Source organism: Hetaerina americana, unplaced genomic scaffold (assembly GCF_022747635.1).
Source record: "Hetaerina americana unplaced genomic scaffold, ioHetAmer1.1.p SCAF_7, whole genome shotgun sequence".
NCBI lineage: Eukaryota > Metazoa > Arthropoda > Insecta > Odonata > Calopterygidae > Hetaerina > Hetaerina americana.
Window position 1 is genome coordinate 19255396 of NW_027287316.1, and position 72089 is coordinate 19327484.

The following is a 72089-nucleotide window of genomic DNA, read 5'->3' on the forward strand; positions in this document are numbered from 1 at the left end:
ACGGATCCATACAAAAGAGATTAAGGTAGAATAAAGCCGAAATTTTCCTTACGTAATTTAAAACGACCCCACACTAAGGAATACATGTTATTTTTCGTCCATCTAATTTTCCACAAAGAATCCGGATTTCTGCCCAAGTACAAAAGTAAAATTTATAACTTAATTTTATTCAATGACTTATAAAATATCATATGCCACATCAGGTCTATTTACACTTATCCTCAAGCATTTTCTTATTGCCCTTGACTAACTTCAACACGATTGAATTTTGAAAAAAAACAAGTGCCACTGATGATTTCAATGATTACTTGTATTAATTAATGAAAGGCACTCTCAGGTTCACTAAATGAAGTGGAGTATGGAGCACAAAGTAGCTCACAATTTAATTTTAACTAAGTAAGTACCATGAATAAGCCTAACTTATAAGCAAATAAAAATCTTTGGATGTATCGGTCAGATAACTGAGACCATTGACCCTGAAAAAAATTGATATTCATCCATCATATATCATTAAAACACTATTGGCAGATAATCTTCAATCCCAAGTTTACGCGGGCATAAATATCATCCAAACAAATATTCTTTCATGGCGCGAAGTGCAATTTACCAGCTTTACAAAAAAATGATCAAATAATTATGATAAGTACATGGGCTAAGCGGCATGAATTTTAAGGGGGAGGTTAACGCATGAGATAAGTTGTCTCAGAGAAAAATGTTGTCCGTGTCCCAATTACGGACAACATTTTCCTCTACGACCTTTTGGGGACATCAAGGTGAATACGCCCGCATACCTGTACATACACTGAACACGTAAAACGCGAATTCCTTGCGAGTCGAGGAAAATTGGATGTTTTGTTTCATTAGGATGCTCTTGGGACAGGAAATGGACTGTTGGCAAACATCGGCGCTTCTTCTAACGGCCACTCTCAACACGTTCTCGGCCGGTTGGTTAGGGTATACGAGGTTGAATATGTAACGGTTTTTTTTTCTTTTAAGGGTTAGATTTTAATCCAATAACTTTCATTAGCATCCCGTTCACTGACGGAAAACTGGCAATATGTGCAATGGATGACAACACATGATCAAAAGGCAGGGGAAAAAATAGCAAGAATTCGGGAAGAGTAGTTGGGTACATAAATTATTTTTCGAAATAACTTCACTTGAAAAGTTAAAGTGTTAAAGCTTTGTATTAGCATTTTAGAATCATTAATCCGACCTTTAAGTCATTTATTAAAATAATTGGAGTGTGTTCGATTCAAGTGAGAGGCGAAAGCACAGATTGGCTGAAACTTAATACTTGTATTTGCCGCGTGCCGCCGGTCATGTTCTCACAATGTCACAAGGACATCATGAAAACATGATCCAGCGTTCCGTGTTGGTCGTACCGTTTTCCGGCCGCGGACAAATGTTTTCAATTGGGCCTAGTCATATATTTTCCATTTTTTAGCGGAAAGGCTTCAGATTTATCATCCAGCAGTCAAATTTATCCGACAAAGATGAAACAATTACTTGAGGAAACGACCGTTTCTATTTTTCCATTTTGCATCGTGCCCATTCATACAAAAATGACAACAACTGCTAGCGGTAGAGTTATTACCAGATGATATTTACCGCCGATGTAATAAACGTAACATTATTGGAATGAAAATGTAAGAAAGCACGGAGAAATAATTAAATTACATTGTGAGAGGGTAGTACAAAAATGAGTTGGTAGAACGATGTTAAGTAAGAATGTTAAGATAAGGGTAGTGAGCACTATGATTTGGAGCACAACGATTTGTACTTTCCAGGAACATGGGTCGTTGATGCCAGATGATAGTAAAGTGGATCAGATGATTTTATGGTGTGGGTGTAGAAAAAGATGTAAATGGTGAAATGGATGGTAAGGAAAAAGTGAAGAACCAAACATGGTGGGATAAGAGAGTATTGTTGGGAGAAATCCTTAGGAGAAATGAATGGTGGAAGCAGATAATTTTGATTAATGGCAGATGTTAAATATTATGATAATGCATGAAATATTGAAGACTGGGATAGAGGGGAGAATGTTAGGTAAATGAGGAAGGAAAAGAACAGACCTGTTCGATAGAATGAAGGGAGGGAGAGAGTGTACAGAAACAAAGAAGGGTTATTTTAGCCTTTGGTGTTATGATTCATAAGGTTTGGAAATATAGTGGTGGTAGTCTGTGTTCATTCTACCCTTATCTTTAATGGTAGACTACCATCAATATCAACAGAGGTGTCTGACCACATTTCACTATATGAGGGGCATATTAATTTGCAATTGATTCCATGTCAGAATAGGTGGAGAAGGTTGAATAGTGATTTCAGAAGGAATATGTCATGGGAGCCATGGGTGCAGGCTCAGGTGTAATAGGAGCAACAGGTTCGGGAGTGGGATTCCTTCGAATTGTTATTTTTAAAAAATGTCAACACACCACACCAGATTTAATGCCTAGAAACATTTTATAGTTGTTGACACACTAGAAAATGAATCGAAAGAATACACTTTGTATTTCCACAATTTATTTACTTAGCTTAGGTTTCAGATAGGCAAGGTAGCTACCTCCCCTATCATCATTTTTATAAATTGTCTTCCACCTAAAACATGACCAGATGATGACACTATGCGTTGAAACCTAGGTCATCTAAATAAATAATTTATGCCAAGATACACAGTGCATTCTTTTGTCTTGGATCACTTCTACAAAGTTAATCTGGAAACTGCATCATACACCAGGAAATGCTATTTCAGCTCTCCAAAGATAAGGACCAATTCCATTATGAATTCAAATGTGTATATTTTAACAATTCATATGTAGTTGAGGTCACTATAAAGTGGAATATAAACAGTAATACTTTGCGAATATATTCTATTGCTTCAGGCTTCACTTCGTGGAAGTATTTAATATCCATACTAAAAAGAAAGACTCATACTTTTCTTCAAATCTGTGGAAAAGTATGAGTCTTTCTTTTTAGTATGGATAGTAATACTTTGTTTCTTGGCTGTCAGGATAGACATTTCTAGAACCCCACAATGAGCAAACTAGCCGTAACAAGTGGTGATAAACCTAGCTTCCTAGCACTTCACAGGGTATAGCGTACTACATCTTGAAATTATGCCATAGTACTGATGCAGGAAAAATATTAGGGCTTCATAACTTGGAAAGTAACTGTTGAAAAATCTTCATAAAAAAATGTTTCATAGAAGCTAGGGTGACATAAAAATTAAGAAAAAACTAATCCACATCCTGTCTGCTGAATTAAGGCATCAAGAATGCTGGAATCAAAGTTGATCACCTTTCTTCCCATCCCTCCCTCCTCCCCAGGGCATCTCCTAGTCAATTTTCTAATTTATAATACACGTTGACATCTCTCGCACACCTATCTAATGTAAAATGTTTGGTGGAATATAGACTTTTTTTCAGCCCCAGATTGTTCAAAAAGAAAAATTTTGAAATACATAACTTCAGCCAAAAGAAAGTATACGTGCATTCTAATATCATTTCAGGACACGGATTTGGATAGTATTTTGAGATTTATATTTGCCCACATGAGAGACAAGAAAGATAAAAGATTAACAGCCTATCCAATGCATGGATTACTGCACTTGCAGCACTGCTTGTACGGATCAGGAAATTAACCACATTTGATTAGAACAATTTCAGAAGCAAACTAGGGACCCATTTGATGATTCAAAACAAGTAATATGACTCTGCAACTAATTACTCAAAATCACCATAGTAAAAGTTTCCTTGTTTGAGTCAATTCCAGGATATTGGATTGATATTATTTTTTCTTAAGAATGATTTTAATATGCATTAGTTGTTAATGGTGTAAGGAAAATAATAAAAATATTTAAAAAATATTGAAACAAATTTTAATTGTAACCTTTCCTTCAATCAAAACATACACAAAAATAAAAAATATATAAATTAAAAGAGCTTGGCAAGTATTTTCAAATCTTTCAACTCATGCTGGATGAGAGGAAATCACAAGCTGTGTGTTTAATCACAAAGCGCCACAATTATTGAACACATCATCTTCCATTTGTACAAATTTACTGGAATACATTTTTGACCGAAATCCTTAACGGAGTTCAAAAATTTTGCAGAATTTAAAATAAAAAATCATCAGAGCTTGAATATTATTTTCAAGGCAAGAAGTCATGAAATTTTAGGCCCACAGAAACTTGAAAGTGTAAACATAATGAAAAATTTCTTGTATAAAAACCAATCAAATTGGTGAAATGCTTACCAATCACTTCTGTTACATACAGAGGTGAGCCAGCACCTTTATAGTGGAAATATGGATACATAAGGAACATAGAAACCTAAGAAGAATTTACAATTTTCTATGTCTCTAAAGATAAACACAGCTCAGTAAATGCCTCTTCCTAAATTATTCACTGTAATCCTGATAAGATTTACCTCAAATTCAATCATACAAAATTCAGTTTTAATAGAACATACACATTGATATGATCAATCACTGTCACAGAGTTAACTCATGGACAGAATTTCCATGATTAATGCTTATCTGAACATTGCACAAATGATAGCAAATCAATTGTCAGTGGTAACAAGATAACTTCACACTACCCTACCATACAATAAATGGGGTTAAAAGACATGTATTCAGAAACTGTAATGTTATCAGGCGCACATTTACGTATAGTTAACTCCTTCATTATAGCTCAATTGACACCGTTGAAAAAACACCATTTCATCACTTATCCATTATCTGCTGCTATATCATCTAGTAACTGCTCACATAATTAGAATAATAGTTTGCAAAAATACTATTTAACTAGTTATACCAAAATATACATTCTTATTTAAGTAGAGATATACACATATACAAAAATCCACAGGTAGAATAATATCTCAGGCATCAACAATGAATAAGAATTAAAACTTGGAATGTGCATTTACCAAAGGAACTCTAGTGCAATAATACAATAATATATATGTAATAGAAATCAAATGATCAAATCTTCCATAGCAGTAAAAAAGAAATGCTATCTTTTTAACTGGATACTTGAAAAATGACATTCTATAAACAACAGGAAATTCATAGATGAAAATAAATTATGATACAAATCCTGACTGACATAAATTACTAGTTGCTCTTTATAAGCAAAATCTGTAGACAAAAGTCAATACATAGCATTATGAAATACTGTAGGTACCTATAGTTCCATTCAAATAAACTTCCAAGGAAGAATACAGGATGATACACCAATATAAATGGTTGTCATCAGACACTGAAATATGATTATAGCCAATAATATCAGCCATAATACCAAAATAAATAGTAAGTTTTAATCATGCTGGATGATATGCCACACAAAAAGCCAAGTGCCAATGTGATAATATCACATTCACTTTATATATATATATATATATATATATATATATATATATATATATATATATATATATATATATATATATATAATTATATATATAATTATATATATATATGCATGAAGAGAATTAGACCAAGTCACAATTGAGTTCCAAAAATGTACATGCAAACTGCAAACAAGTACATACAGTATACTTCTTTAACAGTATTACAGAAGAAAACATAATTGCTGCCTATGATCATCAGTTCCAAATAGCTAAACAGAATTTCAATTGAATAAATAGAATTATTGGAAAAAAATAAACACAGCAAATGCCATACAGTATAACCTCTAAATGCTAAATCCCTTTCTCGATAGTCAAAAACGCTAACCAGCATTTGAACTAAACTAGATACCTGATGGATAAGACTTTTTGAAATTTGAATGTTACTACGCTGCAAAGTTTAAGAAATCCTTATTCTTATGATGAAACATCTTCAAGAGAGTACTCTTCATTTTATTAACCCACGGATATATAAGTAGAAATATGTCAGTAAGTTTCAATATTCATTAAAATATGTATGTAAAGCCAGATTCATTTCCTACACAATGCGGAACTGATAAATTACTATCTCATAAAATCACTGAATAATGCATTTCAAGACCCGAAGTGATTTTCATGGCCACACAATTACCTCAGCAGCTATTACTATACCCAAACAGTACTAATACTTTTATCACATATTGTAAATTATGCTGCATCACATGCAATGATCACTTAAATTATGAAACATATTATGTACAGGTAATAATCTATAGAACTACATTGGAAAGCTAAACAAGGAAAAAACTAGTTGCCTGGTAGAATAGAGGAAATCCAATCCTTTGTTGTTTAGAATCACATCATACTTTATAAAGTACATTGACAGTTGTAACACCCTGAATTACATTATAGTCTTTCCCAAAAGCTTTTTGACTCTATATTTACCATCTTAATAAATCTAACAGAAGAACCTTTAATTACAATATTGCAATACTGGATTAAATGTACTTCAAAATTTTAAGAGAGGAAGGACAAAAAAATATGAAAAGCATGTCATAAATAAAATACAGTGATGGGCACATGTGGGATGGATCGATGCATAATGTTACAATTTCAATGCCTAACATTTTCATACCTAAACACTATACAGAAAAGTAGCCACCATTATACTCATAAAAAAATTGTAATAGTGACATTAGCACTCTAAAATGGTCTACAGAGAATATGTTTTCCTCTCGATAGTGTCAATGCTTTACTTCTGTAGCATGCAGGAGCACTTTGGAATTTCAAAGTGCTCCAACATCTGAAGTCATCAAACCAACAATTAATCAAGTAATATCCAATGGCAATGCAGCATCTGGAAGTGAGCCAACAAACTTCTGGCAGAGCAAGCACATTACCCACTGAAATTTGTCCACATCTAACCAAATTCAAATATGCAGCTTCATTTGATGGAAGGACAAAATAACAAAATAAATTGGAGCTCCAGTAAAATATTTAAAATTGAGACATTACCAGAGATGAACAAGAACATGCCATAAATTTGGTTGCATGGGTTCATTTTACAGAATGAACATTGGACCAGGTTATTTTGAGACCAAGTGAATGACAACACAAGTATTAAGACAAAATAGTCAATGAGAAGTAAAATTTACCAAGTGGCGAAAATAATATAGAGAATAAAACATACATTTCAAAGTAAAAGCGTCAAATGGAATGGACCTTTCTATTCAAGTGAGTTTATGAACCCATATTGTCCATGGATCCCAATATGTCACGTAAACAAAATCAATTTTGATCAACAACAAAGTTCAACTAAAAAAAAATTGCGCGATTTCAACTAAATGCATAAAAAGCACAAATTCTGCCTGAATAATACATTATAAGTATCCATTATTAAAATAGAAAGAAAGACTCGTACTTTTCCACAGATTTTATTATACCGTACAACGCGTTTCACCGACTTGCGGCATCATCAGGTACCTGATGATGCCGCAAGTCGGTGAAACGCGTTGTACCGTATAATAAAATCTGTGGAAAAGTACGAGTCTTTCTTTCTATTTTAATAATGGATATCAATTACTTCCACGAAGTGAAGCCTGAAACAATAGAATATATACATTATAAGTATTGAAAACAACACAATATGACTGGAGTGAATCAATTCATGAACATGTTTATAGCAATTATAGCAAGCTTACAAGTTTAAAAAATGGTATGACATGTGCTGCAAACTGAAGTTGAAAGACTATTGTGATTACCTTCAGTAAAAATAAGGGACAAAACAATGCATACTATTTCGATTCTGAATGTGAATGAAAATTCCCTTCCTAGTGGAATACGGGAGGAAGTGAAAATTTTCATCAGGTGAAGATTATGGTAAGTATTAGATGCCCAATACACTTTTACCAACACATAGGCATATTTACAAGAGCACAAAATAAATTTATAATCAATCAAAATCATAAATAATATACAATTAAGTACACACACACTAGTGTGAAATTTGTGGGTCATCAACTTTGACAATATTCCTGATTTAATATCATTGTATTCAAGTTGATAACTAAGAATGAAACATCAAAAAAATTTAATGTGATGTTAAGTACATATGGGTAGCAATAAGCTCGAAAAAAATATTCACAAGTTTAATAAATTACTACACATTAAATGGGCCATTTGGAAAAAATTAATAATGAAATTTGTTCCTAAAATCTTACAAGGCAGAGTGTCCTTTCTCCTACAATCAACTTTTCATGACACTAATCTCCTCATCATGGGTTTATGCACTAACTAAACTCGTAGAGATTTAAACATATATATATATATATATATATATATATATATATATATATATATATATATATATATATATATATACACACACACACACATATATATATATATATATATATATATATATATATATATATATATATATATATATATATATATATATATATATATATACATATATAAACATATATATACATATATATATACATATATATATACATATATATACACACATATATATTTTGTATATATATAATTTCAAGACCTGTCGAACAAAAAATAACAACTCTTTGGATTACATTAAAATTCAAGACAAGTTCCTAGAGAAAAAAGAAACTTGAACTCCAAAATACTCTAGGCACTTGTGCAAAGATCGATGTTGCAATACTAGTCACTTCATTAGGATTCATTTTTGTATCATGATTCAATTAGTGCTATTTTTTTTAAATATTTATGAGGGCTTCTACCAGAACAAAATATGAATTAGAACATTTTACGAACAAACATTAGCATGCACCATACACAAACACAAATTCGTGATGCTAGACTGTTGCTCTTCCTGAAATTTTTCATTGTAAATTATTTCAGAATAATCCTTATAATAAATAGTCACAGTAAAGTTTACATTAAACTGGAGGGTATTTTTTGGAGGGAGAGTGACCAATGCCTATATCAAACTGGGAATTTTTTTTTACCAAATAATGGACGTACCAAAATTAAACACAGTAAATATTTACCAATACTATGACAAGTGATCACCCTCAAATGTCTGTATTCTAGTCATTGAACAATGAGACCCGTAATAACTGGATGTGCATGTAGTACCCAGAGAGAGTTTCCATTTAAGCTTCAAAATATTATGCCCTTATTATCTATTTAAGGAAATCGGTTAACTGCAACAATATGTAAAAAGCCTACCTTTGTGTCAAGCATTAACTTTTCATTTACCTTCAAATGATGAAACGTAGGTATTGAATGTGTGCTGACATACTGATCTATCAGACTGTTAAATTTTTTTAAAAAAAGGGATTAAAAATACGAGGGTGCTCAGCTTTTGCCCAATAAGGAAATTTACAAGTAACAATATAATCATTAGAATAACTTAAAAATACCAGCTACCACATGTGAACTTCCATAACAGGAAATATTTTACTGTATAATTCCCTTAATGTTACAGCATTTATCTCAGTAAATAGACAGAAAAATGCAGGGCAATTTAAATAGTAAAGACTCACATTGAGAAATGTTATAGGTAATGCTCTACCCTTCAGGAAGTCCAAATGGAAAATAGAGTTGTGTGGCAGTAATAATAAAATACTGAAGTCAAACAAACAATCACCCTATGTAATTTTACTATAAAATCTGATTGCACAGAAAACTCAACGCCAGTCACTATTATTGAGGTTAGAATGAAATGAGGGGCTTATATATTTTTTTAAATATTGGTGTTGTAAGCTCCAAGTAGAAGCTGTATGCATAGAAGAGAAAACTTATTTGGCCTGATGACATGCATGCAATCCAAAATATATCTAACTCTTCATGCAGTAACACCCTACCCTAAACACAGTCGCAGTCAAGGCGAATAAATTCTACACTTTAAAAATTGTCACATTTTAATTCACATTTTGCGGATGACCCTGCACGAAGTTACCATCATAGGATCTACTGCACTTCTTTGAAATTTTTAAAACCACAATATTCAACCTGAGGATTGGCCATGATAAATATAACAGAAAAAATAGTGAAAAAGATAAGTTGGAAAAATTTCAAAGCATCAGCTGACATTAGACTTAAAGAGAAAGCCTTAGGTTTTGATTGCTGCGGTCCCACAATAGTTTCTAAGGTAATAACTGAAAAATTACATACAAACGATGGAGAAGTGTTTTGGGGTCACTATAATGTAATGTAGGCGGGTATCATTTACTTCCACCACTGCTTCTCTGCTTTTGAGTGAATGAACTTTTTGCAATTCTAATAGAGCCGCAATTGTCAAGTAAATCTATAGAAAAACAAATGAAGCAAAGGATGTCTCAAAAAGGAAAAAATTAGGCATTCAAGCATATGGAAAAATAGCAAAGGAAGCTTGTGTTAAGTTTTTAATCAAATTTTCATATTCATTTATCATCTCAATAAGCATTCTTTGAACCCTGTCATAGAAATTTCTATTTATGAGCAATGTCAAGGAGACTGTAGAGAGGCCACGATGAATACATCCAATGGCCTAGAAGTCAAGAATTTTAAGTCACTTTAGAGTAAACATTTGGTAATTATGCATTTTAAAAAGTCTCTGAAGGACGGATCAAAATGTACTCAACAAGATATGAAACGATTTTGCCCATAATCCCACTTTTTTAAAATGTTTCAAGGACCACTGTAGAGATGAAGATAGTCTACATGCTGCATATTCTCGCTTGGATTTTGATGCATAAAATTCAAAATCTATTCATTAACAAAGAAAATTGAATCTAAACCTTTTGATGGCTAGACATACAGTATATAGGAAATAAAATTTGTCATAAGTAACTGGGTAACTTATAGTTAAAGTGGAAACAATGAATAGAAATATTTGTGACGGGTGGCATACATGCTGCATGCAATGAACAACTTACATATTCCTTCATAATTATACAGCACATAATTGGGCATTGGAGCGATATTTTAAGTGGAAAAAATCCTCATGTCAACAGGTAGAAGAGACTTAAAAGAGGACAAACTCATTCGGAACAAAAAGATGAAAAAATTTCCTCCGATGTTTCATGTGAGAACTGTACATAGATAGTAGAACTGGCTAATCGCATAAAGTCACCAATATTTAATTCTAATCCTAAAATGGAATGTTACTTATGCAGAAATGTTGCATTTGAATCCCTAAGTCAGCTTAGACACAACTGATGAATTTCATCAAGTGGAGCAATATTGAATGAAAAAATCAAAACAGACAGCACTACAATTCTGTGATTATTTTTAGCAATTGTGCGCAACCAATGTGGAATTCAAAATCTACAGCCTAGTAGCACCATTGAGTCAATCAATTAAGTACCAAGAATGCCTTAAAATCACTTCCCAATGATCATTTCCATTAAAATGACTACTTTTAATGTATAGCATCATCCGAACAGATGCCAGGTAATGAGTACATACAGATGAAGGAAAAGTACTATTATGGAATGGAACGCACAAAGTAAGTTATTACGAAAATGTGCATCAAAAATCAGTTAAAAAGAAATAATTTCCATGTCGCACCTTAAGTGAATTGGAACAGAGAGATAGTAATTGAATAAAATACAGTCCCAGACTTTCATTTTTAAAAGTGCAAAGAAAATCTGAGCATGAAAAAAAAGAGAGGACATGTTTAGCTGCTATAAAACTATGTACATTTAAATCAAAATAATTGCATTTCATTTTTATAAGATTGAATTCTGCTCAAGATTTCCCGAGAAATATGCATTGATATAGTTATAGTAGTACAGCAGTTGCACATGTTGAAAACTAGGAATACACGAGGAGTGCACAAGACCATTAAATGCTTACAAATAAGTGATCAAACACCAAGGCTATTAATATTAGAAATTCATGAAAAAATATACATTTCTAATGTTCATTCAATTAAAAGAATGAAAAATATTTACAAATAAATCTATGGCAGAATAATTATAAAAATAAATATGGCTGCAATAACAACTTAATTGAGCCAATAAATACACACTGATTGCACACATAATTGGCTAATTCATAAAAAAAAACCTTCATGATATTTTCATCAATGCTTCAAAAAATACATTTCTATCAATACGAGGAGCTTTAATTCGCTTTGTCACAAATAATAGTGAGCAGCAGAATAATAAGGAAACACCATGAATAAAATAATTGTTTTTTTAGATATGAACTTTACCTTAGCACAATGAGTGAAGATTCTGAAGATAAATTCAGATGGTTTGCAAAATGTCACTTTAAAAAAATCTCTCCTAAATTGACATAAATAGGTCAAGTACACAAAAATACATTCAAGGAGAAAATTTAAAAACATAATCAGGCATTTTCAATCCAATGATTTCAACACAATAATCAACTTCACTCAACAGAATGAAGTAAATTTAAGCATTTTAAATAGTACTAATTGCAAACCTACTGTGTTCCTTCATGAATGATTTCAATAAATTAATGAATTAGAGATGTATCTTATAAACACTATACACAAGATTACATTACTAGGTATTTGTTTGCTTAATGTGTGATTCCAGGAAAACTCTACCTGCTATAAGGTCACTACCACATTTTAACAACTTCAGAGTACTCAGCTCAGAAGGCAGAAGGGTTTTTAACACTATTTCATCATTTGTACATGTACTCCTACATTTAATTTTTCATCATTAATTCAACAAAATATTCATGACCCCCATTAAAATTACTAACGGCAACTTCATTGCACAATATTCATTCATAAAAAAAAGGGGTCACTCATTGCAAGGACATTTCTGAAGACAAGACTTTAAGGGCAAATACAATCATCAAAACAGATTTTTGTGCTCCGGCCACAAATTGGCATTCACTCAAATGCTCATGATCCAGTTGGGAATTGAATGTTTTCCAGTAAAGATAAAACCAACAACAAAGTAGGTGATAAAACACAACACCTACTCAACTTCATCTTTCAAACCGCATCCATCTTCATCTTATACCAAGGTTTAATATAAACATAATTAGTTGCATTCATTCATTTTCATTTCCAATTACTATGAGGTAAATGCCAATACCAACAATCTGGGTATGTTAACACTTAAATTTTACACGGCAAGACGGGCTATTCAAAGCTTTGGTGTTTCGTACCCCTTGAAAGAATTAACTATTGCAATTATCATCACCTGCATAGAAATGCAGAAAAGGCAGTGGAAAGAAAGGCATAACACCTAAAAACGGCACCTGAGTCACACTAATTAACAGTGATTAATGACAGAATCACAACCAAGAGTAACAAACTTTGCGAACATGCAGACCTTAGCCAACCCAGCAATGTGCACAAAAGGAACTGAGGCGTAAAGAATGTTCACATCTCATAAATATAAGAGACCAAAAACACTTCACTTTCTATTCGGATAAACCAATTTCTCAAAAGAAAATGGGTTTCTCAACATGCAACCCACCATTTACAAAATTATTGGAAATTTCCCCTTAAACACAAAAATATCTCTCTTTCCTCATGCAATACTTCATGAAAACGGCCTAGAAAGATCAGCATAACCTGCTCACATGACCTAAACGAATAACCTCTTTAACATTCACAAATAAAGAGAAAGGCAATTTCGTGAGTGTTTCGCACTCATTCTTAAACATTAGGAGGAAGACAAAATGGGCATGAGGGGCTGGAAAACCCAAGATAACTCTGCCCACCATCCCGGAAAAAATAAATATCACAGTAAAGTGTAAATCACTAACTTTCTCCAATACTCAATATATTGGAAAGGCACGATGCGTATTCAGGAAACAACACAACACCTCCTTGCACCACCCTCATCACCAACAACCTCCCCAGTTTGACCTGAGAAGCGGTTAATAGGCAGCTGGGGACTGCCCAACGAGATTGTGGGGGATGAGAGGGAGCTCTTGAGTTGAGGTTTTGGCAAAGACCCACCACCACTGCTGATGCTATCGCCCCGCACTATTGAACCATCAAGCGATGAAGGGCCATTTCTAATTTGTGCCCGCTGCTTTTTCAAGTCAGCCAGAGTCCCAGGATTGATGGTCACTGACACATGGATGTTTATCTTCCCATTACCAGCCTCCTGGGTGACATAGCTGGCCTCCGTCGATGGAAAACCTGAGCCAAGATAAGACACTTGTAGGTTTACCCTCATAAACAAAGGTGAGAAGGAGCATTTTTACAGAGTTTAAGTGTAAACAAAATTCATCTCCCACCAGAGACATCAAGATAGCCATGATTGGTTGATGAGTGATCATTTGGGTTAAATCACACAGATCGTATTGAAGAGTGTAAGCAAAGACTGACAAAGTTTATGAACATGTAGGCCTAAAATTTATCACATTGCTACATAAATGTAAACCACTGGCTAATAACAAGGGCACTGAAAATTAAATAAAGTTAAGTGGGTTTAATCACATTTAATCCTTCAACAGCCTCCATGGCACATTGTTTTCCATGCAACAATCCTTTAAATCAGACCACAACATCAATATGGCAGATGAATGGATTTTGATTAAAGTTATGGACATCAAATGTCTGCCTTTTTAGACTGATTATTAGAAGGATAAGGTTCATAATCCCAGCGACATCACATGGACCTTGATGTGAAGGAAGGGCTTGAGTGATCCATAGAGCCATGCTCTGGTGGGAGCAATGGTAAATGCTACAGGTAGGGTAACTCATGCCAGTTGGGTCAAAGTGTAAGTTGATAGGTAGTCTGAGCAGGATCTGTACCTCAGGGAGGCATATGACAGCAGAAACAAAGACAAGAAAGAGGAACACCATATTGACAAGAGGGAATTGGAATATTACGATGATGAATAGGGAAGTTTGAAAAAATTGAGGAGAGATGGAGAGAGGAAATATAGACATGTAATTCAAATGGCAAGATAAGATATTAGAGTTTTTTGAAGTGATTGTTTCAAAGTAATAAATAATAAAAGGGCACAATCAATCCAGGGTAGTCATAGTGCTGAACCGAAACTCAGGAGACTTGTAGTAAATATGGAACAGGTGAATGACAGATTAAGAGCCGACCCTGTCAATCTAGTGATATTACAGGTGTACTGCCGACAAGCACCCATAAGTAAGAAGTACATGCTGTATACAGTACTTTAGATTCAATGATTGTCAGGGCACAGAGAAGAAAACACTTGACAGTGATGGGGAATAGGAATCCAATGGCAGGCAAAGGAGAGAGAAGCATGAGTATAGAGAATATGGTTTACGAGAAAGAGATGACTGCAGGGAAAAAAAGGTTGGGTTTTGCATAAGAAATAGCTTACTTATAGAAAACCTGATTTAAAGAGGACTTTAGGACCAGGAATACTTGACTGTGAGATAGAAAAGGTATTATGTGGTCTAGAAGTCCCTGTGTCCATATGATAACTTGTTGCTGCTGCAATGAACTTGATTGGTATAAGTCCATCTTTTCCCTACCTTCCCCATTTCCCAATCCCTTCTTCCCATCTTAGCCAGGGAGGTTCGATTTCTGCTTCAATGTCTCGATTTTCCAATTAAAATAACGAATAGCCTAAAGTAGTACATCAACATTTTTCTTTTACCCCAGTCCCCTTGATCCTGAATCAGTTGATACCTCATCATTGAGCATCAGTGAACAATAATTCACCACAAGGAAATTCATATCTGAATAAAAACATTTGAACAAACAGTTGAAAGTGAAGATTATTACCTAAAGGAGATGTCTCTCTGAAGCTATCGTCAATGCCACTCCAGTTACCATTATCCCATTCACGGATGACTTCATGATCGGAGTCCTGTCCCTCAGCTGGAACCCTCCGACCACTGTCGGACAGAGATGACTTCATGTTCGAATTCTGAGGAAACTGTGGGCCATCCAAACCATTTATTAAGGAAACCACATTGCTTGGGCCAGGAAGTGAGCTCACATCCCCAGCTGCCGCATAGCCCTAGGAACAAAAGTAAAAGAGACATGATTCGTACACATATCTAATTGAAAGACAATAAGCACAAGACTGAAATGAATATATTCAACAGATTGAGGCAAGATGTAGTGGAAGTTCGTAATTATGAGAAAAAACAAATTTGCACTTTTCCACAGATGTATTTTTAATGTACAATGCATTTCAGACCTGTAGATACCTGAAGATAGTTCATCGAACCATCTTCAGGTACAAGACAAGATTCAAATTGTGATACGTCATATTTATACCTTTTTGAGGAAGGGAGGGAAGAAAAGAGTGAGGAGTAAGGTAGGTGGGGACAAAGAGAGGACATATGGAAAAGCCAAAGAAACAAGAGTAACTAAAGAAATGGAGAGGTAAAAATAACGGGGGGGGGGGGAGAAGATAAGCACTTGTGGTTATTATTGAGAGAACGGTGGCAAGTAGCTGGTATCTTGGCGGTAGGAAGGAGGGGCTAGTTTGTCTTTGTTGCAGCAAAGGATTTTTCCTAGGGTATGCGGATTATGAAATGATATATAAAACTTTCTTTTATTACATTTTTAGGCAATCTTATTGGAACGATCACCTACAAACAATAGACGACACCAATTTTTGGACTTTTTTGTATGGGGGTAAGGGAGCATAACTGTGAAATAAATTTAGCCTGTAATTTTTTTCTTTAAGACATTGGCGACAATGTTTACACTACATTCTTAAAGAAATAATTAAAATCTAAAGCTCAGTACACCTTCCCAATCATGCCAACAACTTTTGGAGCACGAGTCACCAATCCTAAAGAGAATATATTTTTAACCTTCATTGCTTGTACAGAGCACCTTTTGCCTTTTCAAATCAACAGGCCTTTACATACAGTTTATTGTCTGTAAATACATCCACAAGTCTACTTCATGCCACCAGTTGACTGCTGGTGCAGTGGCAACAGTGACTTAGTTTCTTCTTCTGGCTCAGTAGCACTCAAATGAGTTTTTCCATTTCAACTGAGATTAGCAGCAAAGTTATTAGATAAATACTGAGATGTTTTAAATTCATGGAGACATGGTAGTCCAGGGGTAGAGAGTTTAACTACTGACCAGAGGGCCTGGGTTCTATTCCCAGGCATACCTCTGGGCACCTACTGCTTCAACCAACTTGTATGATTTTTCGGGAACCAGAACTTTCAGGGACACCATTGGCAGCCCAGGGAAATGAACTGGTCCCCTTACCCTGATGTGTGCATGTCACACCCCATTTAGGACTGAGTATTTGGTCAGATCTAATTTAACCTAAAATACAGGTCTTTGGGTTGATGACTGTGCTTATGGTTATTTATTTTGAATTTAACATACAGCATGAATTTTCTAATGAGGAAAAAAACTATTGGCAGTTTCAAATTACACTAATATAATAACAAAATCAATGCTCGACACACAGAATTTTCTGCGAAGGAAAATTCTGCTCCATCATACTGACCAGTACTATAGCTATTTTTTTTACTTCCAAATGTTATAATGTGTGCACCACTTCATTATTACTGATTTTTGAAATGTATCCGCCAAAATAAAAGGGGATAACACCAAGGCCAAAATGATTCACTACCTGTAATTAGGGGTTAATGCATGCAAATTTTAAGCCTGCCAAATTCCATAGCTCACCTCATGAGCCAATAGCATCAGCTTAGCCTCCTCTTGGGTGTCTTTCTTTGTGGTGAGGTTCTTGTCTCTTATCGATGTGCGCCGTACAGACTGTGTCCTCTTGTTGTTCGACTGAGATCTTCGCAACCTTCGCTGCCCGGCCTCTTGCTTCCTCCTGGTTTCTTGCTCCATGAGAAGCTGCCCTATGCGCTCACGCAGCTCAGGGTCTTCACATATGTCTATTTAATAAATTGTAATGAAAAGAATGCATTATAATATTACAAGATTTATGTACTGTTTGTGAAAACAATTATAGCTATTATTTTGATTGTATTCTATCAAATCTGATTAGAAGAGAACTGAAATTGTCATTGTTTCTTTCACCTTTGTTCACCAAATGTACATAAAATTACATAAGACTCGTATGAAAAAATTAATTGGACTTATCTATTTATCTGTTCTATATATATATATCTATTCTATAACTTATCCATAGATGATCAGACTGATAAGCAGGCATTTTTTACTGGCTTTAAAATATAATGTGAAGATGAGAAAAAGTTGTAAATTATAATTGGGAAATTTAACAATTAGCACATACCTGTTGGAGTTTCATCATGTTTTGTTTTGGCTTCAAGATCTGCACCACTATGTGCCAACATTTCTAAAACCTCCAACTAAAAAAGATAAAACAGTGATACAAAACCAACACAAATTAATTGCTCATTGAGTAAAAATATATCTTAATTCACTAAGAATTAGGGGCGAGTGGTATCTTAAAATTTTGGACTCTGGAACCACGAATTACTCTCCAATCAGGCTGTAACTTTTCAGGAGCAGCTAACTTTATGAAAGCAGAATATGGAATGATAACATCCTTGAAATTTCAAAAGTCAAAGTTACCATCTCTTAGATTGATGTACTAGGCTAATGGATAAGAATGTGGTTAATAAATTTGGAAAAAAAGGGCAACTTGTAATGTAACCTCTTCCTCATTATAGGAAACACATTGGAGAAAAATGATTAATAACACTCGCAATTTTCATTACACTCAAGTGTTAATTATAGTCTCTCTCCAATATGAAAAGTTTCCACAAAGTAAAGCCTGAAACTATATAGTTTGATAAGAAACATGTATTTAATTAAGTAAAAAGTTCAAAACACCAATAAAGAACTTGAGAAACAACCTAAGTGTTTTAGATATATCAACAAGACCTAAACATTCCATAAAAATGCATCAACTCATAGCAATACACATTACTAGTTAATCATAACTTCAACTACAAAATAGCACTAAAAGCATGCATATAAAAGTATTATTAACCTCTTTAGACATTTAAAACATATCTCATGGATGAACTCATTCATTAGTTAAACCTAAGATGAGAGCAGCCATTTTTTGGCAGTTATTGAATTCCAGAGCATGGATCTCAAAAGTATCCACGTTTGCAAATGGCAAAGAGCAATCCATTTAAGAAAGTCAAAGAATAAATCCTAAAAATGTGTGTTAAGACATCCAGGCTTTCATTAAAGTTGAAAAACTAACTCCATGCCATTTCTAATCAAAGAATAATTTTAATAAATGAAAGAAATAAAACAGCTTTGGTTAATTCCACTGCATTTTTATTTTTGCAACCTAGGTCGACACTGAGGTGTAATATTTAGGTGATAAATATCAGGTTACATATTTCAATAAAAAGTTATTACACATAACTTTTACAGCAAACAAAAGTTTTTATTTCCTAGTTCCTTGCATGCAAACATAAAAACTAGTTTCCTGTTGACTCATAAAAAACCTTAAAATTACTTTCCCACCACTCCTAATAATAATAACTTCTGGAAAAGTTCCACTAAATGATCAACAAATATTTAAAAGAAACTCAATCCTAAAATGACCATCATAAGCAAGGCCATCAAGATATTTTACTTGAATCAACAACTATTTTCAAACATTACAGAATACATACAAGGAATGTATACTATTACTTTTGATAATACTTTTCCAACTCTGAGTAAGAATTTAACACCTAATTTCATCTCTATTGTCGTATGATGGAAGTACATAGTAAAGTCATAATATGCTGATACTCACATGACCCCAACAAGCAGCAGCATGAGCAGGGCTCCAACCATCTTCATCCCTCACATCGGTGCTGACATGCTGCTCCAATAAAAATTCCACCACTCGCACATATCCATTGGCTGAAGCAATATGAAGCTGAAAGAAGAAGTATGAAAATCTTTAAAAAAATTTATTTCCATGGTCTTTCCACATTTTCATTAACGTGAAAGAAAGTATCAGGAACATTACACAGTATTTTACAGGCAACAATATGGACATTATTACAGAAGTTTACAGTATTTCCATAGGGATAAGTCTAACAAGAGGGAGGACCAGGGCAACATATGACCAATTGGCCAGAATTTGGTAGTTATGTTCCCTCAAACTCCCCAATCACAGAAATTACAAATTTGGGGTAGGAGGACTGATATTTTGTTTAAATAATAGATAAAATGATTAGTACATTCTTATGATGTAGTCGCATATGTTATTACTCTTAAGTAGTATTCCAAAGATCTATAGTTCAAATCAACATAAAATATTTCTATTCATATTTTGTGCAGCCATATTATTATGAACTCAAAAATTATTTCAATTGTTTACATTCAAAAGATCATTACCTCAATACTTAAACAGCATCAATGAACATTGAATATAAGGAAAAACCCTAGCAGTAAGAGCTCAATTCTATCAATATCAATGAACATGGCAAAGGCTCATAACACACTAATGCATAGACTATGCCATACAGACAATCGAGATATAATACAAGCCTTATATGAATAGATGAAGATTTCTACATCAGTATTATGTACTATCAATTTTTGGAGCCAAAATAACTAATTTACTACCTTGATCAAAAATTTCCCGGAATTTATTCAGAAAATTAAAAATACAAGTTTATTCATCTAAATCTATATTGTCCCCTTGAAAGTAATCCCCATCGACTGCAACACACTTATGCCAGCGCTTGATCCAATCCTCGAAACATTTTTTATATTCGGTTTTCGGTATGTCCATCAGTGCTTCCTGCGATTTTTCCATTACTTCCTCTCGGCTGCTAAAACGCGTTCCCCGTAATGGTTTTTTAACTCGATTGAACAGAAAGAAGTCACAGGGAGCCAAATCAGGTGAATTCGGTGGCTGTTGGATGGTATTTGTTGCATTTTTCGTCAAAAAATTACGAATAATGATAGCACTGTGCGACGGTGCGTTATCATGGTGCAAAATCCACGAGTTTTCTGCCCACATTTCTGGTCTCTTTCGGCGAATTGCTTCACGCAAACGTCTCATAACGCCCAAATAATACTCTTTGTTTACTGTCTGGCCTTCTGGCAAAAATTCATGATGCACTACACCGTTGTAATCCATGAAAACCGTCAGCATTGCCTTCTTTTTTGACTGAAAACGACGTGGTTTTTTTGGTCTCGGCTCATTTGGTGAACGCCATTCACTTGCCTGATGTCTGGATTGCGTGTCGTACTCATAAACCCACGTCTCGTCTCCAGTAATGATCCTTTTGATGAATGTGGGATCGGATTCAGCCTCGCAAATCATGTCTTTTGCGACGTCAACACGGTCTCTTTTTTGCATGAAATTGAGGTCTTTTGGCACCAACTTTGCTGCTACACGACGGAAACCCAAATCATTAACCACAATGTCTTGGGCGGATCCATAGGCAATGTTCAAGTCCTCCGCTATTTCTCTGATGGTTAATTTGCGGTTATTGACCAACATTTCTTTTACTTTATCAATTTTTTCACCGACTTTCGATGTCGATGGTCTGCCACTGCGTTCATCATCTTCGATTGACTCACGACCACTTCTGAACCGCTCGTGCCACTGGTAAACGACCGTTTTTTTAGAGAATCGTTGCCGAAACACTTTTCCAACATTTCCAACGTCCGTGCGCCACTAAATCCGTTTCTTACGCAAAATTTAATACAAGTTCGTTGTTGCAAATTTAAATCCATTTCTGCAATTGTAAAAAATCGCCAACACACACAGAGATAGATGTACTCTTGGCTACGTAACTTTTGCAAATGTCAAGTTATGACACTAAGATTTAAAGGGAATATCAACAACAGATGTACCAATTTAACAAAAAAAACAGAACTCAAATCGGAACGATGGGAGCGCCACACGGTGGTTATTCCGGGAACTTTTTGATCAAGGTAGTATATTGAATTCTAAAGTTACAAGTGCTTACAGGTGTTGCCCCTTGCCGGTCAGGAGTCTCTAAGCCAGGTGCAGGGGGGCCAATCCCGGACTGGGCCCCAGTTTCTGCTACCTCCTGCATGTCATCCAACATTTTCAGCTCCGTAGCTGCCCTTGTATCATCTATGAGCTCTTGCGTAACCCCACGCCTAGCCATTTCTCCCTCAATGCAGTCTAGGGCAGCTTCATCCTCACAGATGTCATATGGCATATTTCCATCGGCATTTACTGCAAGAAGGTTTGCACCTCTGGCAAAAAACAATAAATTGCATAAGAGATATTTTGTAGCTACAGGCAATAGGATCTAAGTAAATCGAAAACTTTTGAGAGTTGGGTAAGGAGAAGGTAGGAATACATGATGTATGAAACGGAAAAAAATAAGGAAGCTACAGACATGGTAGGGGAAGAGGGAAGGTTGCTGGGAGAAATTAAAAAAAGGCAGGGTCTAGTGGATACAGGGCATGCTGCATGACAATGAAATATTGAAGATTATTTAACAGAGAGGGCAGTATATAATGAGTGATACGATGCAATTGGAAGGAAAAGATTATGCATGGTGGACAGAATAATGGGAAGCAGAAAGTATGCAAAGTCAAAAACCTGTTTCCTTGTACCATGGAACCTTGTTTAATGAGCACCTTAGATCGTTAGTAATCTGCACAACGAGCAAAAATATTGTGCACAAGAATAACTCGCTTAGCGAGCAACATTTCGCATAATGAGTGACAAGGAGAGTGATTGCTCTAGCTATTTACATTTGCGTTTAGCACAAGTTCCTCTAGCATCATAGTGTTGCTACTGATTGCACATTGGGAACTGTTGCACTGTACATTAAGAAGCATCCCTAATACGGCAGTTATTATGTGCACTACGAATTTATATGATCATACGGTAGTCCAGGGGAAGAGCATTGGACAACTGACAAGAGGGCCCTGGTTTGATTCCCAGGTAAGCCTCTCTGGGCACCCTCAGTTCCACCCAAGCTATGCAATTTTTCAGGAAACAGATCTTTCAGGAAAATCATAACCTGCACAGGGAGAAGAACTGGCCTCCCTAACCTGATGTGTAAATTTTACACCCTGTCGGACTTATAACTGGGTGAACTTTACCATCACCTACTAAACTGACCTTCCGATTGATTATGGTTCAATGCTGTCACATTTTTGTAACATTTTGAAGAGTTGGCAAAAACATATGTATCTCAACAGTTTTCTAGCAAAAAAGAATTGAATATGTATCATAGATAAAAAACTAATAATTTTATTTCTAGGTTGGTTCATTCTGCTATAGAGGAAACGATGAACGTGAACCACAATCCTAAATAATTAGCATATAATTTTCTTTGAAGAAACCTTGCACAGCATTTATTTTTTTCAACATGAACCACATTATCGCATCTTACATTACTTTATATGAAAAAAAATGACTCACTAAACAAATGTTTCATTTCAAGAGGCAGGTTGCGGAATGGATCATGCCGCCATTACAAGGTTCTTCTGTAATACAGTTACTTTGTAGCACATTAGAAGTGTACCAATGCTTAATCCCTGAATGTATGAAAAACCTATACTAAATGACTGGTAGACTACTTTTAATAAAAATGCTATAATATTGATTACCATATTTAGCTGTTTTAAAAACTGGGATCAAAAGTAATGCACAAATTATGAAAAATCAGTTGAAAAAATTTGGCCCTCATCAAAGCAGGAATCAGACAGAAGGTTGGACAAGAGAACCTTTAAATGATTTCATGTGCAGACCAAAAGTATATTACCCATGTGTTGTTGATTTATTCACATTGAGCATTTTATCTTGTCACACTAAATGCTTTCTTGGTAAAAGAAAGAGCACAAGGAAAACTTAAATTTATCTATCCGGCAAATGAATGCAAACATTAATCCCACATTAATATAGCGATGGCACTAGCTCCAGCAGTGGACTGTGGAATGCGAATTTTAACAGAATTGTACTAATTTTAATTGCACTAATTTAAATTGTACTCATTGAACATTTTATGGAGAATATGAAAGATTAACTTACTTGCTTATGAGATATTGCACAAGATGCAAATGTCCACATGTGGCTGCTGCATGGAGGGGAGTCCATCTCTCACTATCTTCTGCATTCACATTTGCCCCATATTCAATTAGCAGCTTCATCATTTCTTCATTGTCATCAATGCAGCACTGAAATTCAAGATATTTAGTAGAAACAAATGTATTGCTGCCATATAATGTATCAATCAAATACTATTAATATACACGCAGTAGATACCGTGGACATGGCCATCTGCCTCTTTTGCCATGTACACACACAGATACAAGTCAATTAAATTTACACTAATTTAGCAACTCCTCAGGAAATATCATACTATGGGACAAAATAAGTCATTGTACAAACTGAGCAGCATCACTATCGTGGAGGCAAAAAATTCAACTTCTTATCTGTTTGTGCATGATTCTTTGGTCACTACTGTGATATGGGATATTGGGAATTACATATACGAGTCCATAAGTCAGTGGTCTGCCATAACCATTGACTCTGCCGAAGAAATTTTTTATCTATCCTCGGGGACAAAGAATGCATCACCAATCTCCTTGCGTACTTATATTCTACCTTTTCAAATAACTGCTGCAAAAGCAATTAGATAAATATCGGTTGCACATTTCCAAGATTTTAGAGTGTTCAACACTACCTATCAATGGTTAAATGAATATTACTGTGATTTATAAGCAAAATTAAGGATAGTAAATTCTAGCTTTGTATTAATATTTCAACAATGTGTAATTTACTATTAGCATGCGCTGACTCAGGAATCATAATTCTCTTGGATGAAAACAAAAAAAACTGCCAGCAACAAAAAGCCTTGGAAAGAAACATCTTAATTTATTTATCAAATTCACCTTTTCTCAATTCACACACAATGATTAAGTAAACTCTCGATCAGGAGATAATGCTACAACTAATTTCCTTCTGGGAACCTTGTATAATTTTTTTAACATGGCTAGGAAGCTCATTTAGCAGGCAATGAAATGGAACATACTATGAGCTAATGAGTTCATATCAATGATAGCACACAAAACTTCACAGTAAAATGCAGAATTAGATAAAATATGCACATGGCTCTATGGAAATATTCCCATTATCCACACCCAAGATTTCTTTGGAATGTATTTAAGTCATATTCTGTATTTAGAATGACACCAGACCTTCATGCAATTGCAGTCTTCAGCCACAGAATCATGTAGCCTTTTAGTGACGTTTCAGAGTTTTTATAGAACTACTAAAACTACCTTCCTCTTACTCAATCCAAATAAAAAATATTAATTCTGAGAATTATCCCTGATTTAAAAGAAATACTATGCCAATGAATGAATGCATCATCATCACTATAAGATTTCCTTAAGCAATGCCACATTTAGTGTGATTCATGTTAGACCATAGGGTTTACCCATCACAATGGGATCAAATTAAATAATTATAGAACCTCCCTTGGCATACAAGTGAGGTTCTATAAACATTTAAATTCATAAGAGACCATGAACGAAAGCCAGTTTCATATAACTCTGGCACAGACCAATACGGGACTTAATTAATGATTGAACAATTCTGTATTACAAACACCTTTGAAGTTTATAGTTTGAAATGGAAGCTACAATGGCCTCATCATACGAGTAGTCTTATGTCAAAAAGTTATCTTGTTTGGAAGAGTTAGATAGGAAATTTTAATAAGTATGATGATGTGAACTTTTACATTACTCAATACAGTAAAACAATATAGCAAAATGGCAATGTGGCTTTTGTTCTCTTATAATTTCACTAGCAAAAGGCCTTGCACCCTCTAGTAAAAACAGTCACCCACAAACCTGATGCAGAGCTGTTAAGCCATCTTCATTGGTTGAATCTGGACTGACCCCTTTCATAAGCAAACGGCGAACTGAAAAAAAAACAAAATTGTCACTTAAAATAATATTAAAATTTTCGTGACATCATACAAATGCAGTGCCTAATAATGAAATGTTATTCATTCATTAGATTAAAGGAATTAATATTTTATAGAACTGAATTATTAAATAATGCACTCAATAAAGTTTTTAACATTTCTGGAGATTCAATGGGCACTATTACACAGGTAGTCCGAGTATCACAAAATATCAGTTTAATTCATGACATGGGGATATAATTATGTCATAAAATAAAGCATAATAAGGTATAATTTTTATCATACCAAAGAAAACCTATTGCCTTCAAAAATATTAAGAGAAAATTGATCAGTGAGTTACTACACTGAATGGGTTTCTGCAAGAGGAGAGCTAGCTAGCGAGCTATTTCAGCTAGACCCCAGGAAATTGAGAATTAATAATACAATCTCAATTTATGTCCTTCAGGCATTTCAAAGAAGCAAAATAATAATGCCAAATGAAAATCTAAATGCTACTTTTTATAGGCTGTTTTTGTTCAAAATATTGGCACCTGACAAATGTCAGGAAAATAATGGACACATGCTATCGAATAACCAAGATGTTTCCTAATTTATTTCTTATAGTCATATGATAAAAGATAATTAACTCCTACCAATCATTTTCTATAACCCATGAAATAGTTCGTCAAATTCAAAGATTATTATTATCAATTGCTTACCCTCATCTACATCATTACGAGCGGCTGCCTCAAGGAGAACAACACTATCACTGAAAAATATACTCCTCCGACTTCCTTTGGGATTAGGATTTCCAGATGACACACCACCGCTTCCCCCACCACGTCTCATCCATTCTTTCTCCCTTTGAGACCAAATCTTCAGCTGTTGTATGCGTCTATGTCTAGCCTGTCTCAGGCGGTCTTGGGTACTCATCCTCTCCACTTGAGACATTTCGCTAACCAGATCTGCATGCTCCATTGTGGATAAGTTTTGGGCCCAGTTTATCCACAACTAAATGGTTACGGTATGACGAGAACAAAATTAGTAGGAATCCTAGAATGAACGAGTGGCTTCGCTCTTCAGTAAATTAATGTATTGAATATCGAGACTTGAAGTACTTACAAAATTATGCAGAAAACCTATTCATCAATGGACCGTAGGCCTGCGGGCAATTTCTTTTACATTGTATTAACCAAAAAGAGTCGGGAACCATAGCAGGAAAGGGAAAATCTGGAAAGGCAAACATTGCGATGCATAAACATGATTTGTGAATGAAATAATGAAAATACACTATCTAATCTATACACTATCAATAAGTTTCCACGAAATTACAAGTTACAATTTACGCACTAACTTATGATATTTTCGTCCTTTTCTGGGCGCATCTCCGGGTATATGATTTTTTTAATTAACACAACAAATAACTAAGGTGAAACAAAATTGAGCACGAATAAATTCGCGTTCAAAGTCCGCCAGAGAAAATCTATTAAAAAACGCAAACAATACCTGTTTGAATTTCAAAAGCATCCATCAAGCCTTACATTTTTCAATACTTCCTATCGACATATATTTATAGACACAAGATTAACAGTTCTGCTTTCGTCCTTAAAGAGGCAGCTTGAAACGTCGTGCAGATGATATCTCCGGAATGCAAGATAAACCATTAGATAGACATACTTTTGGACACCTCCCTCATTCTGTCCTTGAGATTATGATAGGTTTACTTTTCACTACCTGGAAAAGGCGAATGAAAGCAAATATCTTCCTGAACATAAAGCCATAACGTGGCAACTTTATTAACTCAGTAAACATTTTAAAACTTTCTTTTGAATTGCAGAAGATATGAAATGAACATATCACACCAGTATTACGTTACTCATCAACAAAATTTTGAATAGATTGACCGGTATTCAAAGATGCTAATAACGTCTAATGCACAACACCGTTAGATTCGCTTTCTATTTCCCAGGAAATGTCAGCGACAAAAAAATTATCACACTAAAATTTACGTGAAATTTTAATAGAATCCAGTACTACACCTCTTACAATTCGCTAAAAATGTAAGTTCTGTCATTCACGATTGAAATATTGCGAAGCCATGAGAAAAATTAACATTCCACTTACCGTATTTATCACTGCCACCTCCCAGGCAGGTGGTTGCTACCTGCAGATCAAGTGTTCCGTGGGAATGTGAAAAAAACAACAAAAAACATGCGAACAACGCTGCTCAATTGTTTCGCCGAGGACCTTTCGTGAAATTCTTATGGTATTAAATTACTAACTAGGTTACTCTTAATAAAAAGGATCTCCGATTAATTGGAAGTTTTCCCGCATTCAAAGAGGTACCTTACATACGAATAATGGGATAAGGAAAATTAAAAAGATGAGTTAGGAATGCCATTTCATTTATTAATTCCCACTGCGGAAATTTCATATTAGATATTATCGATGAACATTAAATCCAGAACATACAACATCAAACTTTGGTGGGTTACAAACTTTAGAATATAAATTATTTGTCTCACTGTTTTATGTATCGATGTCCACTGTTTTGGGATCAATCGAACTGATCTATTTTTTAAAATTATTTAGTGCACCATTTTACACATGAACTTGAATCACTACTGTGTAGCTGAAACTTCACTGGAATTGGTTGAGAAATTCTGTTAAAAGAAAATCGTTGGTACATTTCATAGGGAGTTGCAGTGACTGGAGCAATTCGCTTGTAGCCTGATTGTATGAGTGATAAAATTTGTATCTAAATGTAGTTGTGCACTGTTTTCGCTTTTATTGTGTATTTTGGTCTAACAAACTGGATTTTAACGTGTAGTTAATACACCAAGAATGCAAATGCAAGAAATGAATACACTATGAATATATTGAATTCATCATCCTAAAGAATTTCAGATGTGTCCCCAATGTGGAAGTGTCTTTTAAATATTTGTACTGATGTGACATTAGCCCCCTATGAGTGATTATCGATAAGCTTCATTCTTCTGATTTGCACCAGCCAACGTACCAGTATCCCTCTTAAAAACAACAAAAAAAACCATCTACTTCCCCAAAAAGTCATAACACATTTTCAAACGACTAGCCAAGCAAAGCATCTTGTCTTTGCCAATTACAGTACTCTATGCATTGAAGGAGATTCCTTGCCCCTAGTAAAAATGAAAGGTAAACACATACTCTGCTCAGATAGTTCAATTGCAACTTCACTCATTAAATAATGATGAATGTGATCCTAACATATTGATGCAGTCGGCTTTATAAGAAGGCCCCTTTGCTTTAATTAACAAATGAGTTTAATGTAGTAAACATGTAAGATGGTGCCTGGGGATATACATCAAAAATGCAATTTCACCTTGAATGATACATACTAAGAGGCTTTCACATAAGAAAAAGATAACTATACTATATAGTAAATTTGGATGGTTGAGGCCATGAAAGACTTTACAGGAATTGGATGAGGAGAAGTTAGGGAGAGAGTCAAACTGCTGGTTTTAACCAGTAGCGGCAGGAATTCCAGCTGCCAGGTCCAAATATGACTATATTGGAGGAACTTCCTTATCAAGGAAAGTCTTCAAGTCACGCATTTCCTGAAAAGTTAAAAAAACATTTAGAAGTACAAATAGAGTTCAAGACAATCCCCTTAGATTAAAACATCACCCTAAAAGATCTACCAGGGCTATTCAGGAAATTTATTTGGCATCATGTAAATACAACAAAGTTGCTTTGATTGAAGGAATGTCTATTATCAACATGATTGTTTTCAAGACACTAATGAGGATTGAAAACAATTATAACAGACAGTTAACTCCAGCAAAACTGGCAGCCATTAAATGTACACAGCAAATGAGACATTGGTCCAAATGTGAATGAAATCAAAAGAGAAAAACTGTAACAACAGAAATTCATCACTTTCTACCTCCAACACAACTCTTCCGTAAAGGAGCAAAGAAGTAATGACAAAAACTTTTCATTTTCATTCATGCCTTTGTATGGAATGTACAAGTAAGGTGGATTCTCATTAAGACATTCCTTCTAAACACATTTTCCTTGTTAGCAAGTCCATTCTCTGAAGTAACAGTCTTAGCCCATGTAAATTATTGCAGTAAATACGTTCAAGAAATTTTTTTAATGGAACAGTACATTTTTGTAGCAAGATTCAGTAGAGGATTCAGTTTTGAATAAAAAATAATGATGCCATCAATGTTCAAAATTTAATAATAATAGAGACATTTTAGTAAAACCTTACTCTTTGGCTCTTATATTTGCAGAAATGAGTGAGGGATTTCCTTCCTCAGTAGGGATCCCTCCCATTCCACAAAAGCAAACTTTGAAACAGCCAATGGGAGTTCTCCCAAATACCTACTCAAAACCTCTTTGTTAATTCCCAATGTCTAAGATTCCTCCTTGGCTAGGTCACATCAACCATAGCTCCAGGGTGGCAATTGATTTTATAGGTTCTCATTCCTGACTTTTTCCCGATTAGCAAGCCATTATTTTTCCTAATTTTTCTTCTAACTACTCAAGACTGTTTGGAATCTGATTAGGTTAATTATGTGGAACATTTCTTATCACTTTGTGTGCCACGGAGGTGGTCGCACAGAAATTGATCTGAAACCATAATTTTAGTTTTTTACAGGCCTGCTTATACGATGGCCTATGGCAAATACAAACTGAAATCACAACTAAAAGGGACTTATTTATCATCGGAGATTCCTGATTTCCATATTATATTGCCCTTCCCAATGTCTAACTTCTGACTTATAAAAAAATTGTCCCCTTTCCTTATTTTTCCCCAAAGTTTTTAAGAAACTGACCAATTCCTTACTTTTTACTGACCGACTGGGCAACCTGTTAATTGCCCTCTTGCCCCTGGTGCCCTAACTCACACTAAACATCATGGTACAACATTTATTCCCCCTCAGAACTCAACCAACTTTTTGTCATACACTTTTCCATTCCTTATTTACTTTCGAGATATTAATGAATGTCATTTTAAATGGCTCATGCAATATATTTCCAATTGAATAGTTAGGTAGCTAGGCATGCAACATTAAAGTAGAAACGTTTAGCTAAAAGTTGATGCTATATTGATATTTAATAAAAGATATTTCAGTATATAAAGGACTTTTAGCTGTCACTATTTAATAAGGATGATGTGGAATAAATTCATTGAAATCAATTCTATCATCCTTATTTTATACTCAAAATACCACAAATTGAAGAAAGAGAATACTATAACTTTGCTGTATCTTGTGTTTTAATATGGGTAATATTGTGTAGATAAAAAAGTGAATTCATTTTCATTACAAATTACTTACACGAACAATTATCCAATTGCAGCAGCATTCCAGAAGATTAAAACTTACATTTTCAAACAAGAGCACATTTTGAAATTACTGTCAAGATTGAAATAATAGGTGGTAAAAAAAATACCTTAGATGGTCATTGATTTTATAGATTTAGATAGATACATAGAGACAAATGGGCAATAATTATTGCTATAATTGGAGTAAGGCACCAACGTACCAGTGCACAAAGATTATTTCACACTAAGGGAACTGCCATATGCTCGAGTGGAATTTATGCCATCAGTGATATTTCACTGATATAAATATCAGTTCAGTTTTTAGATAAACATCTCACAGAGTTCCAAAGAAACTGCGGGAGATGCCGCAACAGTAACTTTTAACGGAGTCATCCGCTAATGTGCATTTCAATGCAACAATTTCAGAGCGTAAAAATCATTCGCCTTGACTGGGACTCGAACCCAGATCCCTCAATATATATATATATATTTTTTTTCATCTCACAGAGTATTACAGAGAGGTTTAACTACTGTAAAAATCCAGGAAGATACCACTGCTTTCTCCTGAAAATACAACTTACTTCATCAGATGAACAGTGCATTAATCCTCTGTAGGTCTTAAACTCGAACTTTGGTAAAAATTGCTTCAAGAGTGATGCAGTCATTAAACCCCATTTGTAGGGTACCACAGGATCACAATCTCCATGGCAAAGAATATATGGAATTTCTGTATTCCCCACAGCAGCCTGTAATGTTTTATGAATAATTAAAATCAACCAGTGGTAAGCATATTATTCCTGAGACATGGATAGGATATATATTGGAAAAAGAAATTGCATTTTAAACTTACACATTTTATTAATAATTAATAAATGACACTAGCTGGTGCTATATACCAACAACAATTACAGAACTGTTGTTTTTCATCATTCAAACCAGAATCAAGCAAAACATTCGAGATACCTTTGCCCTGTTGGTCCTATATATTCAACTATAGAAAATTATTAGATGCAGGTGTAGGAGTTAAATTGGCTTTCATTGTTTAAAAGAATTACATAGACACCACAAACTTACCTCCAATTTTCATAAATCTTTCTATCATTCACAAGCATATATTGCCAAGAGTTAAACAATATTAAGGAACTTATGAAAATAAATACAATGGGACCTCCCACTTAAGAATAATATTGGTCCAGATATACGTTTCCATAAGTGAGAGGTGTCCTCATGATAAAGGTGAGGTCAATACACATATTTTTCATGAAATGTTCATATGAATTTTAAAGAAGGGATTTTACACAATTAAAACGATTTCATTGTGCTCCAATTCTACTGTAAACAACTTTCATGAAGTTAAAATGAATACAAATGCAAACTTCTAAATTTTAATTAAAACAAATTTTTAATCCTCCAGTAAGAAGCAACTACTTCCATACAGGTTAGGTAAATATCATTAAATCATTTACTTAGATTACTTGTTTCTTTTTCTAAAAGCTCTTTCTCAAACTTCACCCTGAGATCCGTTAAACTGCATAATTAATTTATCATTACACTCTTTTTTAGAAGTGTGGCATTTCTTTGGATTGTTCAACATGATGCAAAGCGAGAGCGTATGCTACAACAACAGTCATTAGCTGAAGGCTCAGGTTCACTATCAAATTCATCACTTATGAGCATATTTGAGGATCAGAATAAAAAATTCATGTAAAAGATATCCAATTAAGATGAATGATATTTGAAAGAAATGTGCCCATATCTTTAAGTTAGTGTATATGCCTAGAAGATGGAATTACATACACTCAAGCAGTCCAGCCAGACTAAGACAAAGAAAGTGTCTGTAAAGAGATACTTAATTTACATGGTCCAACTACTCCAGAGTGATAGTCAACATCCTGGCCTATACCTTGAATTTTTTAACTGAATACATCTAACAATGCAGCACAGAGTGATTCTCAGGGAATATCTAACTTTACCGTGCATATAAATTCCAATTACACATACCTAACAATTCCTTTTAAATTTATTAAATCACGTGCCGCCTGGACAAGACCATCAGAAGTGGTATCATAGTGCATAATTCTCTTAAGAGAATCCCATAGAATTGAATGTAAAGCAGCTTAAATTATAATAACTGATGGTTACATGCCTCACTCAGAGATTTACTTTTCATTTCATCAAAAGTTGCCATACACAATTCCAGTATTCTAAACAATAACAAAAAATGTGAGTTGTGCTGAAATCATTTGAGAAATGTAAAAGAAGACTTTAAGGCAGACATTATTTCCCCCTTTCAAGTTATATGTATGCTAGTAAAGAACAAAATAGGACCTCCATGCGGTGACAAATTAAATTTTCCTAAGCCAGATCCCATTTACTAAATGAACACTCTCCTACCTTAACTCTCTGCCACTTCAATCTTATTAACCATTCCCTTTTTCAAACTTCACATTCTAAGCAAATGCATGGTTATTTATGACTCCATCCTCCCTCAGGGTTTTCCTGATTACAAAGCAATACCCCTTCACGTTATTGCAATATTTATTCATTAAGTTGATCCTGAAGTGCTATTCTCTCCAGTCTTCAATCTTTTCTATTGCAATGCCAAGTTATCTATTTTGACAATCCAATTAAATTTGTTTGGTCTATCCTAAACATCCCCATTCCCTGGAATAACACCTTTCTTGGCTCTAGAACCATTGTCGTGACAACTCTAGGCCTAACAAATTATAAGCTTTAAAAATGTATCAGATGATTCCCCAATATCTTGAAATGGAAATGTTTAACTGCGCAACATTCCTAGGTACTTAAGGATCAATGGGCCTTGATAAAAGATTTTAAATTCAATGACAATAGTTAAAATAGGTGTCAATCTATTCGAGAAATAAAAAACTTACAGGATCAGGATTTTCTCTAATTTTCCAGTCCTCCACATTGCCATAACATTTCAAGTTCCAACCCTAAATTATTTGCGGCTCATTGCATTCTGTACTCCTGCTGTTGCTTTCACTTTACAAGTATTTCATGAGATGACTACCATGGAACCCTTGTCTCCCCTGCTGCCCGGCATGACACACGGCTAATTGGGCTGATTTCCATAGCTGCCAGGACTTATTTTCTCTTTACAGTCCATCATCCAACTATAGCGATAAGCAATTGTGGCCGTTTCCCATTTCCTTTACTGAATAGTGTTTTTAATGTGACACCATCACTCAACGGCTACCTCACTTGGGCCAGTTACAGCCACCTCATTGAGGAATATATGGTGCACGGACTACCTTCTGTCTGGCCCCTACCCTTTGACCAATCTGGCATGAGTGACCTTACTAGGAGCAAATAGCATTGTTACCACCTTCACAGCTCTAGGGGTCATTAGAAAAATAAAACCCTAACAAATCATCAAGTTGATAGTTCACAGGGACCTATTTCCTAGGCCTAATTCTATAAGCACTCTAAGTTTACTTCTCTTAATTTTGATCCTAGATTCTCATGAGAAACTGCACATGTTATTCAGAATGTCAAGAACTACATCATATGATACGAATGATTTCCCATTGTTATTAATGGGAAGGAATGGTTGTGTAAGTTGGTTGTAAGATTAATTCTTTTTCAAAGAAACTGCAGGAGATGCCGCAACAGTAACTTTTAATGGAGTCATCCTCTAATGTGTAATAAAATGCCACACTTTCAGAGTGTAAAAATCATTCGCCTTGACTGGGATTCGAACTCAGATCCCTCAATTTTGACACTCTGAAATCGTTGCATAAATTCTTTTTGTAAAACAAAATGTCACCCTACTCAAAAGTTTCTACATTGGGTGTCGACATTAAAAATTTGGCTAAATATCTTAGTTACAAATCTTGCCTCAAATTTTTCAATGAGATAGAAATTGACAAAATCGGTAATAGTGCTTTAGTTGCTACCTGGATAGTTTCTCTAGATTCATCACAAGGAGGTAGGTAGTTATGCACTAAGTCCCATCTATTAACTCGGCCACTAACAATTAGGGAAAATAATTGAAAATTTAAAATTTTCACGCTTGGATTACCCTCTTGGATTTAAACCAAGGGATTTTTTGTTGGTCTAGAAATTGCAATTGAATGAATACGCCAATGCTATCATGGTGATTTGTGCCCCTCCCCTCAGCCTCATGGTGTCAAAATCATGTCTTTGTTATATAATATATTGTATAAGGCATAACTGTTATACCTAATGCCTTTATTAACATATTGTGATGTTAATTTTCTCGCATGGCCGTAAAATAATCATGCAGTTGATAGTGTAATAGTAAATTAGTATGTGAAAACTGGCCAATTTTGATATTTTTCAACCTCTTCTTCATCCCTCTTCTTAACCCATGGGGTCAATGTTATGCATTGCCACCAGCTCTAATGACCTATGTGGAACCAGTGGATACCATTGTAGCACATGTAAGACTAGTGACATTCTGAAATATGATTTTTGGACATTGTAGCTGTGGTAATTTGTAAGTTTTACCGAAATTTAAGAACTTGTTTTGACTCAGGATTACTTCCAGCATAAATGCAACCTTTCATTTGAACATATGAAGAATACACCATGTTAAAAACTACAATTACTTCATACAATTTGGAAAACATCTTCACTGTGAGGGGAAGCTGATAAGAGTAGGTCTATTTTTTCTAATAAGTCATATGATTTTTATGCCATGAACAGTGAGTAACTACACACAAACCATCATGATTATCAATGCAACAATTTCAGAGTGTAAAAAATCATTTGCCTTGACCTGGATATGAACCCGGATCCCTCAATGTCCGGTCGAGTGCTTTAGCCAGTTAAGCTACCAAGGCGTCCTCTTAAACTCTGAAAAGTCAGTAGCAGCATCTCCAGCAGTTTCTTTGGAATTTTTCACCATGATAATATTGATGCAGATTGAGTCACATTTATGACAATCCTAATTGACCTGCCTTACCTTACTGACATGACTCAGTAGTAGTTGGTTGGTAAGGCTATGATTTTATCTATATGCAACTCCTCATCTTCAAATGAAAAATGATGTCTGAGAGTTATTACCTTAGTCCTCACCTTGAAACCCTCTATATTATTACTGGGCATCTACTATTTAAAGGCAGGCTTTCTATGAACACAGGCTGGACATTGCTCAATTTCTTAGCTACATCTAACAAGACAGAACCTGACATCTCACACCACATTAACTCATACTTCAATTACACAATCTTCCTACCTACCTTCATGCTGATCATTTTCCTCCACATTCCTTGAATTTCCAATGATCTCCCTTACATCACATATCCTAACCCCTATCAAAATGCTCTCCATCCACCTTTCTCACCTCCTTTTGATTGGACCCCCAACAATCCTGTCTCCTATCCCATCATGCCAAGCACTTCTTTGTTTGTTTTCCTTGCTGTCAATTTCACCTATGTGTAAAATGCTTACCAATATTTTCTTGGCATCCTAATTGGAAAAGTGTCCCATCAATTCCCTCCTCCTTCTAAAAGCTTCTTTGCCTTACACAATCCTTCTTCTTATATCCCAACCACTTTGACCAACCTACTTTGATCATCTAGTTTTTGCCCCTCTATTTTAACATCTAACTTCCCTCAAACTGAAAAACTAATGTATATTACATCTAAAATAATTCTCATCTAATACCTTCAACAATAATTTCCCAATGTGCAATGACTGTAACCCATTGGCTGGCTGGCTAAATAGAGCTTCATCATCAACTGACTTAAATGATTTTATGAATTCTCCACCAACTTTCATCCCTATTTCCAGTTCTTCCATGTGTATGCTGAAAAACATGGGTGATAATGTCTTATTCCTCTTCCTAACACAGCTCATTCCAATTCTCCATCTGCCATATTCACCTGAGCAGTCTGAGGCATGTACAGACTAAAGATTAGTCACTTATCCCCACAAATAATTCCTCTCTACTATATTACATTCACTAATTCTTTACCATTCTGCCCAATTTACCCCAACAAATACTTTTTCAAAATCTATGACACAGACAAATACATCCTGATTGTACTCTTTCTGTTCCTCTCAATTAGTGACCTCATCACTGCTATGGCAACATACATACCTTTACCCTTCTTTAACCCTAACTGATCATCCTCTAAGATCTAATTTGCCCTGCCCTCCATCCTTTTATTGTTGATCCATATAAGTTCAGTACATTAACATATTAGCTGTATAAGAAATCAAACCCATTGTTCTATAGCCTTCACATATGGCCACCTATCCTTTTTTATGAGATTGGAACTGACACTGATCTAACAAATGTTTACTGCAAAAATCCTATGAATTACCCCATAAACACTCTTACCTCCCACATTTTCCTAGAACCTGAAGCAATTCCACTGGGATGTTATCCATCCCCACAGCCTTCTTTGATTTCAATTCCCTTAATGCATTTTCTACCTCACAAATAAGTATGCCTGGGCCTGAGCTATCTCCATCTACATCATATTCCCAAAATTTGTCTAAATTTCCTGACCTAAAATCTTTATAATATAGATCCTCTATGTAACCTTTCCATATTTCATGAATCTTTCCTGTTTGAATTATTAGTTTTCCTGCTGTATCTTTAATAGTGTTCATGGATTTTTCCTTGTTACTACCTGATAATGCTTTCACCTTAGTTACATACAGCACACCCATTTTTCTCTTCCTTTGTAAAAATTAGCATATGCTTGCACTTCATTTTTTCACCATGCTTATTTTTCTTAATTAATTTTCTGCCTCATTCTATTATTTATTTCTTTAAATCTCCTTCTGCCTAATTCTATGGTCATATTCTTCCATTTCCTTCTCTAATCTATCTTCCTAATCATATCATCTATAAGCCATGGTTTCTTTGTCCTTCTCCTAATTACTATTCCCTAGTTTCATTCGCTGTTTATGATATCCCTTTTTTACATGCTCCCTTCTCACTTGTATTGTACCTATCTCCCTGTCCTTACTCGCAAATTTTTCCATCTAATGGTGCACTTCATTAGTACTTTACTATGATCAGAATCCACATCCACTCCCAGGAAGCTGCATGCATTTTTTACACAGTCCCTAAATTCTGTGCCTTACAAAAATATAGTCTAACTGATACCTCCCTGAATCCTTCAGCATTCTCCACATATGTCTGTATTTATTGTGGCTTTTAAAGCGAGTGTTCATTATGATACTGTCTCTTGCAAAACTCTAAAATTTTTGTACCTAATGTCATTCCTTGTTCCGAAACCATGGTGCTCTACCTTAATCCTATAATCAAATCTCTATCTTTGACCACCACCACATTCCAAATCCCATTACCAATAAATGCTACCTTTCAGTGGCATGCAATTTATTCTCTGTTCCATTATATACTCTATTATTTTTTTTACAACTATATTTTCCTCCCTTTGATTACCTGTTGGCATTTAGACTTGAAAATGACCAAGCTCATCATTTCAGCTTTTACTTCCAGCAATAATGTGCTATCACTCACCTGCTCTAAGTCTACTATGCTTCTTCCTACCTTTTTTCCCAATACTATAGCCATTCCTCGCTGCCTCTCCTCCCCTGTGCAGTATAATGCTCTAAAATTATAACCCTTCATACAAATGCAGAAATTCATCCTGGAAGATAATTTAATTGATATATCACTTACACCAGGAAATTGCCTATGAAGTGGCAACCAGCAAGACAGTGCTATGACTCCAGCAAGAGGTCTGGCACACTTGAGGGCAGAGTGTATTGCAAGTGCACCACCTTGAGAAAAACCACCAAGGATTATTCTCTCAGATGGTACTCCTGCTTTAATTTCAGCTTCAATCATTGAATGGACTAGGTCTGTAGCACGGCGGATACCCTCCTCATCCTCTGGACCATTAACATCAAGGGTTCTTAGGTCAAACCTATAATAATGAAATAAAAGTATTAAAGCTAATAAAATGAAAATGTGATGACCATAATGAAATCGTTCAGAAGAATCTTCCTGAAATGTTAAAAACATACTCAACTCACTTCAACTGTGTTATTGGTAATACTGTGGGTTCCTTGGTAAATCACTATTTTCAGAAGGGAGGTTTTTAAATAAAGCAACTAGTTCTATATAAACCATATACATAGAACGGCTTGAAATAAATTATGTGAAACAAGTAAAAACTTTGGCAGATTAAATGAATAAAATAAACCTTGAAATTCATTATATTAACTGCTAGTTTGATTACTAATGATTCAAATATAAAGGAATAGCTCAACTGAACAATATTTCAATGTCATAGACGCCCAAAATTGAGTCATTAAAAGAGAGAAAAAAACCCACATGGTCGGTCGAAACTTAATGAAACCACGAAAACATCAGCTTAATCTTCTTTATTATTTCAACATGCAGACCTCCAATTGATTTGGTCAATCGCGTTTACAATAATAAATGGCCATTAATAAGCACTTAAATGGATAAGACACAGTTAATATTGAGTCAAGCCATGCCTTGCAATTATGTTCAACATTCCAGACGGACAATAACTAAGACCCGTTGATTAGCAATAATTTTGCTTAAGACTTAAGCTCAACTAATGAATAACGGCGATATGAAATAAATATTCAAAAGTAGAAGGCTAAATTAAAATTGCCACCATTGTGTGCATGGGGTTACTGATGGTTCGGCATTTATGTTTATAAACAGACAAGAAGATTGTTTACCATGATGGCATTCTGAATCCCGCATTTAGCGTCACTGGCATGGTAGGCCTGAAAGAAAAATAACAGTATCAAGATGATTTCTGAACTAATTACACTTAAGCGGTTCAAGAGACTAACAATCATTTGGATACTAACGCCGTTGGACATATAACCTTCATGTGAGGAGATTTGATTGCAGCCATTGCACTGGCCCATCCATGCCTGGTATAAGTAAATAGAATCATTTCAACTTATAAAAATACATTTTATTTTAGACTTAATTGAATTTAAGAGATAACATAGTTGTTTACCCAGTGTCTCCGAGTCCATGTAGGAATATCATCTTCAAGAAAAATTGTATTGCCATGAGTTATTAGTCATAACCGTGAAATATCAATTTCAAGAAAAACAATGTTAACCTAATTAACAACGTTAATAAATATATACATAACTTACCGTCGCAGTATGCTTTGCTGTAGCAGCAGTAACAACGGGACTGCCAGCCATTATTTAAATAAGTGTGATATAAATAAATAGTTTCCGAATCTTCGTAGCCTATTTTTATTGATTATCGCTTCACAGAAAAAGATTATGCAAACCACAAAATAGGAGACTAACTCCTTAGTAGACTATGAAAAATTTCGAGGATTTTTAGATTCAGCGCATCCAGATAGTGTTTCTCCTTAGGTACAATTTCGTTGCTCAGTTGTTTTTAGTTTGCCGGTCACGAAATTCAATTTTAATGAACAGCGGTTCATGAATATGATGGTAATGTTCCATATACAGGTTTTTTGAAGGAGACACTTTAGTTGAAAAATGTTATAATTTGTAGTCCACATTTGCCAATTTTAAATTTTCGAGGGTTTATACTCGTTACACGTAATTATCAAGTAGGTACGCACGTTTTAGTTTAACTAAATTAAGTATAGAACTGCAGTGATTAAACTTTTTTATTTAATACTTATGTTCAACATGTTTGCTTGACTTTTTTCATAGTAATTTATGCTATCCAATGTCTTAGCTCCCAACTATCTCATTAGCAGAAATACTTCCATATGACCAGTGATCTGTACAAAAAAGGTCTATGGAATAATTGATATTTAAGAAAACTTCTTTACATGGTTATGACTGCCGTGGCACCACGAAAAATCGTAGAGTAATGAGGTTATTTTAATATTATCGTCATTTACTCTGAAAACTAAATGCTTTTCAAAATTTGTTGCGAACTAACTAAAAATATTCATCTTTTGGTTATGTGCTATTATTCTTCAAAGGATTAATATTTGGCATTTACCAGCTGTGGTATTTTTAATTACATTAGATTATGTTCAGTGATGATCTATATTCAGGCTAGTTTGCACATAGAGGTTGCTAAATTTTGCATCTACAAGCCAGTAGTTGAAATTCCTATGCAATTTTTAGTGTTCTTTGAACGTGGTAGCTTGCACATTTAAGAAATCTTCTTTTGGTGTCTGAAATGCCATTTATTCCAGTGTAAATTATGAATTTAATGTTAAATATATTTCATAAATCATTTTCAATGGATTTATTTTATTTGTGATAGATGTTTTCATGCAGAGTATATATTATCTTCTACATACAAATCAACTGATTGCAATAATTACCCTGAAGGTTGGTTTGATTGGTATAGACAGAGGTCTCTTTATAACAATTCTTATGCAATGTTTAATTCACAGATCAGGAAAGCGGGTGGGTAGTTCCTTTCTTTGTGTTACCTATCTGTAGTTTCTTAGGAAGCCTAGTAGGTACCCAAAAATGGCATTCCTTGGTTTATCTAGTCTCTTTAAATTGAACCTGGACCCTCTGGCTAGTAGTTGAGTGTTCTATACCACCATAAAAGAGTATTAATTCAGTAACTCCAGTTAGCTCAGCAACAGAAACCTCAGTTTCTTTCATTTAGGAAACCTCTCAGCCATTATCCTTCCTTGTAGGAACCATCAGACCCTAAAGTTACCAACCTTGATCCAAGAGTGGTGATCCATCAGATTCTCCCACATAAGGGTAAGGTTTACTTGTCCCTTGAACTAAGTGCCTCATTTAAAACTCCAGATGTTTCCCTCTATTATATATTGGTAACTACCCACCTCATTTTCATCAGCATGACTCCCCCATTCATGAAATTAAAAGTTTGGGTGCATCTTTACCTGAAACTTTGCAACCCCTCATCAAATGGATTTATTAGAGGAGGCAATGTAAAGCTGAGGTCATCTGCACCATTGTTGATAGATTCATGATTACATGGAGGTAGGGTTTTTGGGAAATGGGGAAAGGATTAGGAGAAACCCAACATTAGCTTACTCTTTAAGAGAAGGCACCTTGGGGATCAGAGTCAGACAATCCATCCAGAAGATAGGGTATAGGGTTCCAACCATTATTCCCCTTCAATAGCCCTGGTTGTTTGTGATGAATGACCTTTCAAAAAACGGTTTTAACTGTGTAAAGTGTGTGAATGGTATATAATAAACGAATTGAACCAAAGAGTTACATCTCCATGTGAATGTGTCAAGAAAAGTTCATCTGTAAGTAACTGAAATCGTTTCCTGTTAATATTTTCCCCCTGTCATTTCCGAGTCACTTTGTACCTTTTTCAAATAAGGCTCCACAATAAATGCTTCATATAATACTTTCCATTCACATCTTGTAATTTTACCTGTCTTCCAGATGGACTTAGATACTAGGTGATTAGGAATTGACTACAAATTATATAATACCTTTAAGTTACTTTTTAATCACCCTACCCTCTCACTTAATGCACTTTAACAATCCTTGGACTTCCTCCTCTCTCACCATCATTGCATTGCATTTGCACTTTGTCAAATTACATCCCACATGAACTATATACCTAAGCGCAAATATTTTGGTAAAATATAGAAAGAAGATTATCATGATGAATTCAATGAAATGAGAACACTTCGTTTAAAAGATAAGTACAAAATTAAGAATAATTAGTAAACTCCCATTTTAACTATCCTTCCGAATGAAAACAGAGGAACATAGGAGAAGTTTCCTTAATGGGATACTATTCCACTCCCACTTTGCGAGTCATCTGCTGGAGAAGGGATGTACAAGTGCCTTCATCTCTGATGTTCTACACCATGTTGAAAAAGGGAGTAAAATGGACATATTGGATGAGCTGGATATAAGAAAACAAGTGGAAAAAGGGCATATCCTTAGTGAAATTTTTTCAAAGATATTCTCCGCTGATGACAACCACTCTTATTTAAGAAAATGCCTTGTGACCCCCAACCTTGAACCTTCCTGACCACCTCCATTCTCCACGGACTTTCCCACTTGCTGTTGCCAATGCCTCCCTCAACCACCGCCACCAACTTCAACTAATTCCAGCCAACCCTTTACCTCCTTAACCCTTTCACCTTTTCACCTCTGCCATATGTAACTGACCTGTATGTGTAACTCTGTACCTGAGGATGATGCCAATACATCAAAACTAGTTGCACGGAAAAAAATTGAGTGGAAAGATGCATTGTTATTTTTACTTTATTCCCATTGTAAGCTCGATATTCTCCATTTGTTACTATACTACATCAAACATCATCTTTCTCATTGTTGTGATTCTGTGCTTGCTGAATGGGAAGGTTAGTATTCACTTCTGTAGTGTTTCTTCTTCATAAGTATCCACTTCAACTTCACGAAAATACCACAAAATAGAAGCATCTTTCATGTCTCTTTAAGGAGGTCTATATCAATCATCTTCGTCACCTCTTCATGAATCATTTTTCTTCTGGGTGTTTATGTCTGGTACCTGTAATTTGCCTCTATTCTTATTGCATTACAATTCATATAAGAGGGACTTCAGCTCTTACTGCTCTCTCAGGCTTATCAATGCTTGGTTTCCTTCTTGTCCTGATTTATGAATGGAACAGTCAAACTGCCTCAACTTACTCAAGGCTCTCTGATGGACTATTTATGTCATGAGAAAAGGTGAAGAATATTTCATGAGAAATGATTGTGATGACAATGAGAAGTCATTGTGTAAAATGCACCTTGAATCTGAGGGAAATAAATCATTATGGGTGTAGACGAGTCCATCATGTAGTCAGAAATAAGGCCGAAGAAATTGACTCTGTCAGCAAGACCTAATTTTTTATGTATTCAATAAGAGATCCCTCAACTATGATCAGTCAATGTGAAGTCTGTTGGAGGCTTTCATTTTTATCAGGTACACACATTTGCATGGAAGGCCTTTCCCTTCCCTGCTGGCAGTAACCCCACACAGCATCTAACTATTGCAATTTTGACTGATCTGACTTGAAAATTATCAGAAGCCTTTACATGGGTATCATCCTCATTTATTTTAATGGCTTTGTCCCCTATTTCCTACTCTCCAATTGCCATCCTTTTATTTGCTTTGTCTCCTTAACAACTCTCTGTCTCTGCTGTGTGAACTCTAGTTTGTTCCATACTGCAGGAGTTTTTCATCATGTCTTTGATTTATCTTGTGACCTACATATATATTGGACTTTTTTCACAGTTTCTTTACATTCTTCATTATTTTATGGATCATAAAAATGTGTGACTTGCTATCCAGACAACACAAATTCATCCATTGTTATACATCGTATAACCACTTTGGATATCTATGATATTTACTGGATATACAGGTTACGTACAATGCATATCCAAGTACACCTATTCAAGCAATGATATTTATGTACACTGCATATATAACCAAGCAACTTCTGATTTATTTTCCAGATTCTGTTTTAATTTGATTTAGAGTAATAATTGTGATGAAATTACTATGTCATTACCATACATACAAATCTCTTGGATTCATCTTTCAATGCTGTAAAAACTATAATCAGTAAAGAGCCATTTAAGGTCTGTTCATCTCATTAGTTAGGTCACTCTGTGAATACTTCTCTGTTGTCTCATTACTGCAAACTCCACATTCATACAATCAAATGTGTTCAAAGAAAATTTGAGCCCAAAATGGCATTCAAATTCAATTTTCACAAAGATTTTCATAACTATAATGAAATGTTACCTCTACTAATTCTTCTCTCCTTGAATAATTGTACAAAAATTAGTAACACAACTTTTCTTAATAAATTACTGCATAACTAGATTGATTCCCTAGAACTCCTCAGTGGAATATCTTTCAGAGTACTTTCACATAACACAGGGTATAAAGTACTCTTTGGCATTAGATATCATGCACAATATTGCACTTACTACTTGCCAATAAACCAGAAAATGACAGATGGCAACAGTTGTGATTTTATTAACCGTATTCTCTATCTTACCCATATCCCTTGAAAAATTATATTAAAAATACCTGACGAATGTTAAATTGCTAATTATTGCTGTGTTGATATCTGTGCATGTCAATAAGTTGTTCCTAATGCCAATTGCATAAATTTTCTTGACCAATGCCACAAGGTCTATTTAATGACTACAACTAACATCATTTTATATCATCATCTGGCCTGTAGTAAATACTTTATTTCTTATGTTATGTTTCCATTTTTTAATTTGGAATATTATTTGATGTTGATATTTTCTCAACATTAATTAATCTAACTGTGTATGTATGTATACCTGTGTACTATCTGAAAATGTCTTTCATGTATTGTGAATCAATATTCTTCTTGATATGTACTTACCTCCTCTACTACATGCTCCTTCCCTTGGTAATCCATCTGGAGACCCTCTCCCTCCTCTCCAGGCTCTTGTGTTTGTAATAATGGAGAACCCACGTTGTGACTTGTAATTCTATTTTTTTCGGTTTAGGCAGATTCTATCTTTGACAGCTTCCTTGATACTATTTATATTTAGTTATACTATTGACTGTATACTTGAAATTATTTATACTTGATATTTAGTTTTTCACCATGCACGGCACCACAAGCTGAAGGAGAGATTATGGTACTTTGGGCAATTAAAGATTCATTGTCATCCCTGAAGCCATTTCCTTACATGTTAAATATTTGGATTATCTTCCATTTGAAGTAGTCATTTTTTAGTACAAAAAGTGGCTTTTCCCCTCAGGGCTACCATTGATAGAAAATCCTCATCTCTTGCTCCTGAAAGGGGTATCCAAGGGGATATAGCTCATATCATTGTTACATCCATGATATTATCGTATTTTCTTGGGATAATAATTGAGGTAGTTTCTTATTGCCTTCCTCAATAGTCTTTATGATGTGACCCCATCATTCAAATCACCAACTCACTCAGGATCAGATGCTGTGTGGACTAGCTTCGGTCGGGCTCCCACCCATTAACTTATCCAACATAGATGATCCTGCCAGGAGCAATTATCATCACTCCAGCAAGCACAGTTTTAGAATCATCAGTGAGCACATGCCCTCCACTACATCATGGTCGTATATTGTGGGGAGGGATAGGTCAGATGAGCAAAAGTAAATAAACGATAATTTTAAGGACATCGTTACAATAATGGCATTGAAGTGATAAAATTAGTCGAATAAATGCCCTTAAATTAATGTTTATGGCGTATTTCAGTACAAACTTAACGTATCATATGAGAAAATGAACGTCAAATACAAATTTAAAAAACGCTTTTACATGTTTTTTGACGACATTGATTAAATTGCTTTAATTTTCGATTTGACTAATAATCCTTGGTAGAAAATAATGACAATACCAAACACCGTTTAAAATTTACAAAGCAACTGTTGTAGGGTATTGTGATTTTTCGGAAGTTCCTAAAGGCCTCTGCTCGGGGCAAAACTGGAATACAAATTTTTTGCCAAAATAGAAATGTTGCATCATCATAGCATCCCCACAGGATGTAGGGATGCTATGATTTGAATATGGGCGGTGGAACGTTGCGTTTTTATGGTAAACATAACTTGGACTTCATTTCTTTACGTAAAGTATCGAGATTGTATTGTCTTTTTTCTGCGGTAATTTGGCAGTTTTTGGATTGTTTCTACTTCCGTATTCAACGGACTTTGATTAAACAAGTTAAATGTTTATCACTATTTTCAATTCTATACACGGGAGGCGTTACTAATGGTAAGCGGCGGACGTTTAAAAATAGCTTGAACCAATCATATCAAAGCGTCCCAACAAAATGAATTACATTGGTTAGAACAACGGTAACGAAGATGTTAACCATAACTAATGTGATATCCTGCTGAATTTCTAGTTAAAGAATTGCTGTATCAGCATAAAGTAGAATCATATTCCTTCCACGGATTGGTCATACTCATTTGGATACTATCGCCGTAGCAACCAACAGGTGGGTAGAATCCAATAAAAGAAACGGAAAATTTTATATTTTATCAATGAGATGAGGGAGTCAATTTTTTCTCGGTAAATAATGTGCGAATTAGTTAATATATTTTCTAAAATACATTAGCTACGCTATTTGATTATGGCTGAAATTGAGATCTTGTTTAGTGTCATAACCACAGTATCATTTTGTTTGTTACGACTCATATTAAATTTCCTCGATCCTTCACGTAAAAATTTCTCTTCGTTTTTAATTTTTGGAAGGTTCTCTCAAGCATCTATTGCAAGTTTCTGGTGATCATGTGTCTTAATAGGTTACCTACGTAGGTATCATAAATTGAATACATAAGTATTTGCACTAGATTATTTTCATGTCAATTGGTCGCTCAGACCTTGAACAAGATACATAGTGTTTGTATTTTGTGATGAGTTTGATTTTAAAATGCACATATATCTCATTATTTGTATGCATTTTTCACCTTTTTCCACAAACAGGTGTTTAGAAATATTGTTTACTTTTCATTGATCCAGAATGGAAAATAGTGGAAGACAAATTACTTCAAAGTAACTAACATGAAAAACGGGATGAAAGCAGTTTAGTAATGGTCACTTGATGATGAATGATTTATGCATCATAATAGTTGAAAATGAAATACTAAGTAATTTGGTATTTCACATCAATTTTTTAAGGTAATCTACCCGTTAAGGTAGGTTTGGATAGACTACAGCATCCTAGTCTACAACAAGATCTTCTTCATCTCTGTGTACTTCCTTCCTCCATTCATCCCATCTAACATCCCTATCCTATTCCCACCCTTTCCTCGTTAGCCTAACAATATCCCATCTATTACAGTTTTCAACGTCCCATTGCCGATCATTATGCTTTTCATACCTTTTTCCTGCCTCCTTATGATTTCTCCCAACCATCCCCTCTCCTCGTCCACCATACCAAGCACCTCTTCGTTTGTTTTCCTTCCCATCCATTTTACCTTCTCCATCCTTCCCCGAACCCACATTTCGAAGGCCTCGAATCGCTTTTGTCTAATATCCTGTTTCAGTAACCATGTTTTGGCACTGTACATAACTACACTCCATATCAAAGTTTTGACGAGCCTTTTCTTAGCATCATTACTTAACTTCCCTGTCATGCCCACCTCCTTGTGAAAGACTTTGCCTAGCATAATTATTCACCTTACATCCCTACTACTTTGACGGTATTGGTCCTAAACACTTCCGAAACATGCAAACTGCTCTACCTGCTCCAGTTTTTGCCCTCCTATGTTAATGTTTGGCTTAGCCTTTTTCTTTCTAGAAAATCGCATAACCTTTGTTTTATTAATATTGATTCTCATCCCATACCTGTCACACTGAATTTCCAATGCACCCAGCAATGCTTGCAACCCCTTGGCTGACTGACAAACTAAAGCTTGGTCGTCAGCAAACCTAACAGATTTTACGTATTCCCCTCAGACTTTCATTCCTACCTCCAGCTCTTCCCATGCCTCTTTAATCATTTCCTCTACATACAGGTTGAACAGCAACGGTGATAATGTGCAACCCTGCATTATACCTCTTCCTAACACTGCCCATCCAGACACCCGGTTCCCCACTTGCACATGAGAAGTCTGAGAGATGTACAGGTTGCAGATTAGCCTCCTGTCCCTCCAATCTATCGATATTTTCTGCAAAATGCTCAAGTGTTGGTGATGACTAACCCCTGTCTCCTGCAGAACTCAACTGCTTTTTCCCCGCGGTCATTCCTCGTGCCTAAACCGTAGTCCCCCACCTCATCACCATCTCTTCCTTCGCCTACCGTAGCATTCCAATCCCCCATCACTATCAAATGTTTCCCTGCAGGAACACACGCGATTATGTCCTCTAACTGATCGTATATCCTATCGACCTCTTCTTCCTTATGGTTGCTCGGTGGCATGTATACCTGAATAATAACTAAGTTTGTCGGTTCTGCTTTTATCTCTACTAGTAGTATTCTATCTGTTACCTGCTCTATGTTGACTACGCTTCTTCCTACCTCTTTATTTAATACTATGGCAACCCCTTTTTGGCTCTCGTTCCCGCCGCTATATATTATTCTATAATTATCGTTCCAGTAATCCCCACTATCCTTCCATCTCACCTCGCATAGACCTAAAATATCTATATTTCCCCTTTCCATCTCTTGCTTAACATTCTCCAATTTCCCTGTCCTCATCATTGCCCTAAAATTCCACGTTCCTATTCTAACTAATGTGGTCTCCTTCTCCTGCGTCTTCTGTCCTGCTGTTGCTGGTTTTCCCTTGCAAGGGTTTCATGGGATGACGACCACGGAAGCCTTGCCTCCCCCACTGCCGGGCACGACACACAGCCAGTTGGGCCGAGCCCCTTAGTTGCCAGGACTCAAAATCTCTATATTTTCCATCATATTTATCTTGGGAATGATAATTGAGGTGGTTTCCCGTTGCTTTCCTCAATAGTGTTTTTAACGTGACACCATCACTTACTGGCGTCCCCACTGAGCTCAGATGCCTTTGCGGCTGCCTCTCTGAGGAACAGATGCTGCATGGACTACCTTTCGTCTTGCTCCTAACCTTCGACCTATCTGGCATGGGTGACCCTACCAGGAGCAATTATTATTACTCCCGCCAGCACAGCTCTAGGGGTCATCGGAACGCACAAGCCCTTCCACCACGTCAAGGTTGTAGTCCAGGGGAGGGTATATTAAACTATTAAGGTTGAAATTGGCATATAGTATATTCTCTGTCTAATAGTTTGAATTAGAGTATATCCCTTATTGTAAGATCTGGTGCACTCCTGGTATATTGGCTTGATGAAATTTTCTTGGGACTTCCAATTGGGTCAGGGGTTCCATATTGGCTGATGTTTCAATGCTCGGCTCGTGTATCATCATCAGAGTAGATGAGTGTCACTCTGTATTTGGCCGTCTTATGTTCATGAGCTTAAGGGTCAGGTGACTCGTGATTGGTCCAAAGAGGAGGAGCCTCTTGATTGGTCGTCATGGCATTGTCTTTTGTGGTCATGAGACATGGTGCACTGATGTTCATCTTCCCATCTTCCTTTCTGAGACAAGGCCAATGTAAGCTTGTCCCGTGACCCCACAGACTCCATCATGAGGAAGACTGAGGTGCTCATCAAGAAGACTGGTATTCCTGCCTAAACCACCATAAACTTGACTCAACAAGCCCCCCCCCCTCGAGATTATAGTCTTACCCAATATCCACAAAATCTGTGCACAACTGTGACCAATTGTGAGTGCCATCAGCTCTGTGACCTACAGCTAAGCAAAGCACCTCACCAGTATTCTGGCACCACATGCAGGTTGCTAGGAGGACCACCACAGGAACTCTGCAGATTTTGTAAAAATCCTGGGTGGAATCGATCTAGAAGAAAGGGATATTTTAAAGGATGATAGAGTGAATTGGGAAAAACTAATGAGTATATTGAAGAAAATAGGAATAGATTGGAGGGAAAGGAGGCTAATCCGCAACCTGTACATGTCTCAGACTGCTCAGGTGCGAGTGGGGAATAGGGAATCCGGATGGGCAGTGTTAGGAAGGGGTGGAAGGCAGGGTTGCCCATTATCACCGTTGCTGTTCAACCTGTATGCAGAGGAAATGATCAAAGAGGCATGGGAAAAACTGGAGGTAGGAATGAAAGTGGGCTGGGAATTCGTAATATCAGTTACGTTTGCTGATGACCAAGCTTTAGTTTGTCAGTCAGCCAAGGGGTTGCAAGCATTGCTGAGTGAATTGGAAATTCAGTGTGACAGGTATGGGATGAGAATCAATATTAATAAAACAAAGGTTATGTGATTTTCTAGAAAGAAAAAGGTTAAGCTAACATTAAAAAAGGAGGGCAAACACTAGAGCAGGTAGAACAGTTTACGTATCTCGGAAGTGTTTTCGACCAACACGGTCAAAGTAGTAGGGACGTATGGAGAAGAATTGCACTAGGCAAAGAGGCTTTCACAAGGAGGATGGAGTTGTTAACAGGAACGTTGAGTAAGGATGTTAAGAAAAGACTCGTAAAAACTTTGATATGGAGCGTAGCTATGTACGGTGCGGAAACGTGGTCATTGAAGCAGGAGGATAGACGTAGACTGGAGGCTTTTGGAATGTGGGCGTGGAGAAGAATGGAGAAGGTGAAATAGACCAAGAAGAAAACGAATGAGGAAGTACTTGGTATGGTGGGCGAAGAGAGGGGTTTGTTGGGAGAAATCCTGTGGAGGCAGGAAAAGTGGATGAAGGCGGTATTGACCGGCAGTGGGATGTTGAAGACTGTAATAGAGGGGATAATGTTAGGCAAACGAGGAAAGGGAAGGAACAGGATAGGGATGTTGGACGGGATGAAGGGAGGAAGAAAGTATTCAGAGATGAAGATGGAACTGATGTAGAGAAGGATACTGGATTTTGTATTTTGTTAGGAGTCACAAAATATTTATTTAGTAGCTGTGTCCATCGAAAAACCTACCTTAACCAGTAGATTACCTAATACTAATAAATAAAATCCTCCTCTTAAAATTTGGGATACAATGCAAATTCATTTAAGTTAGCGGCCACTTATACAATCAAATGTTCACATAATGAAACGAGTAGTAAATTGAGGACAATCTACAATAAGTAGTATTCAAATTTGCTTTAACCCTAATGGTGTGGCTATAGATGTGAGATCTTAATTGCTAATATTCTAGATTAACTTCCACATGAATCAGAGCCTTTAAGATATATATGTTAACTAAACATGGTCATGATTCAAAACCTAATAAAAAAATGCCTACAGGAATCACATGGTGATATATGAGCAGGGGAGCAAATAGCTCTCATACATGGTAGCAGGATTTGTTTAACATATGGGGAATGACCCCATAACTCAAAAGAATAATTCAAATGATATTGAAAGATGGCATATTTAATCAATACTCATTTTAAATGAGAAAGTTGAGTTTTCTTACTATATGAACAGCTTTACTCCGTTTATGCAGATCTGACTGATATAGGTCTCCCAGTTAAGTTTTGTATCAACATAAATTCCTAGTATTTAGCAGTTTCTTATTCGATTATTATTTACTTAAGACTTATTAAAATATGCTGGATTTTTTCAGCATTAAAATATATACGATTAATATCAAATTATTCCTTAGGCTGTCTTAGGCTAGAAGTACCTTCGCATCTTCTGGAAGTTGACATTTTTGTGCAAAGTTAGTGTCATCAACATATAAAACGGAGTTAGATTTAATATTACAGGGCATTATTTGCATGTCCCTCCTGTCCTGCCCCTGAGTTACTTCACCCCTGGCATCCTACACTTTATTGAAAAAGGGAATAAATTGGACCTATTGGAAGAGCTGGAGATAAGGAAACAAGTGGAAAAAGGGCATATCCATAGTGACATTGTTTTTCAAAGATATTCCTCACTGATGACAACCTCTCTCATTGAAGAAATGCCTTGTGACCCCCGACTGTGAATCTTTTTGACCACCTCCATTCTCCATGGACCTTACCCTCCCCACTCGTCACCACCCACCACCCCTCAACCACCTCCATCAGCTTCAACCAATTCCAGCCACCCCTTTCCCCTCCTCACCTAAATCGCATGTACATATATAACCAACCTGTGTATGTAACTTTATACCTGATGATGAAGCCGATGCATTGAAACTAGTTGTACCGAAAAAAATTTAGTGGATTTCCACAAATTTAAACCTGAAAACATCGAATATATAATTCACCTTGACCTGGAGTTGAACCTGGATCCCTTGATGTCTGATCAAGTGCTTTAGCCCATTGAGGTACCAAGGCATCCGCTTAAAGGGATAAGGGCTTTAAAGGAATAAGATGTTACAATAAAATATCACGGCCACTGTTTCACAGGTTGTTGTAAGTGTGCACGTTGTACCACAGTCCATGAGGTTAAAGCTAACTGAATGATTTTCGTTCTTTGAAATTGTTGCATTAAAACAGAATTCAGAAACTAGAGTGACTGGAACAGTTTGCCTACTTCAAAAATGTTCGGAAATGACGAGCATTCCTTGCCCTTCAATGTAAAATTTGATCTTCCTTAAGCTCTGCATGGAGTTCCACAGGATGAAGTGATAATTCACCATTCATTGTATGTCTTCCAGATTGTAGAGCTGAAAGGGGGGATTGTTTTGGCCCATTTGTATCATGACTGCCCCCATCTCAGCAGCTAATCTGCATTCTCCTCCCTGGGAATACCTTTCTGGACAGGACCTCAATGCATTGGGCAGGAAAGAACTGCAAAAAGTATGATTTTTTTCTTTTTTTCCTAACATGCCTATTTTTTCCTAACCCCAACCTTGCTTGCCCAATTTTCTCCCCTCAATCAAAGTCTTCAACATCCCATCACTAATCAAAATATTTTACATCCACCTTTCTTACGTCCTTTGTGTTTCTCTAAAAAATGTCCCTTCTCCTAAAGCATGCTTAGGGCTTGTTTTTCCTTTTTGCTCATTTTACCTTTTCTATCCTTCTGTTTCCACACTCAAAAGCCTCAAGCCTAGCTTATCATTTTGATTCAATGACCCAGTTTCCATGCCATGCAACATCATGTTCCAAATCATAGTTTTCATTAATCTTTTCTAAGCATCTTTACTCTGTCCCTGTATTGAGAGAGGAAAATTTTCAATACCATGAACCAAATGAAGAAGATTTTGAATGGCTTATGTATTCTGAATATCATGGTCCAAAACACTCCCAAAGTAGGCAAAATGTTCTGTACGCTCTATTTTTCATCACCTAACTATAACATATAACCTAGCCATCCTATTTCTCACAACCATTGAAAATTAGACAACCAGTATCATGACATGCCACGAAAGATAGGAGGACTTCAGACAGCCATTATTTGGATCAAAATGCCAACGATTGACTCCGTACATTCTTGTAATTTACACAATAAAGCAATATGTGAGTTTTATTCACTTAATTTTTAAATATTAATTTTAAATCGTGACTAAAAAACCACATATATATACACTTGTAACAGTCAATTTTATTTAAATGATGATCTGATGAATTCTTAACTGTACAATTTACTAATTTAATGGTTAATCCAACATAAACAGCACCTAGCATTTATCAATGTATTAATTCAGCAAAAGATATGATAAAAAATAGCATAAGAAGAAAGAATGAAACACTTTGCATGTCCACAGGAAATTTTCCTGTGGAAACGCAAAGCCTTTCATTCTTTCTTCATGTGTTACAAAAGGATTTCCACCAATTATTGGCCTCAACCATCTCTCAAAAAAAATGGTAAAAAATGTTATCAGAACACCTCACTAGAGGTTCCCAAACTTTTTGGTTTGTGCCTCCTAGGAAAATTGAAAAATTCTGTCTTTTTCTTCTACTTCGTGAGGTGGACTCAATGCTCCAATATGTGTTTTTATGTAATTTTTTTGTAATGTGTTGTATGGTAGTCCAGTGGGTGGAAAGTTGGATTACTGCTCCAAGATCCAGGATCGATTCCGGGTGACGCCTATGGGCAAAATCGACTTTACTCAGGCTATGTGATTTTTCAGGTTCCATATCTTCCCGGGGAACCATTATTGGTGACACAGGAAAGGAACCGACCCCTCTACCCTGATGAGTGAATTTCATGCACCATTGGGCACAGTAACAGGTGAGTTCCACATCTGACATTTCAAACCAACCTTCTTTGGGTTGATTACTGTAGTTTGATAGTGTTAATAATCATTAAGGTATACTACTTTGTAAATAAATTGTGGTATTAAATGTTTCACCTTGTCGATTGGTATAGGATTATGTATTTACACACACACATACATACATACATACATATATATATATATATATATATATATATATATATATATATATATATATATATATATATATATATATATATATACATTTATATATTTTTGTCAGCTATCGAGAGAATCGTCTTAAGCCTGTCCAGACTGAGTCAATTAAATGATTTCGCCAATAAATTAAAAATAAATAAAAATTTGGCCAATAAATGAAGGACGGCTTATAAATCCGGAACATTCAGGCGATCCAATGGCATTTTGTTGCCTGGTATTTTCCGGACTCTCAGTGACAGAGGAATAAAAAATTAAGGATAAATTCCAGAAAACTGGGGCACCAGGATAAATTTTCGCCTGCCTATAAGGAGGTCTTGAGGGATGAGGGGATGCATATTGGGGAATGTATTTCAACACTGCAGGGTTTGCAGTGACTTTGCCCTCAACCGGTAGAACTTCGTGGAGGTTGGATTCTCCCCGCAGGGGGGTGTGGAGAGGAGGACGTGCCTGACCATATCTTTCGACAGGATTTTTTTTCCCAAACGTCTCGATCCGATTCTCGTTTACCGTCTGGGGAAAGGGAGGCCTTCCCATGCCAGACGCGGCGTAGTGTAAGAGAGAGAGAGACACGAATTATGAAATGCCGAAAAAGTCAACAGACAAAAGCCGCCAGCGCGACGGCCGAATTTCACGCCAGCGCCTACCCGCCTGTTGCTAGGCAAGCGGACGACCTCCTTGAGGCTCGCCCGCCGTGGACCCATCTGTAAGCTATAAGGCGCCGCCGAAACATCCTGCCCTCCTTCCTAGATCACCTCCCGGCATTCCCAAATCAAACGCCGCCATTCCCCTCCCTCATCCCACGTCCTCCCCCCAACCACACCGATTCTTTCCTTCCCCGCCCAGCCTCTTTTTTTTGACGAAACCGTCGCTGTTTGGGATACATCCGGATTTTTTTCTTTTAGCCTGCAGCCTTTCTCATTCCCCAAAGCATAATTTCACACGAGAAAGGAAGAGATGCATTGTCATTTCAAGCTTCAATCACGGAAGTTTTCGTCCGATAGGCATCGGATGAAGTTGTTCCTGTTTGTCGTTCATTTCTTCGACCTCTTTAATAGCAATGCACCTACTATCAATCCAACTACATTGCACCCTACAAGCCATCACTAGGGTGTGTAGCAGTGGGTGATTACGAACCAGGCGTGCATCATCAACAATTAAAATTTTCTTGATTTTTAGCTACAATAGATGTTTGTGAAAAATTTCAAATAATGGAGGTCATCATGACTACAGGTTCATGCTCGATGGTATCTAAGTGGGAAATACTTCTCTACGCATACGAGAGCAGCTGTTAGTGACGAGGAAAGCAATAACTATAGCTTTCTGAGATAATGACAGCATAATAAACTACTTAGAATGAAAATAAATGAAGAAGATTTGGTGTTTGATCGGACCCCGAGGAGTCATTAGGGTTAATGCTTTGCAGCAAACGTTCTCTTCTATTGTGTGGCATTTCGATTTTGGGCAGAAATGATTTGGTAAGCTATCGGAGACTTCAGTGAGACATTGGTGAAGACGCTTGAAATAAGGATTTAATAAGGTGGCCTTTCCAAACTGCTGGTTACCCTTTCGTCTTTATCGTTCTTGATTGATATAACCGTAGACTTATTTCCCTGAACTTATCTGACATACGACCAAAATGCTTCCAGATTCTCCTTCAAATTTAAGTTATTTTTTTCCTTTTAATTCGCTTAACACTTTCCGAAATTCCTTCTTGACATTCGCTCTAGATATTTTATAATCGTAAGTGATCTCATACCGTTTGTCGCCAGAGAAATCGTTCCTAATATTTTTGATCTTGGCGTAACATAGCCTTTGACGTCTTAGTGATTTTCCAACTTCTGTATTGTAGCATCTAGGTTCCGTGATATATTTTATTAATTTATTTGGAATGAACCTGTTGAGCGCCTGATGTCAAGGAAATGATTCCACACATCATCAGTATTTCGATATTTACTCTGTATCTTAATATTTAAAAATAAATTTTGTAACACGCTCTCATCATACCTGTAGTTCCTGTTTTTACATGAATAAACGTTTATTTTAAGCTTCTTATTTCTGACCCTATACTGGTAAAACCTTTACGTTAATTTACTATTCTATGGGCGCTAGTTCTTAACCGTGACCTGAACGAAACCAAGAACGTCAGTGTAATGAAATTAAATTGCCAACTAGATGTATAATGATGCATTACTACGTGACTCGGCAGCTAGGTCTCATAGAGGTTGAAAAATTAAGATGCATCTAATTTTCCGGGTCTACTCTACCCTTAAATACCACATTGCAATTAACCGTTTTCTAGCTCCGCACACTTTGTATTTCCCTTCATTTTGCAAAACTAACCATTCCTTTCCTCCCTGTACCTTTCATACCCAAATTATTTCCTCTATATTAGTCCTCAACATTCCATTGCTTCTCAATGCCTCCAGTCTCTTCGGATTTCAGTGGTCCATGTATCAACCGGTGCATTGTATGGCCACTGATATTATTTCGCGGTATGTTTACGTATCATTCCTAAATTGTTTTTATATTGATTTATACGTACCTATATATGACCTCATTACGTGTAAATTACCAAATTATGCGTCCAACAACTTTGAAATGGATCAACATCTTTCGTGCAGGCGGTTCTTCGCTATGTGTTTTGGAGTTTGAAAAGAAATTGGTCATCATATGACGACAACTCGAGTCGTCAGTATTCCATTTGCATGATCAATCCAAGGCGAGCGGAGGTCTGCCATGTCGTTTTCAGTGTGCATTGTCGTTGTTGAGCAATATAGGTACTCAGTATGTAGTTGTGTTGCTGATTTGAAATGTAATAACATGCGGCGTCAAATTGCCTGCTATTTCATAGATTAAAAGAGCTACTGAGTGAAAAAAATATTGCGTAGAAACGAGTACTATATAACGCAATTGCTGAGTAGCAACGGCAACACATGACTTTCTTACTTTTATTGATAATTACCATATAATGACCACCTAACGACCTTAATATCGTTATTTCTTTGTGTTTTTTTCAGTTGACAAGATATTACCCTAATATTTATGAGGCCTAAAATAAAAAAAAACAGCTATTAAGGAAAAAGGGGGCGTTTTAATTGAATAAAATAATTTTTGACAATTATAGCTTCTGCTGTTATTTGGAATTAAATACTTTCCAAGAAAGTGATAATTTAGGAATTATTCTCATGCGCAACTCTCCACTTGACGAAATCTTTAATATCGAAACATTTTAGGAATAAAAATTAATTCAATTTCTGCAATTCTCCGCACAACCATGATTTATGAGCGATCTGATGATTTTGATCTGCAATGAAACCATAGTAGTTGAGGATAAAATATAATTTCGGTCATTGCAATGGTTTCCTTTAAATTTGTGAGTGATACTGTTATCATTTATTTTATTTTTTAACTTGTTGGACATATATGTGGCTGTATTAACCACGTGTTCCTGATAATCCTCCAGTGAGGGGTACTAGACCGGTGTCTCGTGGTAATTTTTTCGTAAATTTTCATTTGAGAGGTGTTGACATTCTCCGATAGGTAGAGTGCGCATGCCACTGACAGTATTCTGGGAAGCATGAGCTTTTAAAGGGCCAAACTCCCGGATTATAAAAATACACACATAAGTTCCCAGCTGTTATCAGCTGTTTTCTCGAAAATATATCTCGAATCAGAAGAACATACATTTTTGTAGCCCGAGATCTATTAATACTCATTCCAGTTGGTCTCCTCATTTATCAGTCCAACAACCTTCTTGTCTCCCATTATCAGATTTGTGGACTCCATTTATGGTTTATATTTCCTTGAACTCTTTCCTTCCGGACAGGTACGTTATCTGTGAGTAGTTTTCTTCTCATTCCTTATTTAGCTAACCTATTGTTTGGGATAGTACACCACGAGTATTGTTACGGCGTACGGAACGAGTCGAGGAATTTTGCGAATTTGAACCTTGACATTTGTGGTTCGGAAGTTCACTCATGGATATTTTTCTCGGTTCCTCATCAGCAGTTATAAACATGAAATTTTAATGTAGTTCATGGTTTCATGTCTTAGCTTATCAAAGTTTCTGTACTAGCGCTTATTGATTGGCTTCACCCTATGCTTTCTTATTCTATCGGCGTGGTGGTGCCTAGAAATTATGGTGACCACACAATCTACAAGCCCTAAAATTCGGCGACTTTACTACTGATTTTTTATTGAAGTATTTGTAAAAACGGTATTTTCAGTTGAACTATAGTGCATATAATGAATATTAATAACTCGACACTGCCATTTTTATGCAATAGAATTATAATTAAATTAAATTATTAAATTATATAGTTATTACACCGAGTCTGCATAGAAGGTTAAAATATGAGTGTATACCCTCTCAAATTGGGGTAAAAGATTCAGAATATATATTTATATTTATCAAAGTACATTACGTCATTCTCCCCTTTTTAGAAATGTCAGATTTTTTATTGTACTGTGCATCGCACTTAAATTGCATTTTCATGAAATTTCTTTTCAAAATTGAAAAAAAATAATTATGAGCGATACGCAATGAAGTTTGAAGAATTAAAGGTGGAATCTAGACAGGAAAATGTCCGCCGTCGCACATTAATTGAACTTAAGTATTTATAGCTCCAAATGGTAAGTTCTTTTCCGCCTCTTTCTAATGCCGATCTAGTGGAGTTTCAAATATTCAAGCCGTAACGCTATTAAATATGAACACTGTCACACTCTCAGCGCTCGGAAAACATTGGAAAAGGAGCGCTCAGAATTGAGCCCAGCGCAGTCCAGCACGTCTCCCTTCGCTCCCCGTCGCTCTCATCCCTCCCCCCCCCCCCGGTCTCCCTAGTTCCACAACCCTAATTCTCCTTCTTCCCTACGCCGTCTCTTCAGCGCTGACTCCCCTCCTTCCGCGCTCATCGACCTTCGCCTTTGTTTCCCTCCTCCCACCCCAAACGAAAATCTTCAAATTTTTACTCCTCCTCTCCGACCAAGCGTTCCGTCGTGTAGTTTTTTAAAATCATTGTTATTGTCACAAAGCAAAGTTTTTATCGATTTTTTCCATCGTAAATGACAAAAAAAGTGAAGAATCCCCGGCATTATTCTTCACATTTGAGTGCCTCAGAGTCAAAGGACGCTTATTCATACGCATTATTTTTGTTTTCATTTTTCAATACTGCCACGTCGATCGTAGCGCGAATGTCCGCGAATGTGTGTGCCTGCGCGTGAATAGTTGGGTGAAGCTTTCGCGGTCGTGGGAATCACGCTCTTCGGCCTCCCATCCACTCAAGGACAGCGCGAAGCGGAAACTCCCGCCCGAGGCAGTAAGAAAGAGAGGTTGGGAAAGCAGGAGATTCAACTCGAATAGATGGGAGCGTCGCCCACCGCTTGATAATCGCTGAAGGTTCGCAACATCATGCGTGAAATGTTATTTTTTTTTAAAGCAACTCCATGGTCTTTTTTCTGGCGATTTCTAAATATTTAAACCGCCTCATATCACTGAGAAGGAATTTCCTGAAAATCTTCCACTCCAAGTTGGTTAAAGAACTTGAGAAAGTATATTTTGATATCTGTCCGCTTAGACCAAACTTGGCAACAGAATCGGGCTCCACGCAAAATGCGAATGTCTTCCATTGCAATTTTATTAGTAATAACATATCATTTCGGTCTCGCTGTATGCTATTCGGTGCGATATGGTTACGTCTGCACAAAAATCTACGGGCGGTTCATACACCACGGTGATTTATATCGATTGCCGAGAAAAAAACGTTCTTGAAAAAATAATGTTGTTCAAACTTTCCAAAAGTATGACACTTCGCCAGAGGTCACCAGTGTGTTACCCCATCTTTTGTGATATAACGCTCTTTGAAACCTTATTGCGTGAGCTTTCATATCATGATTATACTTAGAATTCATCTGCTCCTTTCCTGGATTTTAAAGGTATTTTTGAACCATAGTTGCTGGAAACGTAACGATTTTATATTTAAACGACATTTTATAGAACACTTCCCTCCCTAAAACCCGACGAGAGCTTGCGGAAAATTAGCCTTATTTTGTGGCCCAGTGACTCTCCACGGGCTTCAAATGCTTATTCTATAATGTAAAACAGCCAAATAATTCGCAAATAAACGGCCTTAAATAATAGTGAGGCATGAACTGAACACGACTTTTTCCGTTTTTCTGTGTTCTCTATAATTGAGAAACCGTTATTTTATTCCTTGGATTTTATTTGTATTTTCATCATATTTCGATCCTTAAAATTTTGAAGCGGATTCATCTGCGCCATGGCGACGGCCCCCAAGTTATGCACGTTTGAATTAATCCCAGAGGGCCCTGACCCTTTAATTTTCTGTTGGGACTCTCTCCTTCTCGGTTTCAACTTACCTCTGGGAATCCTGGATTATACTTGTAATTCGTTGTATACGAGTTGTCAAAGTACGTTAGGTACCCACAAAGACGGACTAATTTTCATTCATCCTTCCTCACATATCCTTCCCCTCAGCAACAACCACTGCCACTCTCCCCGACTCCCTACCGGGTACATCCTATGGCAACCCTTCTCCCCCCTCCGTTAAGTCCCAACTGGTAACCCTATCCTCTCTCTCAAGACCCTAACCACCTGAGAATCCCTTTTCCGGCACCACCTACCCTCGCCTCCTTTGTCCCATAATCTCAAAATGTCTCCTTTTACACGGGCATTTTTTTTCTGACAAACACTATCGCCTCGTAATCTCGGCGAATCCATCTTCCCCCCCGAGGTGGTGCGACTAACAACTAAGAATGCCGCTCTTGTGAGTTCCGTAAGTCACACTCATTGGGGAGCCTCGTGCGTAACCGACGGAAATATGGTATAGCCCGGTCGGAGACAAGTGATGCCAAAGCCCTACGGTAGAGATCCATGGAAGGATACGGCATATTGTTTTTAGCATTTTATTCCTAGCAATAGCATTTTAAGCCAATCTTTCCGTCCTTTTTTTTAGGGCGCGAAAATATTAGTTCTCTCATCTGATAGTGTATGCTAATCCGTTTATACATAAGTTGATATTCCCAAGATTACAGTTGTGCGCACGTTAGAAGTTCAGAGGAGATAGACCAACGAAGGCTGCCACTTAATTAATCAACTCTGTCCTTTTCCCCGGTTCTTTCTTCGGGGATATCATTTTCTTTAAGCACATAATGCTTGTAGCTTTTAAGAACTGTATTAGGGTAATCCAGAGTGTATCTGAAATTATTGAGAGAAAATCTCGGGGTTAGCCCCAAATTTTAACTGCCCCTGGCGGCATTCTCGTCGTTGAAATTATGATTAATTGTTAGAAGTCAGTTAATTGATTGTTAGCTCCCTTTTTCAGGATTATCTCTGGTTCTATTGATATGGTCGTTTTCGCAGTAGTGACTGTCTTTTATTTGCGTCGAGAATATTCAAAGGGCTTCAAATAACTTTGAAAAAATGTTTTCAGCCTACCATCGGTGACTACTAATGGTTTCGAAAAATCTGAAATATCTCTCATGTCTCTTCTGCTTGGTTTTTATTATCAATCACTAAAAAATATACGCATTTGAATGATGATTCATTTAATATATGTTCACACAATTAATTTTCAATAACTATAAGGGTAGGCAGAATAACGAAGCTTGTATTGAGAGCATAATAATGATGATTTTCTTTTACGAACATAATATGCGCTCATTCTGTTGGACTACTCAAAGTATGTTTTCAAATATTGTCTGATAGTTTCGGAATCTCTTTTGTTTTCAAATTGCCATGTGCCTTCTGAACTCAAGAGAAAAACATCGTGCAGATAGGTCACTTGAAATGTGATTTGAGCTATTTTACTCTATTGAGTGTAAGTGGAGTGTTGCGACTAGTGCCTTGAATGGAAGCAGAATGGAAGTTGAGGTTGGCCAGATGCGGTCTAGGATGTTATCTCGTTAAGGAGGTATGGGGTTCGCATCCCTATTAGGTCCTTATTCGTTTCTGTCGTCAGTTAGTTTCGAGCATAGGTGCACCCTTGAACACTAATTGTCGCGAAGTTAAGAAAACATTAAAATTTTATTTTACAATGGGCTACATAACTGTAAATGAAATGCGAATTGATATTAATTCATTCGATTCAATAGCTTTGTTGTTAATGTGCCAATTTTATGAAGCCTCTCTGAATTTTCACTACAATTAACCATAGCCACCGTTATTTTTCAATTCCATTTACCAGTCTCCTTTTTTTTCCAGTCCCCTTCAAACGTCGCATTTACTATAATATCATCTTTATTAATTTTTTATTTTGGCATTTTGACTTTTATCTGGCTTTTCCATACACCATGTCCCCTGCGAGCTCGTCTAACCCCATGCCTTTCCCAGTATATCTGTTTCCACTCTTCACAAAGTAATTGTGTACCCAATACCGCTCCATTTCTCATTTTATCTTCAATTAAATTTTCAGCGGTCATCTCTGCCGCCACACTTCGAAAGCTTGTTTTTCAGTGGTGTGTTTTTTTCAGGTTCAGCCTGCCTTTTTAAGTCGTAAGGTTATACATAGCCATGTTCACGGAGTGTAGTTTTCCCATCCCAAGCCCATGATCCAAGCGAAGGTCTTTCTAGGAGTAGGTAAATTTTTAACTACGTTTAGTAGTGTAAAATCGATGAGGAATGTGAAGTCAGCTCGGCTAGCTTCGACTGTACCCTCACATAATGGCCAGAGAAAAAAAATATTTGACTGTCTTCGTGAGCAGGGGAGGATCTAGAATTACGATTAGTGGAAGGTTACGGTCTTGAAGTGGTTTAGGAAAATAATGTTAGATAACCCCAATATTTTTCAACACGCTTTTTTAATCATTTAAATAATTATACTCTCACACAAAGCTAAACGTATTGTGTTTATCTTTGCAAATATATTTATTACTGCTACGAATGCGGCCTCATGTTGATGTGCGCAAAAGCGATGACCCTTAGGACAAGCCCTGAATTAGATTAATGACAGAGCCCGAAGCCGTCAATGGTCAAGAGGTTATCTTTCGATAGCAGTAAATCAAAGGATTTTCCTGAACAAGGATTCCGAATCTGTGGAGGAGAATAGATCATAATTGTGTGTTAGTTTTATTATGCTCAAGGCTCCACGTGCACTAATGAGAGATCTTTATAAACGATGGAATTGTATGTTTTTAAAATTACTCCCAGTCACATGGAAACACTTGGTATACGAAAGGCTTTTTTCACGCCGCTCTAGTGGTTCGAGGTGTGAAAAAAAATCCCCCTTCCCGAGCCTAGTTTGTTGTGCGAAGCCCCTTAAGTCCCATTCCCTGCAGTGGGCGGGATTTCGTGCCTCATGCATGGATGGAAATCGAAATTTGAGAAGGCTATCGTTTATTTCGCTTTCTTAGACGAAAGAGGAGTAGACTTCCTGCAAAGTTACTCGGGGTTATATGTATGTTTTTATATGTGTATTTTTTATGATGATTACATAACGCACTCCGCATTCGGTTTGCCATTGTTTAAAAAGTGTTAGCATTAAAAATTTGATATTGTGTGGAATTATTGAAAAAAATTATCTGTCTTTTGCGACTGGTTGTGAAACCGAAGAGTATGAGAACACAATTGGTGCAGGACAGAGTGAAATAATCTATTGTTCTGCTTCTTAATAAGTATGCCTCGATGTTTACGCATATGACTTTTGAGCTTTTAAAACCTATGGCTCTAATTTTTTGGGTATATGATATAACATTTTTACCAACACTCTACCCAATTTCCTCTTTATATATTGATAAAGTCATGTGATAAAGCTAGTTATCTAAATATTTGTTGTTACCAACAATACCTATTTGCATTCCTCTGTCAAGTCGAGCGGTTGTCGAATACTTACTAGTAACTCGTCAAACAGACGATCAAGCAATAGTGAGTCAGACAATTAAGGGATTGCAGTTATTATTAAGTGCTTTTCGGGGAAAATGCGATAGGTTTGGGATAAGTATTACCACAATCACACTAAAGTAATGAGATTCTCAAATTAGGAGGAAATAAACTGGAGCAGGTGGAGAAATTCATGCGTTTGGGCTGTATTTTGAAGGAAGAGGGACATAGTAGTGAGGATGTTAGGCGAAACATTGCGTTGACGAAATAGGCTCTGGAAAGAAGACAATTGATGAGGGCACACTGAGTGAGGTTGAGAAAAAAGATAAGTGAATACTTTAATAGGGATCATAGTCCTTTATGAATGTGAGACCTAGTTTTTGAGGGTGGAGGATGAGCTTGGAGGAGAGGAGAGTGGAGGTTTTTGAGATGTGGATATAGTGGAGAATGGAGAAAGTGGAAAACCTCTGAAGGAACTCAGTCACGAAGAAATGGGGAAAGAGGCACTTAATGTAGGGCAAAGAAAGAGGAAGCTCCTCATCATCATCATTGGTCGATCAATCCTAAAATTTGTGGACTGCAGCCCTCCATCCCTGCTGATCCAGCCTGCAGCCCTATCTGATACTAATTGGCTTACCTCCTGATATTTTTTGCAATGTACCCTCTTCTTTATTTGCCCCATACATTTATCCCTTGGCCTTCCTCTTGGGACTTATCCCTCTATTATATTCTTCACGAATCCATTGTGCCTCAGGGTGTGGCCAATCCATCTGGTTCTTCTTTTCTCTATGTTGTTCCATAAGGACCGTTCTTCGTCTATTCTTCTGTATACTTCTTCATTTCTTATTTCATCCGTCGATTTGACCTTAAGCATCCTCCTCCAGCACCAGGTATCAAAGTCTTCTAGTCTTTTATGGTCTACTCTTCCGATGGTCCATGCTTCTGATCCATAGATTGCCACGCTCCATACGAATGTTTTCTCGCATTGTTTCCTAGTCTAAAGTTCTATCTCATTTGAACACAGCAGTTGTATTTTCATTGTAAATGCTCTCTTATATTTAGCTATTCTTCATTTTATGTCTGCAGTACTTCTTCCATCCCATGTGATGGTACTTCCGAGATAAGTGAAGGAATCCACTTGATCTAATTTTTGTCCTTTCAGTGTGACTTCTGTATTCCGCTTCTCTCTTCTACATACTAGGATTTTAGTCTTCGTCTCATTTATGTTCATGCTGTAGAACTTGAACCAATACGTTTGGTGACCTTTGAAGATCCTCCTGGTTTTCTGCTATCATTGCAATATCGTTGGCGAAGCGTAGCATGTTTATCTCTTCTCCATTGATCCTGATTCCGTTCAATCCGATGCCTTGTGCTCCTCTTATTGCCTCCTCCAGGTCATACAGGTGAGAGGTTGCATCCTTGTCTAACTCCTTTGTTAATTTTAGCCTCTATATGGCTTCCATCTCTAATTAGCATTGTGGCTACTTGCTTCATGTATAGCTGATAGATTATTCTTCCGTTGTTGTAATCTATTCCGAGTTTTTCCAGCTGTCCAAAAATCTTGTCCATTTTTAACAATGAAGCTCCTACGAAACTTAAAAAAGTAAATTGTAGTTAGAGATGGTCCGAAACCACCCTATAAATAGGTTGAAAACGTAGTCAATACACGTATATTGTAGCTAAATTTTATATATCGGTGACAGAATGTTGTGCATCCGGTATTGTCTAGTGGTTAGGATACCCGGCTCTCACCCGGGAGGCCCGGGTTCGATTCCCGGTACCGGAAGTATTTTTTTTATGCTCTGCATTTCATCGGCGGGACATCGATTGTTTAGGGCATACTCGAACAACTCTTAACAATCAATCAAAAGTTTGCTCGTGTTGATGCTTTTTATACCCGGCCTGATTTTTCGTTCTGTTACATAAGGAATCTTATATGCCATCTATGGCTCCTTCAGAGTACAAATGTATGAAATAATGCGTTAAAACGGTTGATAATACACACAAATTGGTACTAAGGAGGATACCGGCAGTAATAAAACTTAAACTTTTAGGGACATTAGAGATATTTGTCAGCCGTGTGCGTTAGAGTTCTAGGAATAATGATAGCGTAGCACGAAGAGCAAAAAATTAAGGAAGATGCACGCGCCAACAGTCACTCTGGCATTGGAACTTTTAACTTGCGAAATCTGCGAATGTTAGTAATCACCTCAAGTCAACAGGACTGGTATTAGCTGTCAGCGCCCCTTCAGACTATCCACTTTCCCGATACCCAAACCTTTGTTAAACTATCGCTATCATCCAATCACCGTTTATCCTCTATTTATTTAATTGTCTGTCAAATGTTCTCAAATAGATCCCTTCGCTCATTTCTTCCATTAGTTGCTTTTCGTGATTTTTTCATGCCTTCCTTTCCAGTTCTTCCTTTCCATCCATCTATTCATTTCGATATTTTTCCCTCTCTTGCCATTTTTCCCCCCATAGATTGCTCCCTACTTCCCCACTCTGAAGGAGCTCTCCATTTGTCAATCGGTTGATCCATTTTCTTTGAATCGTCCTTTGAAAAACATCCCATTTTAATCGCTTCTAGTATCCTCCTCTCTGATGCCGCTATCTTCCATACATATCCGACTTGGGCGGAAGTAATAAAGTCGGAAATTTTCTGAGGAAAACGGATCCATTCGCAAAAACCTGGAGTCCCTCGGTGGAATTAGTTTCACGCGGGCGTTCGCACGCGAATTATTCTCCGGCGATATTTGTGCCATTTCGGATGCTCGTGCGAAGAAATCTGAAAGGACCTACGAGCCGCCCCGCCATGTAGTATATAAGTCGCCACGTCACGACACGGCAAGGCCACAGGGGACACTGCCGACGCCCAATCCCCTGCCCTCACTCGTCGGTGCGTCACGTCACGTCGTCTCGGACCTCTCCCTTCACCTCCCCCGTCCCTGCCGACCGGCACGAGTTCTGCGGCTGCATGACTCCCACGGTCTTTTGGCATGTATTGCGATTTATTTAATTAAAATTAAAGGATAGCAAGCTCGTAGAAGCTGGTGGGAAATATTTTATGGTGGGAATCTTTAAAAAAAAACAAGAGTACTGAAGATGTTGGAAGCAAATCCTATGTTGTAGTAGGTGTAGGTCCGTAATCCAATGAGTGAGCGTAGTAAATGTAATTTCCCTTGCATGGTTTACGAATGATCGAATTCGAATGTCGATACGATAGGTAATTCAGGAGGTATTTAGATGTTTTAAAAATAAGTAGCGAACATTATTATAGCAACTATTTATATTTAGTATTCAGTCACACCTATATGTAGAAAAATTTTCTCTTACCTCTAAGAAGTTAACAGATCCAACCCTCAACTTCATGGTACACGCATGATTCTCATGTCTCCAAATTGAGGTTGGATGATGCGGTGGCTGTCGAACTGGCTTTCTGGGCCGATGGAATTTGTTCCATTTTTGGACGTTTTTTATTTCTGATTGGAATTATCATCCTAATTTGGGTGCCTTTGGGAATGTCATTATTTCTTCCTTCGGAATGGATGAGAAAATAATCTTCACCAATGTATTTTTTCTAAAGAATCTTTTGGCAATGAGGCCAAATTAACGAATTTTGCACCTTCCTTACCCAAAAGCCTCCCTATCCTAATTGATCACCGATTTAAATTCAGAAAATTACTTGAGTAGTCGCACGCATCCCACAATTACAACTCATACCCGCGGAAGCAAACTTGTGAAGTGGTACTTAGTGGAACCAACTCGTGTTGAAGCTAAAAATCCATTCTGCACGCCACTTAAGAATTCCTTCTGCTCAATGACCAGCCAATGTAGATATCTATAGTACCCATGAATTATTTCCAACTTCGGAAATCGATAAATCTATGTAAAAAATATTTATGTGATTAATAAAAATATTCCTAAAGTAATCGAGACAAAATAGAACTTATTGACCCTTACTTCTCTTACCAAAATTTTCTTCAAGCGGAGTCAAGGTACAAAATAGTTAATATAAGCTAATAGCTGTCGTTTTTCCTGCATCATTTCAACTTTAATATTTAATTATTTTTTATACTACCTAATTGCTTTGATTTCCGAAGGATACCAGCTCAGATTTTCTCCATCATATTAGCAGGGATTGCTAAAAGCAGAGAGCAAAATTACTTAAAATCCGTTTCCATGAATTTATAATTGTTTTTCAAAGAACGCTAACTCGTAAAAATTAAGCAATATCGTAATGTGGTGAAGGATTTTGCTCTAAATCATTACGAAAATTCAAAACCCGTCATTTTTCGACACATTTTGTGCTCCCTACTAAGTTATAGTATTTGGTTATGTCACCGCATTCAACAATCTAAAAGTCATGCTGGATGTCAGAATTACGATTAAATAGAAAAAATGATTTTATATAAAGAATCTTGAAAAATTCTTAACCAATCTAGAAAATGCCCGAGAGCTCATTCAGCCGTTATGTTTCCACATGAAACCACGCCGAAGGGGTCACATCCTTATTGCTGATTGAAGGAGTTTTCTAATTTAATTTCTCATTGAACTACTTTTACTTACTTTCATTTTAGCCATACCTATTAGCTGACATGGATCTATTAAGTTTATAGAGCTCGTATTGCGGGTTTTACTCCGGAGAATAACATTGCCATTCATTCCCGGGGATAGCGTTTTTGAAATAACTGGAAATTTCAATGTAGATCTCCTCCTTTTTACATGAAGTGAGCGGTTAACATTTATTTTGGGTACATATGCTTCCATTAAGATAACGTTTAAATAGAAATCAGAATATAGCAAGAATTTGACAAAGCCAGGTAGCTAAAAACGATCTTTAATAGTATGATATACCCCTTTTTATGGTGTGATAGTTCTTACAACCACCTCTTGTGCATGTCTAGGTGTACATTTTGAGTGACAATTTAAGTGTTTTTAGCTATCAGGGCTCAACGGATTAAAAATCGCTTGCTCTATGCACCCTCATTAAAAGTATGCTGATTATGACCTTCACCCTTATACCTAATCCCCTTGTTTTCCAAACCTCATTGTTAAAAAAATTAAATATCTAGAAATAACATTCGTAAAACGAGGCAATAAATAAATGCTTCATTTTTATTTCAGTGCGATAATCCATCCGACTACCTCGCGAAAAATACGATTAAAGCTGGTATGGGTTCTTACGTGCCAAGTCGATCGATATGCGCGTAATTAATGTAAGTAGTTGAGCGGTTCATTAAAAAGTCGCAGAAGCTAGGTTAAAGAAAAGACTAGGTTTTATGGTAAAGTTTGGGGGCGGTTCGAAGGAGCGTCGAGGAGAACGAGGACTCGCACATATCCCTCCCTGTTGCTCTGCATGCATGCGCGGATATTCTAAAATGCTGTGGTCACCGGACACCTAAGGAAGCCGTTTTTTGGAAAATCCGGCGATGTGGGTGGAAGCGCGGGAGATGGGAGTGAAACACGTTCCACCCCAAGGTGAAGGGGCGGGAGACAAGAAAGGGAGGGGCGGTGGGATGGGGTGTGCTTTTGAGGCGGAGGACCCTGTCCGGTGATTGAGTAAGAGAGACAGAGCACGGAGCAGAGGCATATTTTTATTTTTTTCCCCGAGCGTTCGAACAAAAAAAATATTTAAAAAACGAATTCCTTTCACCGGTGGCTTGTCAGAACCTTGGATTACTGCGAGACGGAGCGAGCAAAAAAGGAAACAAAGGGCCGAATGTTCATGAGGAGTCGCGGCAGACGAGTGCAAGGACCTGAGAACATCTTCAATCCAAGTCGACTCTATTTATTTTCAATATTGTCTTGTTGGTGATTACTATATCCGCTCCCTGCTAATTATAGAACAGCACATCTCATATTAATGAACACTATTCTCGGTGATATTACTATGAATATAACATCGGAAAAGAAAATACTTTGTTCTTCCACATGCATTTTATTGTGCACGACCTAGGTTTTGACTTACAAAGCCATCATCGGGTGAGTCTATAAGTCGAAACCGAGGTCGTGTTTAATAAAAGACATGTGGAAGAACTAAGTATTTTCTTTTCCGATATGAATCGCTTCCACTAAGTGACGCCTCAAACAATTCTATTCATGAATATCACATTTTATATTCCAATATAACATTATATCCTGAAAAAAGAATTAGAAGTGATGAAACTTAGAACTACTTCATTCTTTAATTTTAATAATTATTATAGGTATTCAAAAACTTCCGTATGCTTATTTTTACTTCACATCGAATTGCTCAGTAGCGGCATCCCCGATTTAAATGCCAAGTCTGCAATATTAAAAGTGTCAATGAACAGTGGGAGAATATACGCAAGTATTTCATGATAAAATTCCCTTAGAAATCACCGATTATCATTTGTATTCGCATTCGGATTTTGAATGCAGAGAGCGGGGAATATAACGACGGCACTCGAAAGGGGATAAACGAATGGAAACATCTACTAAGATTGAGAAGAATGCCTAGACCCGTGAATTGTTGATGGATGATTGCTAGGAGCAGTAGTCCCAGTGTGCGCTATGGATCCATCCCATTCCGTAGTATTCCGTCACTCCTCCAATAGATATAATTCTCTGAAATAGTTTCTTCCTTGATCTGCTGGTCTTCAGTATCTGAACCACTTGGTGTGGGTTCCTAGATGAAGTAGAATGGACTTTCTAATTTGTCGGGTGCATTGTAAACAACCAACCCAGCTAATTAAAATAGGTTTTTATTTTTGAAAACTACATTTAATGCCATTTTTTTCATTAGGTTTAAAAATTATTTCATCCAGGTGAAGACCTTGGTGGGCGATGCACGCGTTGAGACATTCAAAAAAGTTTTCGAAAACTCTTCTCAGCATATCTGGCATTATTCCAGTGATGATATCTCTAATTGCCTCCTAAAGAGCTTCCATGGTCCTTGGTCGAACTTTGTAGACCTCAGCTTTGAGATATCCCCAAGGAAAAAATCACGTGAGCTCAAATCCAGGGAGCGAGGGGTCCATAGAGCATCCTCTCGCAAGGAGATCAGGTGGCCGGGAAATTATTCTTGCAGGATTTGGCGTGAACGACGGGCGGTAAGAGCCATGGTACCATCTTGTTGAAACTAAAAGGCTCTTGTGTCATATTTCTCACCACACTCCCCCATTTTGGGGAGTAAAACGTTCTCCAGCATCTCACAATAGAGCATAGAGTTCACAGTAACAGTTAAACCTCGAGATTTAAAAAAGTAAGGTCCCAATAATGCCTATGGAGGACACAGCGGACCAAACTGTCACTTTGGGGCTATGAAGAGGTCTAGGGTGAAGTTTGCGAGGGTTTTCAGTCGCTCAGTAACGAAAGTTTTGCTTATTTACCGAGCCGGAGAGGTGAAAATGCGCTTCATCGCTGGACCACAGCGCCCTCTACGTCGCCACCCAACTATTATTGTTCTTAAATAATGTTTCTACGACAAAGCCTTGATGCTGGTGACTACTGAACTACGTTGTTCCCTCCAGCTGACGACACTGGCTCGTGTACAAGTCGCA

At 36.5% G+C, this 72089-nt stretch overlaps 2 protein-coding genes and 1 non-coding gene across 3 annotated transcripts; 1 reads left to right on the top strand and 2 right to left on the bottom strand.

Moving 5' to 3' along the window:
* Positions 1-12643: 12643 nt before the first annotated feature.
* On the bottom strand, positions 12644-27821 carry MYPT-75D (Myosin phosphatase targeting subunit 75D). Its single transcript, XM_071595275.1, has 11 exons — positions 27766-27821; positions 26764-26871; positions 26361-26652; positions 25586-25656; positions 23760-23905; positions 21712-21967; positions 19533-19658; positions 18042-18117; positions 17462-17679; positions 15578-15815; positions 12644-14001 (listed from the first exon to the last, which is right to left on the bottom strand). Exons 3-11 carry the CDS (start codon positions 26617-26619, stop codon positions 13661-13663), a joined length of 1731 nt encoding a protein of 576 aa, XP_071451376.1. The 5' UTR covers positions 26620-26652; positions 26764-26871; positions 27766-27821; the 3' UTR covers positions 12644-13660.
* Positions 27822-28035: 214 nt separating this feature from the next.
* Positions 28036-40278, bottom strand: Apt1 (Acyl-protein thioesterase 1). The gene is made up of 7 exons (XM_071595278.1): positions 40079-40278; positions 39934-39965; positions 39779-39844; positions 39644-39691; positions 38607-38853; positions 31537-31701; positions 28036-29237 (listed from the first exon to the last, which is right to left on the bottom strand). Exons 1-7 carry the CDS (start codon positions 40127-40129, stop codon positions 29187-29189), a joined length of 660 nt encoding a protein of 219 aa, XP_071451379.1. The 5' UTR covers positions 40130-40278; the 3' UTR covers positions 28036-29186.
* Positions 40279-66277: 25999 nt separating this feature from the next.
* On the top strand, positions 66278-66349 carry TRNAE-CUC (transfer RNA glutamic acid (anticodon CUC)). Its single transcript has one exon. It is a non-coding gene; the product is annotated as a tRNA-Glu (tRNA).
* Positions 66350-72089: the final 5740 nt, after the last annotated feature.

Excerpts from the sequence above, each read along its gene's own strand:
- Apt1 (XM_071595278.1), bottom strand. The coding sequence starts at position 40,129 with ATGGCTGGCAGTCCCGTTGTTACTGCTGCTACAGCAAAGCATACTGCG. Across the intron at positions 39,692-39,778 it reads AAGGTTATATGTCCAACGGC|GCCTACCATGCCAGTGACGC; the intron begins GTTAGTATCCAA and ends TTTTTCTTTCAG. Across the intron at positions 31,702-38,606 it reads TTCATAGGCAATTTCCTGGT|GCTGCTGTGGGGAATACAGA; the intron begins GTAAGTGATATA and ends AAAACATTACAG.
- MYPT-75D (XM_071595275.1), bottom strand. The coding sequence starts at position 26,619 with ATGGAGCATGCAGATCTGGTTAGCGAAATGTCTCAAGTGGAGAGGATG. Across the intron at positions 25,657-26,360 it reads TCGTAATGATGTAGATGAGG|TTCGCCGTTTGCTTATGAAA; the intron begins GTAAGCAATTGA and ends TTTTTTTTTCAG. Across the intron at positions 19,659-21,711 it reads ACCGGCAAGGGGCAACACCT|CTTCATATTGCTTCAGCCAA; the intron begins GTAAGCACTTGT and ends TTCTTCTTTCAG.